This window comes from Narcine bancroftii, chromosome 2, assembly GCF_036971445.1.
Source record: "Narcine bancroftii isolate sNarBan1 chromosome 2, sNarBan1.hap1, whole genome shotgun sequence".
In the NCBI taxonomy this organism is placed as follows: Eukaryota; Metazoa; Chordata; class Chondrichthyes; order Torpediniformes; family Narcinidae; genus Narcine; species Narcine bancroftii.
Genome location: NC_091470.1, coordinates 35,997,368 through 36,059,861, shown reverse-complemented (window position 1 = coordinate 36,059,861; position 62,494 = coordinate 35,997,368). Strand labels below are relative to the sequence as shown.

The 62,494-nt window shown below is 39.9% G+C and overlaps 3 long non-coding RNA genes across 4 annotated transcripts; 2 read left to right on the top strand and 1 right to left on the bottom strand.

Annotated features, from left to right (window-relative positions):
- The first annotated feature begins 1,962 nt into the window (after positions 1 to 1,962).
- Positions 1,963 to 8,723, top strand: LOC138752300 (uncharacterized). Its single transcript, XR_011350499.1, has 2 exons — positions 1,963 to 2,073; positions 7,488 to 8,723. It is a non-coding gene; the product is annotated as an uncharacterized lncRNA (long non-coding RNA).
- A 73-nt stretch (positions 8,724 to 8,796) lies between these two features.
- LOC138752299 (uncharacterized) lies at positions 8,797 to 58,210 on the top strand. Its single transcript, XR_011350498.1, has 3 exons — positions 8,797 to 8,846; positions 52,275 to 52,363; positions 57,487 to 58,210. It is a non-coding gene; the product is annotated as an uncharacterized lncRNA (long non-coding RNA).
- LOC138752296 (uncharacterized) lies at positions 40,561 to 42,320 on the bottom strand. Of its 2 annotated transcripts, XR_011350496.1 has the most exons (4): positions 42,166 to 42,320; positions 41,532 to 41,673; positions 41,363 to 41,432; positions 40,561 to 41,117 (listed from the first exon to the last, which is right to left on the bottom strand). It is a non-coding gene; the product is annotated as an uncharacterized lncRNA (long non-coding RNA). The 2 variants fall into 2 exon arrangements; XR_011350495.1 differs by having other exon boundaries at positions 41,532 to 42,320.
- Positions 58,211 to 62,494: the final 4,284 nt, after the last annotated feature.

Sequence of the window (62,494 nt, the reverse complement as noted above, 5' to 3'; positions counted from 1 at the left end):
GTTCTACGATAATGTTATTACGGAGACAAAGGGTTTTTGAAAATATAGGGATATTTTCTTGTACTTTTTTCCAAGCACATTTATAATCAATGCCAGTTTATATTGAAATAGGGCATATTAAAATAAGGAGCTACTTTTCTGAATGCATATTCACAATGAATGATGCACAGCAACGCAAGCACACGCAAGGCAAATTTGTTCCCAAGAGTATTACAGTATTTTTCAGAAAGAGTATTGGACAAATGTGGCTGAATGATTTGCTTTCACACAAAATAGAACTCTGTATTTCTGAAAGAAGAGTGAGTAGGGATGACCAAAATAGTAGGAATTTCTGTGTGGGTTTCCTGAAGGAAGATTGGTATATCAGCCACTTGTAATTCATATCGCATCCTCAGCACTTCTTTGAAAGATATCTCAATATGCTGTCAAACAAAATTTGCCACGAAGCTCCAGGAGGGGATTGGTCACAGACTGAAGTTCTAAAGAATGCCTTAAGAAAGGGGGGAAAGATGTGAAAGTTCAGAGAAAGATTTCAAGAACTGGAAGTTCAAGAAAATTTGCAGTTGCCAATGAGAGAGAGATTGAAATTGGAGATACAAGATTCCAGAAGTGGAGAAGCAAAGGTAGCTTGGAGAAAATTATTGAGATGGCTTGGAAATTTAAAAATAATAATGAGAATTTCAAATTGAGGCATCACTTAACTCAATGGTGGTAAATATTTCAGAAGTATTTGGTGAATAGAACAAAACATGTTAGGATGCAAACGGCATAGATTTGGATAAGCTTAAGTAAATTCAGAGTGGAAGAAGAGAGACTTTAAATTAATAAAGTATAGAGGTAATGCACCTAGTTAAGACTTTCAATATTAGGTGGTCTAAACAAGGAGTGGAGGGTTTTTTTTACATTAAGCAATTAGATGATTTTCATGATGATGTGTAACAGTGGTCAGAAGTTTGCCTCGGGGTCAAGGTTGTAAATGGTCTGGCTCAGCTTCAGATGGTTGTCAGGCAGAGGAATGGAGCCAGAGACCACAGACAAATAGCAGGAAGACTTGAAAGCATAGCTTACACTACTTCTCCAGGGTTTTAATCATCTTTAACTAAAGTTATGGAAATACATCCACTTAGATGAATCACCTTTTGAATCTCTGGCTTTGATGAGCTACATGAGGAGGCAATTTTATATTAAAATCCAGGATTAATATGCAGTTTATGCACAAAAATCGTATCCAGATTTGCACAATCTGGAATTTACTGTGCGTAGGCTTTTAAAAAATCATCTCCAGATTCACATTTTATATAAAATTTCTTCCAGATTTTTGTGTCTTCAGTTTTGTTCTGCATTCATATTTCTATTTTTAAAAATCATCTATTTTTGGGTATTTCATCTTGATATATATTGACAAGTGTAATACGAATGTTTACATTAATTTTGATATTAATTGGAAAAATGGTAAAAGCCAAATCAATTTCTGGTTGTTGCAATTGCCTGACTAAATTGGTTACTGAATGGTTAGATCTTATAACATGAAATACATTTACCTATATAAATGAATCTCAATATCTTCAACTATGATTATTCAATGTGTTTAAAATAACTTTGACATAATTGCAGCTGTTGTGAATCTGAATTATTAGTTTATGTGCACCTCTCTGTTCGTTGGAATGACTTGATCACTGAAAAATGATTTCAAGATAATTATGGATAAGGATAGGTCTAGTCCTGGGGTTGAAATTCTTAATTGGAGAAAGGCCAATTTTCAAGAAATGAGAAAGGATCTAGGAAATGTGGGTTGGGACAGAATGTTTTCTGGCAAGGATGTGCTTGGTAAGTGGGAGGCCTTCAAAGGTAAAATTTTGAGAGCACTGTTATGGACCATGGACTGACCTTTTGGACTGTGGACTGTCATCATAAAGGATGGAATTCTGCTGGGAACTCTGTGTGACTTGTGGTGCAGTTGAGTCGAGCTGTGCAGACAGAGAATGGAACGTTCTGAATGGCAGTTGGAACAGCCGTTGGAGCAGCAGAACTGCATTTGGAGCGATGGAGAATAACTGAAGAGCCATGTGAAAGGCATGTGCCTCATAAGTTAAAAACCACAATTTGAGAATGGAGGGAAATCATCTAAAGAAGCCTTGAAAAAGGATTCATAACCTTATGGAAACTTAAGTCATTTCTCTCTTCAACGTTCAATATGACATCCTTTTGCTATTCAGTTAAAGCTCGAGATTGAATTCTGTGGACTGTGTTTTTTGGATTGACTTACTTGACTAACTGACCTTTTGGGGGGGATTTTTCTCTTTTTGAATATTGGACACAGACTGTAATAGTCTGGGTTTTTCCACATTCACACTGTTTATAAATATGATATCTGTATATTTGTTACAGATACTTATAGTGGGGTTCATTGGATTCAGACATTATATTTGTTAATGGTCATTAATAAATATAGAGTTAAAATGTAACCTTTTTGAATTGCGTCTTTTGTTGGTTTGAGGCATAACAGTACAGAGAATGCTCAGGATTAAAGGCAACGTTAACAGATGTAGGGAACATTGGTTTTTGAGGGAAATATGGGGGATCTGGTTGAGAAGGTGTATTTCAGGTATAGGCAACAAGGAGCAAATAAGGTACGTGAGTATAAAAAATGCAAAAGAAAACATGAAAAAATAGGGAGGGTTACAAGAAGACATGGGGTTTGTTTGGCAGACAAGGTGAGGGAAAATCCAAAGGGCTTCTACAGGTATATTAAGAGCAAAAGTACAAAATTGGCTTCTTGAAGATCAGAGAAGTTGGCTATGTATGAAGCCAAAAGAGATGGGGAGATCTTAAATGCATTTTTTGTATCTCTATTTACTTGGAAAATTTGCACAGTCTAGGGAAGTGATCAAACAAGTAGTAAAATTATGAAACCTATACAAATTAAAGAAGAGGAGGTGCTTGCTGTTTTAAGACAAATGATGGTAAATAAATCTCCAGAACCTGACAAGGTATTTACTCGGACCTTGAGGGAGGGTGGAGTACAAATTACTGGGGCCCTGGCAGATATAATTAATATGTCCTTAGCCACAGTTGAGGTGCTAGAGAATTTGAGGGTAGCTTACGTGGTTCTGTTGTTTAGAAAAAGGCTATAAATATAATCTGGGAAATTATAGATTGGTAAGCCTGACATCAGTAGTGGGTAAATTATTGGAAGATGTTCTAAGAGAATGGATATACAAGTATTTGGATAGATGGATTGCTTAAAGATAGTCCATATGGCTTTGTGTGTGGTAGGTTGTACTTAATCAATCTGAGTTTTTCAAGGAGGTTAACAGGAAAGTTGATGAAAGAAAGGCTGTGGATGTTGTGGAGTAGGGTCTTTGACAAGGTCCTACATGGGAGGTTAGTCAGGAAGGTTCAGTCCCTTGGAGTTCATGGTTAGGTAGTAAATTGTCTGAGACATCGGCTTTATGAGAGAAGTCAGAATCAGAATTTATTGTCATAAATATATTATGAAATTCATTGTTTTGCGGCACCATTAATAGTACAAATATTTCAATGAGCCACAAAATGCAAGAAAAAGACAAAGTAAGGAATTGTCTATAGTTCATTGTTCATTCAGAAACCTGATGGGAGAGAGGAAGAATCTGTCCTTCTGCTGCAGAGTGCTTGTTTTCAGACTCTTGTACCATGGTAGCAGAGTGAAGAGGATGAGGCTTGGGTGGTTGAAGTCTTTGAAGATGCAAGCTGCTTTCTTAAGATGCTGCCTTTTGTAGATGTCCTCGATGGAGTAAAGACTGGTGCTTGTGGTGTTGCAGGCTGAGTTAACAACCCTCTGGAGTTTTTTTCTTGTCCTGAGTGTTGGGACCACCATGCCAGACAGTGATGTAACCAGTCATAATGCTCTGCATGGCACACCTGTAGAAGCTTTGGAGAATTTTTGGTGACATGCCGAGTGCTAAAGAGTGGTAGTGAATGATTGCCTCTCTGTTGGAAGGCCTGTGATTAGTGGTGTGTCTCAAGAATTGGTGCAGGATCCATTGTTGTATGTCATCTAGAGCAATGATCTGTATGATAATGTGGTAAATTAGATCAGCAAGTTTGCAGATGACACAAAAGTTTGAGGTGGTGTAGTGGATGGTGAGGAAGACTTTCTAAACTTGGAGAGGGATTGAAAGCAGCTAGAAAATATGCTGCAAAATGGCAGATGGAATTTAATGCAGACAAGTGTGAGGTGTTGGAAGAACAAAACAAGGTTGGACATGCATGTTAATTGGTAGGGCACTGAGGATTGTGGTAGAACAGAGGGATCTGAGATTACAGATGTACAAGTCCCTGAATGTGGCATTACAGGTAGATAGGGTCATGAGAACTTGTGGACGTTAGCTTTCACACATCAAAGTGTTGCATATAGGAGTTGGGATGTTAAGACACGGGCAAGGCCAAATTTGGAGTATTGTGTGCCATTTTGGATACCTAAAGAGATAGGTAACTAATAAGATTGAAAGAGTGCAGAAGAGATTTACAAAGATGTTGCCAGGAATTGAAGAACTGAGTTAGAGAAATGCTAAAAGGTTAGGACTTTATCCCCCTGGGGTGTAGAAGAATGAGGAGAGGTTTAATAGCAGTGGTTCTCAACCTTTTTCTTTCCACTCTCATACCACTTTAATCACAGGTTCTCTGTGATTAGTAAGGGATTACTTAAGGTGGTATGTGGATGGTATGTGGATCTCTTGGTTCCTGCCACATTGACCACCGCCAGTGGGCTGATATCACCTCAAACCGTGCATCTTGGCGCCTCACAGTTCGGTGGGCAGCAACCTCCTTTGAAGAAGACCGCAGAGCCCATCTCACTGACAAAAGACAAAGGAGGAAAAACCCAACACCCAACCCCAACCCACCAATTTTCCCTTGCAACCGCTGCAACCATGCCTGCCTGTCCCGCATCGGACTTGTCAGTCACCAACGAGCCTGCAGCAGACGTGGACATACCCCTCCATAAATCTTCGTCCGCGAAGCCAAGCCAAAGAGAAGAGAGATGTGGATGGAAAGAAATAGTTTGAAAACCACTGTTTTAATCATATTTAATTGACTCGTTATGTGCACAGTTTCATAACTCCAAAGGAAATGGGCCAATGACAATTTTTCTTAAGCAAAATATTTCAGTAATAATTGGGTCTAGAGCAGTGGTTCTCAACCTTCACTTCCCACTCACATACCACCTTAAGTAATCCATTACTAATCACAGAGCACTTAAGGACATAGGGATTACTTAAAGTGGTACGTAAGTGGAAAGGAAAAGGTTGAGAACCACTAATATAGAGGTGTACAAAATTATGATGGAAATTGATAGAGTAAATACAAGCAGGCTTTTTTTCACTGAGGTTAAGAGACATAAAGAGTAAAGGACAAGTTGAGGGCGAAAGAGGAAAAGTTTAAAGGAACTTGAGCAGAACTCCTTCATGCAGAGAGTGGTGGGAGGTGGAGCGAGCTGCCACTGAATTGGTAAATGCAGGCTCAATTTTCACATTTAAGAAAAATGTGGCAGGTACACGAATGGGAGGAGCATGGAGGGATATGGTCCAGGTGTAGGTCAGTGGAACTTGGCAGAATAATATTTTGGCACAGACTAGAAGTGTTGATGAGCTTGTTTCTATGATGTGGTCTTTTGTGGTTCTATGGTTCCAAGATATTCCCTAAATAATTTCTGGAATTCCCTATAAAATACACCCAAATTAAGGAAGGATGTCACTACACCCTCCATAACTGCCAAAATCCAAGGTTATCAGATACTGAGACTCAGGGTGGATAAGTGAACCTACCTCTTCTAGGCCCACAAGCCCAGTACTGAGGCCTTAATTATTTATTATGACAACCAAGGCCAATCCGGTCCATGCTGATAGCCAACAGAGCAATCCATCAGCCCTGTTCACGCTCATTTTCCTGTAGCTATGGTATGTGTTCTCTGTCACGCAACTGTCAGCTCTGCTCTTGATTCTTTTGACATGTAGCCTCTCTACGGGGAATTGCTATGTACCAGCAAGTTTCAGGGATGTGGGAGGGAAAGAGAGGACCCAATGGAAACTCACAATCATGGCAAGACAATGCAAACTTCACAGCGAGGTCCCTGACACTGAAGGCTAATGATGCTCCATTGTGAGTCAGTTGTTCCAGTGGGCATGTCATGTCGTTCACATGCCTGACCCCAGAGCCCTGAAGCAGTCATTCTATTCCAAACTCTGTCATGGATGAAGACTACTAGACAACAAAGGGGAAAAGCACAATTAAGTGCAAAAGCATCCTTGGAAAACATGACTCTTAGGACTTCAAGGCCTGTTTCTGTTGAAAGTTGTGAAAAAGAATTGGGGTGGTTCAAGTTTATTGTCACATGTGCCATGATGCAGTGATAGAAGTTGTGCAAGCAGACCAGTAAGCCTCTCATATATCATGTAACAAGTGAGACACACTACAAAAGTGCAGATTTACAAAAAGAGATCAGTTGGTGCTGAGCAAAGGCAGCATAATTCTACCTTTTTCAGGCTCATTCAAGAGGAGACAGAAAATGGGGGTGAAAAAAAACTGTCCTTGAGCTTGATGGTGCACCAACTCACCAATGGGAGGAGGGGAAGAGAGTGCAGCCTGGGTGGGTGGAGATAGACAGGTGAAATAGACGAAGTCAATGAGATTGGAGAGAGGGGGCTATACGTGATGGCGTGAACCACGTTCACAACCTTATCCATTTTTTCCAGGTTTTGGGTGAAATAATTCACACACACCACACAAAAATGTACCCTGCTGGAGGTTGTCAAGGGGTGCTGGTGATATGCCAAAATTCCTCAGGCTTTGGAGGGGGTAGAGGTGCTACCTCTATTACATTGACGTGGGTGGACTAGGGGAAATCACTGGAGATGTTTACCCTGAGGAAATTAATGCTGTTTACTTTGTCCACCTCGGCCCTGCTGATGCAGACCAGGGAGTGAGCTTCCTCCAGAAGCCTACAAACAGCTCTTCGGACTTGCTGATATTAAAGGAGAGGTTGTTTTCCTGGCACCAAGTCCCAAATCCCTCTATCTCTCTGTTGTACTCTGCATTGAGCGATCCTATCTATGACGATGGTGTCATCTGCACATTTATAGATAGAGTTGGAACTGCATTTGGCCACACAGAGATGGGCAGGCAGGGAGTACTGTAGAGACAGTGTCCATCTGCATCCTCGCTAATGATAATGAGTTTATTGTCCTACACATTGTATGTACGTATGCACTAAATTCTTACTTGCTGCAGCTGAATAGTACTTCAAGAAAAGAACAACTACAAGAGAATACCTTAAATTAAAAATAGATGATCAATACAATACAAAAAGTAGATTGCGGCTTGAGGGAGAGAAAGTCAGGGATCCCATTGCAGAGAGGGGTGCTGAAACCAAGGCCACATTGCTTGGAGATTAGTTTGCCTGGTACCAGTATGTGAAATAATAGTCTGATGTGGGTGTCCTTGTTGTCCAGGTGTTCCAAGGCTGAATGTAGGGCCAGGGAGATGGCATCTGCTGTGAACGCATTTCGGCGGTATGCAAACTGGAATGACATTGAAAACCTTGAGCCCGTGCATCAGAATCACGAAGAAGCAGAAGAGTCTGCAATTTCCACATCGACTCGAAAGGTCAACCTGGCCTGTTTCCGCTCCGTAAATGGTTATATGGTTATGACTTCATGATTCATCTTGGAACTTAAAAATGGAGTGGCAACAAGTCATCCTTGATCTCAAGGGATTGCCTAAAACCAGGATAAAGACTTATTTCAGACCCTTTCTTTATTGGGGCTCCCAGGCTGCCTCAATGCTGGTCAATCACCTTGTTCTTGGCATTGGTAATGCCATAAAATATTTGCTGTATATGATATACTCTCAGTCTAGTTTTGGATGAATAATTTCAATTATACATGCACACACTCAAAGCGACAAGTCTTTCATCCATTTGTAATTCATCGCCTTGCATTCACATTGAACAATATATGGAAAATATTTATTTCTCTACTTTCCATTCTTAAATACCAACCAGTGCTATGGAGCTCATTGTATTGATGGGAATGCTGATAGGGGACTTGTCAGAGGTAAAACTGCCTGCTGGACATTTGTTTTCAGAATTTCACACTAAAAAAACTACCCTTACTTGTCCTTGTGTCAAAAGTGACTCCCCAATCTGCTCACTTTGGCAGCACATATACTAAAAGTAACTCTCAAATGTATATCATTCATAGAAGATGCCAATGACGTGACTTGTTAAAAACTCACAGCCAGGAAGCCTGTGGAGTTTGATTTCAGTATTTCTTTGCCATCATATGTGAACAATCATACAGTTCTAGTCAGTAAAAACCTATTTTTATTTCTAGATTCATCAGCAGTTTGATTTTATAATTACATTTTTGCAATTTTGTCAACTAATAAATACTTTATATATTGTATCTGGATGTTGCATAGGTGGTGAAACAGGAATCTGGATTTTTTTTTAAAAAAAAGCTTGTGAATGAATCTCTGCCGGTCATGCAATTCTTTTTCCAAAGTTATAATAATGGGTTTTTTATAAACTTTATTTTGTGGCAACCAAATTAATTTGGTAGTCATTTCACAATAAATAGTGAGAGTGATTGATGACACAGCTGACAACCTAACATATGTGAATAGAACTTGTGAGAAAATAACATGGTAAGAAAAAGAATTGGGAATAAACCTTATGCCGACAATAAGATTGTGGCTTTTTTTTTATAACCTCTGTGCCACTTTCCTAAAGTAACCCCATTTGGTTTTCTTAATTCTCTTAAGGCTCCGTCAGTGTGTGCAAGGATATCTTCAGAAGCAGGTGGCACACAGTAAGTAACTCGAGAGGCTGAGACTGGGTCACTGATTTAGAGGTTTTTATTCACAATGGGCAGGGACCTCATCCTGTGCTGTGACTCAGACTTTCAGGGGAAGGGTCAAGGTGTTAGAGGCTTTATACGAGGTCAAAAGAGGGAGGGGCCACAGGTACCGTCGCAGAATGGGGTGGAACCAGATCATCGGGAATACAGCAGCTCACCACAGCCTGATAATATTCACACAATAAAATAAGTTTGAAAGTTATTGGAACAGAAGTGACTTTATTCAACAAGATATTCCAAAAAATCTGATTTGGATGGAGACTCATTATATGGAACATTTTAACAAGGGTAATTTAATGAATTTAGAAGATCAATGCACAGGCTTGAAACAGTTTTCAAATTAGTTTGGATATTATTCTAAAAGAGTTGCAAATGTAAAGCAACTGGAGTTTTATGACACCAGCAACTTTCTGGCAACTGTAATACCCCAATGAGATTTATGTTGAATAGCAATAGTTCAGCAAGTCATAATATCTGTTCTCAGCACTTTACTGTAAAGAGGAATAAAGAACAACATGTCATTCTAAAATTGGAATTTACTTAGAAAATACATTGGAGTTTATTGTGCCTGCAAAGAACAATCTAAAAATGCTACTGACCTGTTGTCACCCCCAAGGAATCCCAGATTTTTCTTCTTGACCTCTTGGTGACAATATATTGTGTCCTGACAACATGAAGTGCTCGCTGATGTACACTGCTTGAATCCATTACAATCCACTGAAATTTTTTAGCATTGGTTTGACTTGATAGAAGTTTGTAAGTGGATTTCTTCCCTTCAAAATGGAAATGCATCCTATTACGTTGGACAATGAAAATGTTGCTTCCTGAATACTTTTGGGTGTATTTTATGGATTTTGGGCAGCTGATCACAAATATCACCTCAAAATTTTCCTATCACGAAACTGGCTTTTTTAGATATACCTATTTTTGTGATTTCCTGTCATATTTTTACTAGTATATTGCCCACAAAGCAAGATGTTTTGGTCAGTCCAAGCATGCCTGGGCATGCACTTATTGCAAGTGATATGCAAATATTGGCTGAGACCTAGGCATGCTTTGTCAAGACAGATGCAGACAGGAAGTTTACATATACAAATGCTATACATTAAATTGACATAGATTAATGTTGATTCACGTTCTTCAGACAATAACTTAGTGAATGTACTTCATAATAGCATTTATTATTTTCAGGACGATTCAGTACAGCTGAAATGTCTCATCAATGTTGCAACAGCAATGATACATTCTGTTACATTTGTGGCGAGTATACGCTTAAGGTTCAAAGATACAGCATGAATGCACTATTTAAGAAAGTCTATGAGCTCTACTTCAGTTGTAAAATTGGTGACCAAGACAAACCCTGAGCGCCTCACATTTGTTGTGCAACATGTGCAGTCAACTGAACGTAATCATTCAGCATCATGATGTGATTAAACTTGCTGAATTGAATAAAAGTTAGTTTAATGTTTCTCCAACTTCTTTTGTGATACAGCAAATCTGAAATTACCTTTGTGTTCAATTTAAAGTTCTCTATCATAATCCCCAATTTTGTTTCAGGAAGGAACCTTATGGAAAAAAAAATTATTGCCTAATGTTATTTGAACGGTGATCTGTTATGAATGTTGGTGTGCTTTCTCATGTGCCACAGAAAATATATACAGTTTCATTGTCAACAGTTTAAAATCATAACTAACTCATCAGTGGTAGCATGTGAAACAGATTAAGATGATTCGTTATTGGAAGTAAGAGGGAGAAAATTAGGGTCCACCAAATGGATGAGAATGATTTACACTTAAGTTCACTTTGGGACATGGAAAATAATTCATATGGACTCTGCCAAAGGGCAACCTGATTTGCTTGGTTTCAAATAACGTGAATGACTGGAAATTATATCATAATTGCCTGTCTGAAAGAGTGTATATTTGAGTGTTGGATGCAACAGTACTCGGAATGCATGCAGCTGAGTGTAAAATTTACCAGCAATGAAAATTGTTTCAATGCACGGTTTGCACCATCCAATCATCCAATACTTTCTTTGACTTTCTCAAATTACTGTCTTGCTTTAATTGAAGGGCCCCAATGTATCTTAACTACCTCAGCAGTATAACTTGTCTGTAAATACACTCTTGAAGGCATGATTAATCTCCCATTGGTTGAAGGAAAGAACAGCTGAAGGAGCTCAGCAGGTCAATTCCACTGAGCATCTCCAGTAGTTTGTTATTTTTGCTTCAGATTGATCATTATAATGAGTTTATTGTCATATACATTGTACATATGCAATGAAATTCTTGCTGTAGCAGAACAGGTGCTCAATTTTAAAATACTACAATAGTATACATGATTGACATTTGCCTTAGAACTTTGAGGGGCTATATTCTTCCTCTATTGATGTATGGCTGTGAGACATGGACCATCATAAATGCAATGGGAAAAAAGAATCAGTGCAGCAGAGATGTGGTCTCTCAGAAGAATGCTGTGCATATTATATATGGACAGGATAACAAACGAAGATGTTCTACAAAGAATGAAAACAAAATGTACATTACTTAAAAGAATGAGAAAACAGCAATCAAAATTCTTTGGACTCATCATGTGAAGAGATACATTAGAACAGAAGCAGAGGCAGACAGAGAATGAAAATGATAGACAGATTAACATCATGGTTAGAAAGAGGGGAGGCAACAACTACAATTCGGAGGGTCAGAGACCATGATGGTTGGAGAGACACGAATGCCCATGCCAAATGGCAAGGCACCTGGAAAAAAAGTATAGATGAACTTAAATTAATGAGATAATAAATACAAAAGATAGAAAATAAATATTCACCATATCCTAGTGCAATAAAACTAAAGCAACTTTGCAATAGTGCGGAAAACCCTTTTGTGGTGTCTACAATTCATGTAACAAAGGCAGGTTCAAGAGCCCAATTGCTGTTGGAAAGAAATTGTTCTTGAACCTAGAGATGTTGATTTTCAGGCTTATGTACCTTCTGCAGTGAGAAGACGTTATGAGCAGTGTGATGGGGTGGCGGAGAGGGGAGGGGTAGGTTCTTCATGATGTTGGCTGCCTTCTTGAGCCAGAAATGCTTTCAATGGATGGAAGGTTTGGATCTCTGATGGACATGTTACCTTCTGCAACCTTCTGCATTCCTGGGCACTTGAATTACAAAACCAGGCTGTGACATAACCAGTAAGAATACTTTGCACAGCGTAGAAGTTGGATGGAGTATTTGATGACATACCATATCTCCTCCGATTTCTTAGAAAGTGTAGGCCTTCGTATGCCTTCTTTGTAATTGTTTTAAGACTCTTGGAGATGTTCTGAAAATATGGACTCCCAGGACCTTGAAGGTGATAACCCTCTCCATCATGAGTTTGTTGTCCCTCTGTCTCCCCCTTCCTAAAATTAACAATAAGCTCTTTGGTCTTGGAAATGTTGAGAGCAAGATGGTTGTTCTGGCAGCACCCAACCAGATTCTCAGTTTCTTTCAAATATTCTGACGCGTTGTTCCCAGTTATTTGGCCAATAATGGTGTTGTCATCAGTGAATGTATAGATTGCATTGAAGCTGAACTTGGTTACACAGTCAGGAGTGTACAGGGATTAGAACAGGGAACTAAGCTTACAGCTTTGGGGAGCCACTGTGCTGATGGTCAGCAAGGAGGAGGTGATGTGGCTGATCAGCACAGATTGAGGTCTTTCTCAATCATTACAATCAAGACTTCAGCATTTCCTGTCCCTTGTGCAACTTATTGGTTGGAAAGTAGTTACAGATTTTGGTATCATTGTCATTGTACATACACGATATCACAAACCACCCTGAGATTATTTTTCTTGTGGGCAAGCCAGAATTATCACTTATTGGCAGGGCAAAAAAAAAAACTGATTCAACGTAAACATATAAACAAATAACAGACAGGGACAGCACGTGGGGAAGAAGGACATTATTATGCAGGAAAGTACCCATGCACTGGAAACCAGCTTTTGTTATGCATGTTGTGACATCAGTCAAGAGGGTCTATGGTGGGAACAGTGCAAGTATAAAAGTTGGGCCTGAGCCCTAATAAAACTCAAAGCTTAACCTGACTACACTACGTGTCTTCTTTCGAGTAATGACCGGCTACAATGTGTTAGAAAACTTTAGCAAGAAGTAACTATTTACCTTTCATGACTGGAGGTACTAAGCATACCTTTCTGACCTAACACTAGGAATCATGTGTTCGGAAGATGGGGTTGTTCTCCCTGAATCTTAGTTGAGTATTTTCTCATTGAAGCGAAACCTAGTGAAGAGTACCATCAGTTTTTAAGATGTTCCCTTTCCATTCCCTGTACGTTGATTTTCTGGTTCTGAAGGGATCAGTCTAGTGCATATGATTTTTGTGGTTTATTGTTGGTTTCTTTTGTGGTGGACCATGGACTGCCCATTTGGACTGTGGACTGCCATTATAAAGGATGGATTTCTGCTAAGAACTTGGTGCAACTTGTGGTACAGCTTGAGTGCTGACTCGCCAATTGGTTGGAACTTTCAAAAACAAAGGGAGAATCCAGCTGTGAAGCAGAGAGCGGCAGTTGGAGCAGTAGAGGGCAGCTGGAGAGCTGTGTGAAATGCACATGCCTCATAAGTGAGGATTCATGTTGAGTGCAACACAACATCAGTCATTTCTCTCTCCAACATTCAATATGACATTCTTGGTTATCAGTTGGACTTGGACATTGAACTTCGAGATTTAATTCTGTGGACTTTTTTTTTTGGACTGACTCACTTGACGGACTGACCTGGGACTTTTGGACTTCCTTTTTGAATATTGGGCACAGACTGTGATGGTCTGGGTTTTCCACAAACACACTGTTTATAAATATATGGTATCTATATATTTGCTATAGATACTTATAGTGGGGTTAATTGTGTTAAGAGAATATATTGTTAATAGTCATTAATAAATGTAGTTAAAATTTAACCCTTTTGAATTGCATCTTCTGTTGTTGCTGGATTGTGACGTAACATTACCCACGCTGAGTATTATGCCAGTAATCTTTATTTTGCAGCAATGATGCTTCCTACTATATGAATATATTATAATATTTTGTGCAGTTTATTGGAAGGCGCAATTTTGCTCACTTAAGGAAACTTCCGTTGAATAATTTTCAAAGAGATGGCATGAAGTGAAAAGAGCAGGCAGCTTCATAAGACATAGAAGCAGAAACAGGCTATTCAGCCCATTAAGTTTGCCATGCCATTTAATCATGAACTGATCCATTTTCCCACTCATCCCACTGCATGATGGGCTGAATGGCCTCGGCTTGCTCCTGTTTCTTGCATTCTTTGTTATTTCTTGTGGTTGCAGGTCCCCAAGGATATTGCAAAGTCCAAAAATTACTCCCCACTTTTGTTATTTTTTCTTACATAAAATCCTTTTATTTCCTATTGCTTAATTTTAGTTTCAAATTTAAATTTTGTTTTAGCAAGGCATCAGTTTTTTTTTAAAAAAAACAATTGTTGAAGTTCTGACTGGGAAGTACAAAAACATTGCCTTTCAGTGGAGGCTGAGCACCTCCCTCAGAAGTGGAGTCAGTAACATTCCAATCACCTTGTTCGATCAATATTGACTTGAACATGAAGTGCAGTGCACCAGTTTCAAAAAAAGTTAATGAACAGAGTAAAACATACCCCTTACTGTTTCTTTAAGTAGTTACAATAAAAGAGGTCACCTTCAATCATTATAAGATGTACCTACACCATGGACTATTTTTGCCCCACGCATCAATGTGTTTGTAATTATTTGGATTGTAACAATCTAATCCAGAAATATCCTCTATTAGTCATCCATCTGGTTCGGGTTTGCATTATAGCTCTGGAACACAAGAGAGTAAGCAAACTGTTAACTCTGAATAGCTTTACAGATCTCGTATTAGTGCCTGGTTTCAAAATGGCATTGCTGAGGTCTGGAAGCTGGATGCCTGCCTGTCCTATTTTCTCTGGTAGTTGAGGGAAGAGAAAATATTTTGAAAGTGAGTTTCACACGTATTGCAGCAGATGGAACTTATGTCAACTGATATCGATAATTTTGTTATATTTTAGTTAATTAAAAAGAATGCTTTCCTGAAAAATATGATAAACTACATCAAATGCCCCATTCTCTGTATTATTTTTGGACCATGCCTGGCATTTCTGCAGAACTCTTCGAATGCTCCATTTGTTAGGCCATCATTTGCAATATTCTTTGTTAATAGTTATCAAATGTAATGAATTGTGGTAAAATATCCTCAAAAATTGAAAAATTAAAATCCCTTCCTTTACAGAAATATCTTAAAATCTGAATGTAATTCAACAGGGTTTGTGCTTGACTGCTTTATTAGTCCTGATTTTTGAGGCTGGATATCAACTGACAAATTGGCCTCTTTTTAAGTCACATGGGTTTAGGTTGCTAAGGTAATGTTTTCCAGGAAGACAGTGACTCATTGCACCATTTATTCCTGTTTCCAATTGTGGAAGCCACATGCATGATCCTCTGCATGAGGAATGAAGCAAGTTAGATTCCAACTGTCACTCTCTCACATAACCCGCCAGTGGCATCACTGACAAACCTGTCCACAGCTCACCAAAATAAAAACAGCAGATTCTAAAACCAAAGCTCCCATCACTTCTGTTTCTTTCAGGGGAGTACTGAGAAGTGATGAATGTTATTTGGCCAAGGAGAAGACTGCTCACAATGAAAAAAATGATTTCCTTGTCGAGATTATTGTTACATCCTGGCAAACTGTGCAGGGAATCATCTATTTCATTGTTTACATTACAGGCTGGAATAAATCCCAAACAATGGGGCGGGGGCTGCACATTGGTGCCTTTTACACAGCCACTTCATTCTGGAATATTTGCAGATTTTTTTACGCTATGCCTGTGTAAAAGGCACCAACACGGAATGGGGATGGGGTGGGGGTTCATTCCAGTCCCAGCTTTTTTCCGGCAGCAGAGGCAGTAATAGTGCCAGTACACCATCTGTGCAAAAGGGAAATCAGGTATTCCGGGTCCATCTTGGGTTAAGGTATATGATGTTGTGATGATGTGTAATGTGTATGACCTATCAGTGGGAAATTTGAAAATTTTAAAGCAGCAGACAGTAGTGAACATCTAACGGTTACGATGTCTGCGAATTTGTGGGTGAAGAGATCCGTGATTTCCTTATCCTCCGAGCGGTGAAAGAAATTAGCTGACATGTTCCAGGAACAGTAAAGGCTGGCCTGATGTTGGAAAGGCTGGCACAAAAACTTAAGAGTCTGCGGCTTTGCTCGGTGACGAGCTAATTGAAAAGCCTGCAAAAAAAAAAACCATCAGGTGAACGACCATAATGGCAGGAGTGGTAGAGGGTGTTTGCGCTGGCCATATTTTGATCTGTGCTATTCCATTTGGGGCATAAGCCACTCTGCAAACCCAGTTGCTCTTCTGAGCAACATGGAGGATCTATCTTCCTCTGAGACTGTTCAGCTTCATCTCCCTCCTCCAGCACCAGTCCTGATGCCAAAGTCCCTAATGGCATGGACAACGAGGCCAGCAATAAAAATGATGAATCTGTGCCTCACGATTGACCAGGTAAAAACTTTTTAAAATCATGATTAACATTTCTTAAATATCTTTTTGTAAGTGTGGTCTTCTCGTTGAATGTCGCTTATTGTGCTCTAGGATGCCATCTGCTGCAGAAAAAGCAGAGACCAATCAAAACCCAAGTGGTGACAAAGAGATGAAGGACATGTTACTGGCTAAGGACCGTGAGGATGTGGAGAGGGAGCACCTTCAATTGGAAGTGGAGAGGGCCCATGAGGAGCAGCTGAGGAGAGAAGTGCAGGAGGCAGAGATGGCAGTACGGGAGGCCAATAGACGTGAGCGGGCAGATGAAATGAGATGCAGAACCAGGCTTACTTATGTGGGAAATGATTGTACTCATGGCATCTCCTGCACGACAACATCCTGGTCCCGCTCTATTGCGACAAGCTCCCACCTGACGGTATCACTCTCCTGCACCTCATAGCCAGTATTATTCTCTGCAATCACAGCAGAATGACAGCATCCACCACACTGATGAGGCATATGAGTCATTTCAACCACCTTCTTCCTCTTCCTCCCTCCAGTTGCTGGAGAGATGTGGCAGTTATCCACACTGTGTTGTGCCTTACTACTTTTGCACATGGTCATTGGTGTTTTATATACTTGCACAGTTGTAAATAGTTATACGCCATTGAATTAAACCTTTCTACTGTGGTCTATATCTTTCCTGTTCACTACAATTCTCTGACATGTGCAATATACATTTACTAAAAGTTTTATTTGTTTGCTTAAATTGCTTACAGAAGGGTCATAATTGTCTCACGGATCGCTTGGTGACTGTGTGCTTGTGCAATCTGATAAGCAACTTGATCAGGCTCTTTGGGGAGATTGGGCAACTCAGTGATCCACTCTGGCAAGAAGCGCTCCTTGTTGATTTCACATATATTGTGTAGAACACAACTGGTAACATCAACATTTGATACGAAAGTAGTACAAATGTCAAGTCGCTTGGCCAGGGATCTCCAGCGACCTTTGAGATGTCTGAAAGCATTTTCTATCACCATCCTTGCCGAGCTCAAATAGAAGTAAAGCTTCTCTGCCTTCGATCGGGTGTATGGTGGTTAGTGAATCCCTTCATCAGCCACTTCCTGAAGGGGTAAGCTGGGTCTCCAATTAGATGCACGGGGATTTCCACTCCGTTAACAATTTTGGGGCAGAGCAATTTAGATGTATAAGTACTTTATACAATCAGTTGTTTAACAGTGGCCATTTTACAATAACAGGATTGAACCTGACCCTTGGACTTGTCATAAGTTTCATTTGAAGTAGATTCAGTCAGCCATTCCTTCAGTTTAAACATCTATATATATTTCACAGTCATTGTATCCTATAAGGTTACATGTGACAAAAAAAACCCACGATTGATCCACATGTACATTACTTTACAGTGAGGTATATAAATTTACTTTGCATGGGAAGAGGTACCTGCCTTGATCTTTGGCCTTCATGTAGATGGACGAGTTGATTAAAACTCAAGCTTCATGCTTGCAACCAGGCCGACCCACATACACATCTGTGAAACTGGAACAACAAAAAGTCTGTGTTTAGATTGACATATGAAGAAGAAACTCAGAAGTTGGTAAAATATTTTTGATTCAGATAGTGCCAGAAATAATGCGGCTGAGTGACAGCAAGTTGTCTGTGCAACTTTTATTCTGCAGCTGCTTTTTGCACTATGACCCCAATTGATGGGCAAGAAGGTGGGAAGTGAATCATACAATGTAGATACTATTTGATGTGATTGGAGCAGAACTGGTACCACAATGGAGATAAATACACAAGCAAATTGTGATGCATATGATTTCAGTCACCATATTGGGGAAAGGGGTCAGCGCCCCACCCTGCTGAGAGTGTGCAAAGTAGACAGTTAATGAGTGCAATGCTGACCTGCTGCCAATGCTATTACATTGGAGCCCAGTCTTTCCGCTAATGCCCTCTGTTAACCTTGCACAGTTGAACATATGTTCAGCAGTAGGAAGGACTCCCGATCAGAGATATTTGAGGGATTATCAAATACTTTCAGGTTAGCTGCTGTTTCATTTCTATTGCTGTACTACAGTTCTCAAAAAGAGATTGCTGCTTCCTGGAGTCCTTTAAAGTTACTGAACCTTGAAGGGAGTGGTGTGTCAGATGCTCAAGGAGTATGTACAAACCTGTTGCTCCCAGACATAGGTGCAGCATGAAGTATTCATTTCAAGTGCATACTGTCAGGGAGAATGTGAAAGGTAACTGAGCAGAGCTTTGGAATGTTCAAACAATGGGTTCCATTATCTGTTAAAAGAGTGTCTTGTTCTGCCATAAGCTGCTTAGTCGCACACTGTGGGCTCAGCTCTTGCACCAGAGTCACAGCAAGCTGTTGCAGGGGAGGAAGAGCAAATGAGTCTTCCCTGACTCTCTCTATGAGCAGCTGTTCTGACTGGGCTTGCAATAAAGACAATCCCAATCCTCCAATCCCTAATAATCCAAAATCTATCTTCTTTCAATTAGAGACCATCTTACTGTCTATAAAGTCACAGTGCCAAAGTGAAAGCTGATACAGGAGGAATGTTCCAAACCAAATCTGTATTGAAATATGATAAATACCATCCAAAAGGCAACTGATCAGTCTTCTGCTTTTCCATAATGCCTGTTAAGAGTCCAACTACATGTGTCAAGGTCAGGGGTATTTTCTGACAAAACATTTATCAAGTTTGGGCCAGGTGAGCAGTGTTTTTTTTTAAATATATCTATTTATTGAGCTTCAAAACAACTTCATTCACATTATTCGGATGAATGTTGTTTTTCCCTTTTTAAAACAGAAAACCCCACACGCACATACATAGATATTCATCTTGGTGGGTGGGCAGGTTAATGATATTTGGATAAATAATGAGGTCAGATGAAATGTATGCCAAGTTGTGGAAAGAATCAAAGGAGGGCATTGCAGAACCCTGGCTGCAGCCTCAACCTTGTTTCAAAAAGCTGCGTATTTTCGCCATCACTCTGGGTGAGTCTAGCTACACCTGCTGCTGTGGAAATTGGGTCAGGATTTGTTAGTTAAAGATTATAAGTTGCAAGCGTTATCCTAGGAAAAAGGACACCATAGAGTCACATTGTGTGGCACATTTTCTCCTTCCACATCTCACTGTGGGTAGAAATCCTTATCACAGTTCAGGGACCATCTGCTTATCATTTGCCCTCAGAAACCTCTGAGCAGTTTGCACCTAAAAAGGCAATAAAATTCTCAACCAAAAAGATTACTGGAAATAGGATGTACCTTATAAGGAGGCATTGGAAGCAAATTGCTCGCAGTATTAAAAAACTAAGTACTTATTTGGACTGAAAGGCTACATAACAGAGGACTTTATGATCCATGGACTAATCTGAATCAGAATTTATTGTCATCAAATTCAGTTTTTTTTTGCAGCATCCGAGTACAAACATGTATATTATAACCATCATATGACATTACTATATAAAAAAATAAAATAAAAATAATGATAATAATGCTCGAAAGTGAGGCAGTGTCTTTGGTTCATTGATTATTCAGGAATCTGACGGCAGCGGGGGAAAAAGCTGTCCTTGTGCCGCTGAGTGCTCGTCTTCAGGCCCCTGTACCTTTTTCTTAATGGTAGCAGAGTGAAGAGGGCATGGCCTGGGTGGTGGGGGTCTTTGAGGATAGACGCTGCTTCCCAGCGAGTACCACTGAGACAAACATTCAGCATCTGCAATTTAATGAAAGACACACTTTGGTTTGCCCAAATTTAATTTTTTTTTAATATAATTTTTAATTTAGAGATAAAGCACAGTGACAGGGCCTTCCAGCCCATGGGCCTGCACCACCCAAATACACCCAATTAACCTATCAACCTGAATGTCTTTGGAAACCGGAGCACTCGATGAAAACCTATGCAGGCACAGGAGAACCTACAAACTCCTTATAGGCAGTGCTGGATTCGAACCTGGATTACTGGCACAAATAGTGTTACGCTGATGTAATAGTGTTACAATAACTGCTACTCTAACTAGGCTGTCGGGAATTTTGTTATTCTTCCAGCATAAGGAGTTGTACACAAGCGAATGGCATATTTTAAGATGTAGGAATACATGCTGAGGGATGAGAAAAGCTTGGTACAGCCACTACAAAATCCTTGTCTGGGATTCTGCAGCCACCATACACTGAGTGCCTGGGGTCAATGTAACAGCCTTTCAAAAAGTACACAGAAGAAACGTTTGCATTGGCACAATGTGCAGAAATGTATTAAACTGATAACACAAGGAATGTTGAGAAAAAGTGCTTGTACTTATTGTGTATTATGATTAAAGTATATTTCTGAAGGAGAAAAAAATGGCTCAGAGCAGGCTCAGTACAGACCAGTGACTGCAGAAAGGAGCAATTGATCTTTTGTGTGATGGTATGGTGTGGAGGGTCTTTGTGATTTTCGGATGGATGCAGGTTTCCATCAGCACTGAGGTGTTCGTTTACTTTTCCAGTCATTTGCCACATTGTTTCATGGCATTGTATCCACTTCTTGGCACTAGAAAGTCATTGGGTAGAATTAGAAAGAATCAACTTTGCTGTTAGCCAGCTTTATATAGATTTTGGCTTTTTTGACTTCTGTTAGAGTTGAGAGGATTGAATGTTCTGGCATAGCAACACAACTACTACCATGCCAGTGCTGCAAGGAGATACCACGTCGTCGGGATCTCCCTAACCACGGTTCTGATTTCAAGAACTCTAGGTCACTGTTTGGGGCAGCTGTGGATGGAGGGCTCGGGTTCACACCAGATCTCCCTGTCCCAAGGACAGAACACATTTATTTTTCGTAATGCGACATTATATGTCTTTCATGATTAAGTTTCTTTGACGCAATAAGTTCAATGTTTATTTAGAACGAGACTGAGCAGCATTGCCATGTGAGCTATTGAAAACTGATCCCTCCTCTCAGGTTTTTAATTCAATGGATTCTCTCTCAGTATGGCTCACGCTTTGTTCAGAGTGTTGCATGTTTTCATTTTATGTAAGAAATCCCATTTGACAATGAGGAGCCATATGTGATCATTTAAAAGCTTATCCAAATTTTCCCTGTTTATGACATGACTTAGATGCATTCTCTGATTTAACCCAGTTGCCCAATGGGAATATTGTTTGAGACATGATAAATTAGCGCATTGTACACAACACACTGTTCCAACTCACCATCATCTTAATTGTTAAGAGCTGTTTTGATTTGGGACCAACACCTATCCCGAATCAAAATACAAAACTTGTGTCCCAATTACATCATTTTGGCCCTTTTGCCATTTCAGTTGCCAAACCATTGCCCAGTAAGTTGCTCTCTGATCACTGCGGAAGAGAATTTGAAGTCTTCTTAAAAGGGATGTTCAGTTGCTTACTGGATCAGAGGTCTAGTTGACCTTTGGGTTTGGGATTTCAGGATATTGCATGAAATGTTTGCCTCATATCACGGTCTGAAAATTGCATCTCGTTGTCAGAGCCATGTTGCATAGAGAAAAGAGAAATTTTGGGCCTAAAATTCCTTATGCTGTCAACTTGGGTGGTGGTTCCAGTTTGGTGGGAGATATAAGATTGCTGCACATGTTCTGTGGCATGTGAGCCTTAAAGGATGATGTAGAGTAGAATAGATCTTGTGTATGCAGCTATGCAAAACACATTCTCTTACCTGATCACTTACCATTGCAAAAAATGGCCATTGTGTGCAGCATGTGGTGGGGAAAGTGGGGAGATGGTTCATGGAGTAGGGAAGAAGACTGAAGTGGGGGACGGAAGTGGTTGGTCAAGATGGTAAGATGCAGGACATGGTGCAGGACAGGAGGCTGCATGGATAATTTGGGGAAGGGGACTACTGAGGAGATATTGAGTGCTGAGAAGTTTGATGAGAGAGCTGAGGAGAAATTTGTGAGGATTCTCAGGTGTGAAGAAAGGGTGAGGAATAGGAAATTAAAGATGTAAAGGATAAAATATTCAACATCAAGGAAGATTGGTGCTATGGCTTCTCCAGCAGTAGAGCAAGTGGGTCCAGGCCCTTTACCTAATATTGGAGCCAGGCCCACACCTCATGAAGCCCTGCACTCTAATTTTCATAAGCTTTGAGGGCAACTAGGATTTGGTACAAACAATTATGGATTTTAGATTGCATGCAAGTAATGGCACAATCAAGGAATTTTGCTGCTACACGGGCAGTCTAAAAAGAAACGTGCAGGAATTTTGAGTCAATTCCTGCACCACAATTTATCCTGCAGGACCCCCTACAACTTTTTGGAGGAAGCCTGTAGTGTAAATCGTACCAGAAAAATTCATTGACGGTCATCCACTCTACTGCACGTCCAACCTCTGGGACTGTTGCACTCAGGTAACTGCAGTCTAAAAAGGTGCTCAGTGTGAACAACCACATGGGCAGTAATTATGTAAATTTTTTTCTGCAATTTTCCTGACATTGGAGTCTAAAAACCATAATTGTCACTCTTGGCTTGGGTTGGTTCATGTCATGGTACACAAATAGTTTTATTTGTTCACAGAATCTGGATCTTAGATAAAAATTCACGTGCCGTGCACAAACATGTTTCACTGAGAATTTTTTTAAATTTAAATTTAGTTATACAGCATGGTAACAGGCCCTTTTGGTACACAAATCCATGCTGGCCAATTACACCCAATTGACCTACAACCTCAGTACGTTTTAAACAGTGGGGGAAAACTGAAGTGCTCAGAGGAAACCCAGGCAGACATGGTGAGAACATATAAACTCCTTATAGATAGTGCAGGATTCGAACCCCAGACCCAGTCATGGCGCTGTAACAGCATTGTGCTAACCGCTATGCTATCCACACTTTGGATTCTGCAACAGGGGAACTGGTTTTTCTCAAGGAGAAGGTCTTGTGTGGCTATCAACATATAGAATTTTAATATTGGTAATTGTAAACTTATCTCCTGTTCCCTTGTAAAGAATACAATTTAAAGGGTGAACAACTTAAGGCAGTGAATGTGCAAAGAGACACAGGAGTTCATCTATGCTAACCCATTAAAACCTTATGGGCCTGTTGAGAAATAATGAAAAAGGCTAAAAGAAAGCAATCTGGTGTCCGCTTGCATCAAGCTCTGGCTGGACTACACCTGGAATTCTGGAAGTGCAGTGCAAATTTAATGGAATGATGCTTCAATCCCAGGAGTTAACTTAGAAAAAAGAGATTACTTTTCCAGAATTTAGGAAGGGGATGCCTGGAACTGTCTTGTCCAAGGACGATGCAAAATCAGTTGCCGATCTTAAATCTAAAGTGGAAAAACATGGTTCACAGGAGCAGTGATCATCCACAATCCACGAAGAGACAGAGCAGGCATGAAAGATTAAATACCTCCTGCTGTTACCATACTCCACTTCATATTTCATTCTGAAGAATGTGATAGAATAGTTCCTAGGAAAAGGCTGAATTTAAAACAAAAACTACTTACTGCACTTGGAGAGCACAGATAAGGTTAAAGTCAGGAGACAATCATGTGGCATGGTTAGCATTGCGGCTCGTGCAATGCTGTGACAGCACCAGTGACCAGTACTAGGGATTGAATCCCGCACTGTCTGTAAAGAGTTTGTATGTTCTCCCCGTGTCTGTGTGGTTTCCTTTTGGTGATCCAGTTTCCTCTCACAATTCAAGGGTTGTATGTCAATTGGGTGTAATTGTGCAGCATGGGCTCATAAGGCTGAAAGGGCCTGTTACCATACTGTACGTCTACATTTAATTTCTTTTCAAAATTAAATTTAAATATAGGAGCACATAGTATGAATGGGGTGAAGAAAAGATCTAGAAGTTTCGATCATTTGGAGATCCTCCTTTATTATGTCCCATATCATGGAGCTGGTCCGCACCTGCATGACCTTGCCTTTCAAAGATTTCATGGGGGCAGCAGAGCAGTAGCATCAGGAGCCTCACTGGATGGTGAAGGGAAGATGGAGTAGAATGCCCATCAGGGAATGCCTCACAACAGGTGAAAGATTGGCTCTTACTGTGAGTTTACTGACAGTCACACATTCCTATCTGGAGAGTTTGCTGAGTCCATTAGATGTCTGCACAAGCACAACTCAAGTTTGTTCAGGTTGTGTGTCTGTCGGGTAGCGCCAGCAATGTGGGGTGAACGATGACGTAAATTGCTGACCATGTTGAGTTAATCCTCCCTGTAACACGGTTTTCTCCCATGTGCCACGGATGTACTGGCAGGTAGCTTAATTAGCGAATGTCAGTTACCCCTGGAGTAGATGGGTGGAAGGGAATCAGGGGAGTTGATTGGCATGTGTGGGAGAAAAGGGAAGAAGAGGGAAATGACTAGGAGATTGATGGGATCGCTCTGACAGCAAGCATAATACTGAATGTACAACTATATCAAGAGAAAATATGACAAATCTGAGGATTTGCAGAGTGGCATAAAACATCATCCATTTTCAATCACAGAAGCAGAGCAAAGTGATCAAGTTTCCAGTTCAGTCTTTCACATTTTATTTGTATTTATTTGTTTGTGATTTTCTAAGTTGTCCTTCCTAATACACTGAAAGCTGTCCTATTAACCACAGCCATTTATTCCTTTAAGTGTAGACCTGGTGCCAGACTATGTTACACCCTAGGCCAACTACTTGCACCCGCCCCCACCCCCCCAAAATCGCCAACTTTGATTTTCAAAAAACAGATGTTTTGCAGAAAAAATGAAAAGCACAAAACTTGAAACTGCAAATTTTAAATTGCAAGAATAAATAACAAGTCAATCTTTGATTATTTTTCTCAAATACAAAAGAAAATATTTGAACTAAAGACCACTCGGTAGAATGCATTACCTCCACCAAGGGCAACACAATATTAAAGCCTTTTACTTCACGCATCTTTAAGCCTATGTACTTTTTAAGGTTACTTGACGTAACCAACATAACAACTATCCACAAAAGCCGCTTGGAGGCTGGGTGAGGCTCTTTATTCGTGATGCATTTCAATTATTTCCAATACAAGTACAGATGTATTTAATTCCTTTATTTTAACACATAAAACTTGTGATCATCTTCTTTAACATTTTATGAAATGTCTACAAATAATGTTCTAGGATAATAATCCATAAAATCAAAAATCTGTGTTAACGTTCTATGTAAATGTCCATTTAAACGGTCAACAAAAAATATATGAGCTTCATTCACCCCCACTCCTCTACGCTGTCGCCATGTTGTACAATGCTGTACCGATCTGAATTCGCACCCTTAATTATCGCACATGCGACAACCGAACTACCATTCGCGAACCCACCGCGCATGCACCAATTGACCCTAGGATGCCAACCAACCGCACATGCGCCAGCCAGCATTCCCCCATGCGCACAAGAATAAAAGTAGCCGTGCCCAGCCAATGGACCCTGGGATGACTACTAATAAGGTAAGCGCACTTTTTCACATTTGGCCCCTACACCCATCGTCCGGTCACCCTGACATCACCTCTCTGCAGTCTGCACCCTAGGCGGCAGCCTAGTTGGCTGAACTGTAGCGCCGGCCCTGCCTGTAGCAGTCGTATCCCTTTGATTGGGTCATGACTGATTCCCGCAATGTGGGAGCGTCTAACACAGGTTTTGAGCACCCCTAACTAACAATTATTTTCTTTAACTCTAGCACTGGCTGCTGGAGGCTACACTGAAAAACCTATTTAGGAAGTTTGTCAGTCTCTGAAGCAGTTGAGACCTTTGTGAGCGAATTGACATAATTGAGAGCAAGTGTTATCATGTGCTCCCAGCAGCAATTCAATTTCAAGGGAAGTATGGGAGGGAGAAGTGGGATTGAAGCTTGATAACTTTCCTGCAGGTCTGGTTTCCTTGTATGCTGATCCTCCACTGGAATGCCCGAACTTTCATTCAACCTCCAGATTTCTCAAAATGGTTGAAGGTTCATTATTATTTAAAGAGCATCGCTTTTTTTAAAGAGTCTTCAATCTGAAGCTTGTGCAACTACAAAGATTGAGAGTGCTGAGAGGAAAGTGGCATTGGTTGCAGAGAGTGAGAGGACTGGATTTGATGGTGGGGGGTCAATTTGAAAAGGGAGAGAGGGAGCCAGGACAGGTGCAGGATGATCACTGCCACTAGGTACATGTTACAATGAACAATTCAAATCCATTCAATCAAATATTTCATGACATGTATTTTCTGCATCATTTCAACAAAGTGCCCAGGAGTTTGGACTGATGAGTGGGGGTGAATGAAGCTCATATATTTTTTGTTGACCGTTTAAATGGACATTTACATAGAACGTTAACACAGATTTTTGATTTTATGGATTATTATCCTAGAACATTATTTGTAGACATTTCATAAAATGTTAAAGAAGATGATCACAAGTTTTATGTGTTAAAATAAAGGAATTAAATACATCTGTACTTGTATTGGAAATAATTGAAATGCGTCACGAATAAAGACTGGATGATGACTGGATGCCAGATTCCCAGCAGGTAGCTCCTATAACTTTTGATTTAAATTTGATTTAGCTGTCGTGTTAAAGTTAACGATCATGATTTATCTTGTAATAGTTTTTGTGAATTTATTTTTTAGTTGGATCCAAAATGGAGCATGGCGACTTTTTGAGAACAAAGCTTTTCACTGCCACTAGGTACACGTTACAATGAACAATTCAAATCCATTCAATCAAATATTTCATGACATGTATTTTCTGCATCACTTCAACAAAGTGCCCAGGAGTTTGGACTGTGACAAATGTTATCTAAAATTACTGGACAGGGATCAAAGTTATCTAAGATTACAGCAGGATTTAGAATAAATTGATCAGGAAATTGAGCGAAGGAATGGCAGATGGAATTTAACTGAGACAAGTGCCTAGTGTTGCATTTTGGGAAGAAAAACCAGGGAAAGACTTGCATAGTAATGAACAGGACCATGGAGAATGTTGGTTAATGGAGAGAAACCCAATGGGACAAGTGACTTAGGTGGACGGGGAGTTTAAGAAAATGTTTGGCATGGTGTTTTCATTGGTCAGAATACTGCATACAAGAGTTGGGATGTCATGTTACAACTGTACAAGCCATTGGTGAAGGTACATTTAAAGTAAAGTGTGCAGATCTAATCACCTAACTGTAGAAAGGATTAAGCAAGAGAGGGAGTGAGGAAAATTCATGAGACTGTTACTGGGACTGTGGAATTTTATAAGGAGAGACAGGATAGGTTGGGATGAGAGGAGGAGAAGATGTGAATTTATAGAGATATATAAAATCCTGAGGGGCATAGATGAGGTGCTCAGTCTCAGTATTTTTCCCAGGGTAAGAGAATCGAAATTTGAAGGGGAAAGCTTTAAAAGGGACCTGAGGGGCAAGTTTTTCCCACAGTGGTTGATGACTATGTGGAATGAACTGCCAGATAAAGTGGTAGAGGTGGGTACAATTACACAGTTTAAAAGACATTCAGGCAGGCATGGTTTAAAAGGATATGGGCCAAACCCAGCAAATGGTTCTGGCAACCTGGTTGGCATGGACAAGTTGGAGTGAAGGGCCTGTTTCCGTGCTGTGTCATTCTAGGAATCCAATAGGAAATGAGTAGAAACTGAAGGGCCTTTCATAATCCTGGAGTGAAAAATCAGCTTTTAGTAGTTGGTTAAAATTGCTGCCATAATTCTCCAATGCTAATCTTTGCATTTCCCTTGCTCAAACTTCCCTGCTGACTCGAGAAGACTCACAAAAGTATTGAACTATCATATTACTCCAGTACTGGCCAATAACATCATCCCTTCTCAACAGAGCTTGTAAAAAGTTTGCTTTTGTGGATCCATATGAGTAAACCAAAGTGTATATAGGAAACTTAAGGAACAAACCCATCAGGAGAAAGACTACTATTTCTGAGAGTAATGGGTCCAATGTGGAAATCATTATCACTTGAAACTAACAAATTAGTTTTAAATGTGAATACTAATAAATCATCAGTTTGATAAATTACGTGGTGTGCTTGGTAATCTGTCGGAATTGTTTCCTTGTGCAATAAAAATGTATTCAACGTTAGTGACACTGAATGATGGTGAGGAAAGAGAGGGAGAAAGAGAGAGACAGAGACAGTGTGATTGATTCTAACAGCTGGCTACAGGGTGCTATGAATCTTGTTTACGAGAGCAGCTTGTAGTAAATTCTTCTAAATAAAGAGACAAATATACTTAAGCAATTGGCTATACATAGAGCTACTGGTGGTTGTACTTATGACAAGGATTTAATCTCTTTTTTTAGATTTTGAAGAGCATTTTATGTGGTCATGCAAAAAATAAGGCTGCTTGCTAGCCACATACCAATTCATTGTAACATTTGAGACAGCACTTTGCAATCTCCTTTCAGGACAAAGCACCACGGAGCATATTTGTGGGCATTGCATCTGTCTATGGCCAGAGGGCATCAAGCATTTATTTGTATTACCCCTCGGAATGTGCCAAGAATATTCTCTGAATTCAATTCACCAAACAGGGAAGACTAACAAAAGTTATGTTTTTTGGTTGCTGCAATTCCTTTTTGACAAAAGAATGAAAAAAGTCCATGTGAAAACTCCTAACCTTTTTTTCCTGCTGGGTAAAGGTTAAGGTGCAAATTTCACACCTGCCTCTGGTCATGGGTTTGGGTTACTTGGAGGGAAGCACTCTCAGTCATCAGCTATGTCTGCAATATTTTCTTATATCTCAATTATAAAGATAGAAGCAGAGTTTTCCTGAAGGAAAGAGAGATAGTGTTTTAAATATTTCCCAGGAAAGCATCTTCCCATTTGACAGGCCTCAGAACTTCACATTGAATTGAATTGTTTATTGTCCTTTAAACCGTGATAGGATGAAAATATTTCTTTTGTGTGCTTTCCAGGCAAGTCACTTTCTACATAGTACAGCATGTAGTGAAAGTATAAAATCAGTATTACAATAAAGCAAAGGTACAGGGAATAGTGTTAAAGAGAAAAGTATTTAGTTAAAAGGTACAAGGCATCACGTTATACTAATGAGAGGTCTGCTTAAGAGTCTGGATGTCCTTGAATTTGAAGGTGTGTGTTTTCAAATTTGTATACCTTCTGCCTGAAGGGATGAGCCCTTTATTATGTTGGCTGCTTTCCAGAGGCAGTGGGAAATGGAGATAGAGTTCAATACTCAATGTGAGTTTTTGTCACATTCATAAGTTCTGAAATTTTTACTTGCTGCAGCCAAAACCAAGACACAAATGCACAAAACTACAAATGCATGGCAGAAAAATTGATAATAAATATCAAAAGTTAGATTGATAAATATTCACAATGCAAGAAAAAAAAGTGACATTTCAGTAGTGCAGACGGGTCTTTTGATGTCCAAGGGTAATTGATGGTTGGTGTTAGAGTCGTATAGAACAGGGAGGTCAGGAGCCTATTTCTTTTGGCTTGTATGGAGGGGTATGTCCACGTCTGCTGCAGGCTTGTTGGTGACTGACAAGTCCGATGCGGGACAGACAGGCACGGTTGCAGCGGTTGCAAGGGAAAATTGGTTAGTTGGGGTTGGGTGTTGGGTTTTTCCTCCTTTGTCTTTTGTCAGTGAGGTGGGCTCTGCGGTCTTCTTCAAAGGAGGTTGCTGCCCGCCGAACTGTGAGGCGCCAAAATGCACGGTTGGAGGCGATATCAGGCCACTGGCGGTGGTCAATGTGGCAGGCACCAAGAGCTTTCTTTAGGCAGTCCTTGTACCTCTTCTTTGGTGCACCTCTGTCTCGGTGGCCAGTGGAGAGCTCGCCATAGAACACGATCTTGGGAAGGCGATGGTCCTCCATTCTGGAGACGTGACCCACCCAGCACAGTTGGGTCTTCAGCAGCATGGATTCGATGCTTGCGGACTCTGCCAGCTCGAGTACTTCGATGTTGGTGATGAAGTCGCTCCAATGAATGTTGAGGATGGAGTGGAGACAACGCTGGTGGAAACGTTCTAGCCTATTAGTTGCTGGATAAAAACTGTTTTTGAACCTGGAGGTTCTTGGCCTCAGGCTTTTGTACTTTCTGCCTGAAAGGAACAATAAGAAGAGATTGTGACCAGGATGATGGGGTCTTTTAAGACGTTGGCTGCGTTCTTGAGGTGCCCTGAAGGGAATATGGTTCATCAATTCTATTTTCTTGAGAAGAAGAATGAAGTGGTGGAGAAAATGATGACTGAATCTCTTTGAACCATAGAAATATGAAAACTTGATTACATTAGAAGAGGAACATTTCTACAATGGAGATAAATGCTTCAATACACCACGGTGCATTGATACAATGAAGAATGCTCTTATTTATTGCCCCCTTGCTTTCAAAAAGCAAAGCAGAACTTCCATATAATGTAACATCAAAAATATTTCTGAAAATGCTTTCCTGTTCAATGCCTGGATGAAATTTTCTTGATATGATACAGTGGTAAAACAAAAATTAGTAATTTATCAAACAATTAGAAAGAACATTTTGTATGTTCAGACAATAACAAAAGAGCCCAGTATTTGTAATATGAATAACAGGGGAACGTATTCTTGCCTGTTTCATTTTCATGAGGTTTTGCATGCTCCATTGCTGCAGGTGGGACAATCTGCTGCCCTCTGTGGGGCATCAGAGACTTGTGTGAACAGAAAAAGCATCTGTGAATCCCTTTCACTGATTCGATGGGAAAAGATGCCACCACTAAACTAGAATTTGTAGAGTAATCAATTTAATTTCAAATCAGCAAGCAAATAAAGACATGTAGAGAAACAAATAGGTGCAAAGAGAAAGCAAAAGACATGAATATATTTTAATGTTGAATTTAAAGATACAGCAAGTCAATAGGCCCTTCCACATGCCTCTCAAATCCACCAATTAACCATTTTTGAATGGTGAGAGGAAACAGGAGCACCTGGAGGAAACCCATGCAGACATGGGAAGAACATGCAAATTCCTCACAGACAGCACTGGATTCGAACCTGGGTCACTGATACTGTCATAGCAATTTTAAAATTATTTTTTAAAACTAAAGGCTTATCATATTTTTTTTTAAACTGGTTATTGGACTGAAATACTTGAAGACCAGAACTCTAGGATTTCAACATGTTAGAGCAAGAACCCAAATAGTTAAGATGTATATGGATCTTACAATGGAAGTGCTAGATTTTTGCAATTAACTGCATGTCTCTGCTTATCTCAATTTGTTGTTCATTAAGTCAATCTCAATCTCAGCCTAATATTTGCAGAAGATTTTAGCTCAAGACAATTATTATTTAGGGTGCAAAACATTCCAGGCTTTTTTTTATCCCTCCATCTTAGTTAAGGAGAAACAAACATCAAGTTACTTATCCAGTGACCAATGCAGTACATTTATGAACACGGTGGACAAGGACAGCTGAGCAGCTGGCATTGATGGGTCCTTTAAACAAATAGGCTTCAAGGGTTCATGTTGAGGCTCTTGCGTGGCAAAGGAGAATTGCTTCTCGGCTGCCTTTGGGACTGCAACTGTGCTAACTTAGACGAGGAAATAGTTTGTCGATGAAAACGAGAAAGCAATCCAGTTATTTGCAAGTCAAGTTTTCTATGTAAAGGTTTAGCACTTGGCCTGCAAGGCATAAGCCAATCTGTATTATCCATGTTCTGTTATCAAAGCGGTATTTACCTGAAAGGGCATTGTTGTCAAGAAATTATTGAGATGCAATTGGTGCTTTTGGTGAAGAGCCAGACAGTCCTGTAAATTCAAGCCTTAACTTTAATGACTGTGCACCCAAATTTTCTTCCCTCTCCCCTCTTCGTAACTTAAAACTAACATTTTTCTCTCTATCCCAATGGTGATAAAAAGGTATTTAATCTGAAATATGATTATTTTTCTTTCTTTTCCCACATGCTGCCCAAATTGCATTATTCTCTGAATTTATTCTGATTGGACCTCTCCATTTGTTCAATTTGTGTCAGAGTGAAGGAGTATGGCAGAAAGCAAATCAATTGAATCAATCGAGTGCAAGCTCCTCTGTGAGATCAGTTCCTCTTCCCTTATCCAGGCTCAAGTGCTTCCTTTGGACATTCGTTGTTCCTTCAGAAAGACAAAAGCTGAACAGCAAATGTGATTTGCACCAATTGTACTTTACAGAATTCACCTGACTGGAAACCACACAATACTTTTGTATCGTACCTTCATCAATTCCTCTGTTCCGTTCTGGCACTGATCAGGTTCTGCATTCAAATTGAATTTTGTGAGAGAAGGATGTAAGAATGATCTCAAAATGAACCATTAAGAGATAATATTTAATTTTAGACTTTTATTAATCCTTTGAAAATCACAGTTGATTTCAGATAGATCCAAAAGCACCAAAAGTAGAATTCATTTTTATGCTCTTTAATAAAGAAAAATTGACAGAACCTAAACCTGTTATTGAGATGTATTCACAAATAGTTAGTTAGGTTTAAATTAACCCAGAAATAACATTAGCACATGCACACAAACACCAACAGAAATTGAAGACACACTATGCTTCAATATTGATCTTATTCTATCGATTTTGAAGTTCACCATTAACAAGCTCTTAAATCCCTTCTCATTGATAGAAGAAGCATCAATGGGTGTTGCAGCAGTGTCAGATCTAGCAATTTTTTTCTTGTGAAAGAAGATGCCAGTCATACTCACTTTAACAATATAGATGTTGCATTTGGTGTGATGGATTTATGCAGGGGGTTGATTGGAAATGTCTGAATCAGTTAGAAAATGCTCTGTTTAGAATTGCAATCAGAAATCAAATCTTGTATGATTGGATTTTAGTGTATATAAATTTGATCACAGAACTATTTTTGGTAGTAAAAAGTGGACTGAAATTTCACTAATAAACGTTTTTCTGTTTTAGATATTTCAAAATGCTAAATTTTGCTGTCACAAGCATGGAAACAGAGATCTTGAATAATATTTTGTCTTCTGTCTGTATTTAATTCATCCAATGCCTCCAGCAAAGAGATAACTGCATTAACTCCCAAACTTTTAGAGACCTGCTATTTCAGAACACTATCCCACTCACTTATTTTGTTGAAAGTAGGCACTGAGCAGTCATCTTCATTAGATGTGAGGAGTTGCCAAAAAGGATGATTTACCAGACAGAGAAGATCAAGATTTGCAAGTTTCTGCACAAATTTATTTGTGATACAATCCTACTTTGTACCCTGAGAATTGTTGTTTGATTGGAAATTAACTTGCAGGAATTACAACTTGCAGTTGTTTATCTTTGATGTATTTTTTAAAACATAATATCTATCAAATATGCCATATTCAGTAGCCCGTTAATAAACATTCTTTGTCGTGACATATCACAAGTATGTCTTTATGCTGCTTCAACAAGAAGCCCATCAGAACTAGCTCTTTAGTTTCTACATTTTGGCATTCTTGACATCAGAGTAAGTGAAATCTTTCCTCCATTTTTGATGGAAGGTAATATTAGTTCAGGTGAAAATGGTGGAACTGCCAGAGCTGCCACTGGTGTGGACCCAAGAGAGGGAAGACATGATGCTGTTCAGAAGGGTTCAACTGACTGGGGCATAATGCTGGCATCTCAGAATAAGTGTGAAACAGCCTGTGAAAGGAACCAATGGTTTTTGTAAATGAAATCATGTAACCACGGTGTCTGTGCCCAAGATGGTGGTGCCTGTGTTCGGCAGCAGCTGTGAGGGGTTGCAGAACTTGGGAGCAGAGAACTTAAACAGAAATGGGGAGAACACTTCCACCCCCCCCCCCCACCCCACTATTGAGAAAGAGAAGCAGATGAGACAACCCTACAGGATGGTGATAACAGCAGCGAACCAGCGTTGAGGGGCTCAGTGGCTGAGGGACTCACACAGGCTGCGGGTTACGGATGACTTATGATCGAGGGACCCACATGAGGTGCGGGTTGCTGGAGACTGGCTTGTGGCGACCAGGCATCGGAGCAGAGTTTTGAGAGGGTGATGATGGCAAGAAGGGCACCCGAAGGACCTCAGGTACTGAAGACTTCCTGATCGTGTCAGAAATTTGGATATGGAACTGCAGTCTATGAGGGAGCAGAGACTACGGGAGCACTGGAGGTGAATCCACAGACACTGAAGGTACTCCCTTTTACTTCCCTATCTCTCAAATTCTTGGGGCACCGGGAAACACTAATGGCTACTCTTTCTTTTCGTTACGGCAGACAGAAGGTAATTTCACTAAATATTGCATGTTTTGACAATAAAATAATTTTGAATCTGCCTACTATCTTTGTACTGAGTTAATCACATTGCCCGTGAAAACACTGTTGAATAGAAGTGGAAAATGTGAAAGATTCAAACAATTTGAAATCGTCATGGAGCTAGTGTGGGCCATTACGATAAACAATTAATAATTTGCTTCCTGAACACTTCTGGGTGTATTTTATGGATTTTAGGGTACTGATCAAGAAAATCACCTTAAAATGTTCCTATCAGATATAACCTATTTTATATGCAGCCTATTTTTGTGATTACCTGTCATATTTTAAGTCTACTTCAAGCATACAAAATCATGAAATTCATTTTCTGCATTCGCACTTGGACTTCTTCCCTGCTGATCTTGGTGAAATCAGTGATGAACATGGTGAAAGATTGCACCAGGACATTGCGACAATGGAAAAGTGGTATCAGGGTCACTGGAATCCATCAATGCTGGCCGACGATTGTGGGAGAGAGGCATCAGATGTTGAGTAAAAATGAAAATCAGCATCAAAACATTTTTAGGTCCATTGAACTAACGCAACGTGTCAGCGTCATTATACAATAAAACATGCTAAATTCAATAGAGCTAACTTAATGTTTCTCCAACTTCCTATATGATACAGCAAATCTGAAACCATCTTCATGTACAGCTTGAAGTTGTCTATCATAATCGCAAATTTTTCTTCAGGAAGAAAACCTTTTTGGAAAAAAAAATGTTGTCCAATGTTTTCAGTAGTATGGTCCACCATAATATGGAAACTCCTGGCCTGAGATCTTCCTTACTCAACCATGATCATTGTTAGAAATCCAACAATGGTTCAGTGAAGGGTTACAGAATAGAATCAATTAATTTCTACTTGTTTGGAAATTGACGATTTTCTTTGAACATAGATATCGACGGTATTTTTAACATTGATTGAACAAAAATAGGCTGGATAGACTCAATGTATCAGGCAGCATTATGGGAGGAAATTGTCTGTCAACATTCTGGTCATGGTCTTTCAACGAGACTGGAGTAAAACTTCTTCACAGTAGGCCTACCTTGAGAATTCGCAGTGGAGTAGTAAAACTGCAGATGCTCAAATCCTGAGTGGAAAATTGGAGGCTGGAGGGTCTCAGCAGGTCAGGCAGCACCAACGAAGCACGCAAACCAAAACTTTGACTAACCACTCCTCTCCACCGATGCTGCCTGATCTGTAGAGTCTCTCTACGTTTTCCCTCAAGATCACATATCTGCAGTCTTTGAGTTCCTCATTTATAACATTGATGGCTGGCATGATTGCTAAAATTGTGAAGATTTTTGAAAAATTTAATATTTCTTAGTTATTCAGTGGTTCTCAACCTTTTTACTCCACTCACACACCAACTTAAGTAATCCCTGATTAATTTCAGAGCACCTATGACATCCTATGGTTAGTCAGGGATTACTTAAGGTGGGTCGTGCATGGAAATAATAAGGTTGAGAACCACTGCCCTAAATCCTCTTTCCCTTTGTTTCTTTGTGTCACCAGTTTCTCGGCTCTCTTGAATGTGTTTTCCTTTATGTGAATAACACTTACCCAGATGACACTTTTGCCTTCAAATTTTCACATATTTGTTTGCATGTTTCATTTGAGTTCTATTTCCTAATCTAATCAATAATGAAAATTTTCATGCCATTAATATAAGGAAGGTTCTATAATTGAAGAATCAAAATTTGACAATGAAAATCAATGTGATTTCTATCCTTTTGATCCAAACGGAGGAAAAAATGCACCTTGATTGAAAAATGAAACCGACTCTTGCTCATTTCAATTCAAATTACTTAATTGGATAAACCTCCTGGCAGAACATTAGCCAATTAAGAGAGGGGGATAAGTATTGTATTTACTGCAAGCTTCTATCTTTTCATGAATAAGCTCCAAATGGTGCTCAATATTTCTGATTTAACAGTCTCCATTTGATCACACAGGAACTAGGGCAGCCTGAAAACTTTCTCAGAATGTTTATGAAACAAATGATCCTGGAAATTATATTTCAATTCTTTGATGGTCTAATTTTCAATTATGACATAATTCTAATTTAAAATAAATACTCCTCCAAAGGAGAAAAATAATCAGTATAAGTTTGTTTTCCTTAATGCAGTTTTCATGGATTCTCTTATTGGCCCCTCAAAGAAAAGCCACTGGCAAGAAGTCTGGGAACCCTTCACCTACTTACTCCTTGGGCTGCGTCTGGGAGTGATCCCCTGAATGAACCTGAAAGGAGAGAAATAAATTGAAGACTAGTCAGATTAATTAGTTATTCCTTATTGAACTGATCAGTGAGTAGAGGTTTGCATAAGATCATCCTACTTGAGTGGATGATTAGACATCATTGGACTAATACTGGTTCAGTAACAAATCTAACGGAATTGTGTGAAGATTTAAAGCAGGTTACTCTATTTATGCTCTTCGATAATTTTGCAAGGAATATATATTTTTGCACCACAAGAAGCTGATTGTTCCCTACAAAAGAGTGGCAGCATCTTTTTCAGTGAATATGATCGGATGCTTGGAATACAATAGTTCCTGGTGACGAGCCATGCTTGTGCCCAGCAGAATCCCAGCATTTATGAATAATGAGTTTTTCACCAGAAAGTCGCCATTTCCACAGTGTAATTGGAGGAACTTTGCAGTTTGCCTGCAGCTGTTTTGCTTGCCCTCAGGCTGTGTGTGAAACCTTACTCCAGTTATACAGCGGGCCAGACAAAGAGGCACCAAAACAGTTCCCACAGACTGCAACTTGAACACTGACCTCACTGATGCCAAATGAAGGCTATTCCAGTCTAACAAATATCAGGATTTATTTCAATTTAGGGTATTTGATGGAAATTAATGTTGCTATAATTTGGTGGAAAACCGCAAGAAGGATAAGGTATGAAGGGAAATTGTTTGGCAAGTCATTCATTTGCTGTGCCCCCATAAAAATGCAATATTATGTGTGAGTGCTTATCTGTTCACTGCCATCATAAGGACAGTGCTCCTATATTAATCTTGTGTATTAGGCCATAGAGACCTCATACAGAAATGAGAACCATTTCTTTCTTAAAGGCCATTTTTAAAAAAAATAATGATTTGCAGTGCTTGCTTGCATGCAAGTCAACAATCCTTGAGTACATACTCAGCAATTTGGAGGTGGTGCCCTGATGCTCACAGGCCAAAATTAGTTTGGTGTTTGTTTTAAGGAATGGTACTTCAGGGATCTTCTGTGAATTTCTTTTTAGTCCTTTTGTCTTGCTTGTCATTGACCTGGTGCAGACATGGGTCAACATGTATGCTGAAGAGTTCTGGTTCTACCTCTCCATAGCTGTTCTTGATCTGAAGTTAATCAAGACACCAGTTGGGTGGGAATGCAGCTTGGTACATTGTGGAGTTGGAGAAAATTGCAATGAAATGGATGCATGCGCCACAGTAATATTTGTAAACAAAGACTTAATCAACTTCAAATGAGATATTGATTAGCCTGTCCTAACTGCTTCTTGAGTGTCTTGGTGTCAAATTTTATTTATTTTTGATGCATCTTAATTCCCATGATAGTTCACGACATGAAAGGTATTAAAAACAAAGGCAAATTATTGTTGGTTTCACAGATGAAGAGAGATGTTTAAACTCAAACTGGAGCAAGAAAACTCAAATCAGGGTATTGAGATGAATGAAAGAAGAAATGTGCCAATGGAAATGGAAGAAGAGAGTGATCAAAGCCAATTTGATGAGAAGAGAAGATTGGAAGGGGAAGGGGTTGGGGGGGGGGGGGGTGAAGAGGGAAAGGAAGACTTGGGAGGGTGGAAACAAGGACCCATGGAATGAATTTCAGAATGTGTGGGATGGCCATGTAAAACAATTTGGCAGTCAGATCTAAAAACAGAGAAGATCAATTGTTTTGCAATTTCTGCCAAAGAGAAGAAGTATTTTTTTAGTGCCCAATTATGCTACATAAACATTTGAATATTTAATTTTTTATGAAGCATTGGATGTAACTCCAACTTAAATTATAACATGCTTGGGTTTCATGTAATTTACGGTGTAATTGATTAATCCGTACTGAACCAAGTGGATTATGATTTATCATCAAACTGATGAGCGAGCAATTATTTTTCCCACCTGCTTCAAGAAATTGGATCAGGAATGGAAAGCTCTAGAAGGAGGAGATGAGTGTGGATCTGTCTGCCCTTCTAGTATTCCTTGGTTTCTGATGAGATAAAACTTAGACTCACTGTCCTTGAAAGGAAGAGACTCTTACTCATCTATAAAACATGAAACTCTTCTACAATTTGTAAATGTTGAAAGTTCATGTTAGAGTAACACTGACTCATTACCAGCTTTCACACTGGCACTTAAAAATGGGAATTTACCTGCCAGTATGAACGCTCCATCTGGTATGGGGGGAACCAAATTAACCCAGGAATTAACTGCCTAGGGAGGGTGTATCATTGCCGATCTGTTTTGAATCAGCATACTGGGGAATCACACTATTGCGAATGGACTACCCGGTATGCTGGGACCCATTAGTGATGCAATGATACCATCCTTGCGTGCATGCATGTGATTGCATGGTGAGGAGTTGAGTAGCAAGTAAAGATTTTCTGTGAAAAATTGTCTCAAACTGGGGACAAGCTCCAGGTGATCAATAACCTGAAGAGTCTTTGGGTTGTTGATCACAATGGTAGGTGTGGGAGGGACCAACTGGACTGGCCATTCTATGACCTCTCCTACCAGATCTGGGATGCCAGCCAGTCAGCAAACCCTATGTCCCTGATCTCGAACATGCAGCCCAATGAAAGAACTCCTATAGACTCACCAGCGCCTTCAAACAGCTTGGGACCAATCAAGGAGACCAACGCCCCTAGTACCTCAACCTTATTAACATTCAAGAAGTTGGATATGTATGTGGACGGGAAAGGAATGGAGGATTGAGTGTAGGTCAGTGGGGTTAGGTGGGAGAAAATGTTTGGCATGGGCTAGAAGGGCCAAGTTGGCCTATTTCTGTCCTGTAATTGTTATATGATTATATGCCTATATGGGGTCAACCGAGGAGACCAACGCTCCCAGTATGTCAACTGGCCCCAGTACTTCAACGGTCTCCAGTACCTCATCTGTTTCTGTGGCACTGACTCAACAGCAAGGTAAGAACTGCTTGCGCATCTGTCCAATTTTTCTTAAATGTTTTGTAAGTGCTTGCCCATGAAGTTCCATCTTTCTAATTCCCCATGTGTTCCATTGCTCTCCTGGAATCAAGGGGAGGAGGAAGAGGAGGAAACCAACCCAGACGCAAGAGGTCACCTTAGAGATCAGGGGCTTGCTCTGCAAAATTGACCACAACAACCTGGACCACATCTGCCTGTGTCAGGAGAGTCAAGCGGAGTGGGAGGAGAGGATGGTGCATTGCCACCAAGAGGTGGAGAGGCAGGAATGGGAGGCTGACCAGCAAGAGCGCCAGAGAAACGCCAACATTTTCACTGATGATCTCTGACATTCATCAGGAGATGTAGCCCCAGACAGGCCTTATAAGGGACCTGATCTCCATGCATGCCACCAGCCTCCTCCCTCTACCATCAGCCCTCCTCCCTCCACCATCAGCCCTCCTCCTTCCACCATCTGCTCACCTCCCTCCAGCCTCTGACCTCCTCCCACCAGGCTCCTCTCTCCTCTCTCTGCTATCTGTCCTCCCTCCACCATCTTCTCACCCCAATGGACCACCCCATTTACGATCCTGCCCCCACAGCACCAAACTATTCTATGCCGGCGAATGGGGAGGAGAGCAGGACACTATTTGAGGCAGGCAAATCTTTTAACTCTCCTTTTACTTCCACACTCCTGCTCTTATTGGAAGATGAAGTTTAGTTTATGGTTGATTGAAAGTCTTTTATTTGATGATAATCATGCATAGTTTTTTCGCATTGTTAACTGTTATAAGTGTTATAAATCTTTGTTCATTACTTCAAATTTGTTGTTCCACCTCGTTTACATATCTATTGCACAACTTTGTTAAATGTGCAATAAACATTTACTTAAAATTTTACTTAAAATGGACATAATAGCCTCACATCTAGCCTGTTGGCCCTCTGCTGTTGTACCCTGATAAGAAACTCTTATCTGGCACAGGGAGATCTGCTACCTCAGTGATCTACTCTAGCAAGATTAACATATTTTAATTTCACATATGTTATGTAGGACACAACAGGCAATAACAACATCAGACACAAAAGGGGTGCTAATATAAAATCATTTGGCCAGGCATCTCCAGCGACCTTTGAGCTGTCCAAAAGCATTGTCCACAAACATCCATGGGGAGCTCAGATGGTAACTGAATTTTCACTTCCGTTGAGCAAGCACATGGTGGTGCACAAACCCCTTCATCAGCCAATTCCTGAGTGGGTAGGCGGGTTCCTCAATCAAATGTGCAGGGATTTCCACTCCGTTAATGATCTTGGATACCTGGGAACAGAGCAATGAAGGTATAGGTTTATCACATAACCTCTGACAGCACAACCAGCCAGTGCAGACATTTCTGTGGCTGTTGAACCATGCAAGAATCAAACCTGATCCCACCCCCCCCCCCTCCCCCCCCACCCCAGTCATCCCCTACCTGTAAATATATACACATATATAAATCACTTCAGGCCTTTTCACACTGTGGAGTGGGGCATATTGACTTACTTCATGTGGGAGGAGCTACCTACCTGCATCCTCGGCCTTTCTGTAAATGGACTCGAGCATCATGGGTGCGACCAGGCCAACCCACATACACATCTGTGAAGTTGGAACCACAAAAGCACAATGCTTTGATTGATGAACAGAAAACACTGATTGGTGAAGACAAAAAATTGTAACTCAGGGCATGACGCTTACCAGCAGTGGTGGTCAACAACAGCTTGAAGAACAATGGAGTGCCACCCTTTTTGATTGTAGTAGGCTGCTTTGTCATCATGTGGGGCAATGATGAGAATAGGTGTGACATCGATGGCACCAGCACACGTTGGATTCCCCCTTTCTGCAAACACATCGATTGTCTCCTGAAAGTTTTCTTCACTCAGCAAGTCAATGAAACATTTCATGAGGGTCTCTCTCAAAGTGAAAGTAACTTGGGGCACCATTGTGCTCACAGTGGAGACACCCATACTAAAAGTACATCTGATGGATTGATACTCACAAGGGGTGGCATACCACTACAAAGCGATGGCAAGTCTGAGCCAAGGGTCTATGTGCTTTCGTCCATTTGTGCTCCTGTGCCTCAGTTCTGGCTCAAGGAGCTTGATTACAAAGTTGAAAGTACTATGAGACATTCTAAAATGATTCTGTCCTCCACATTCTTCTACTATTATATAATCGTTCAAAATAACCAGATGTCTTCGTCTTCGGTTGGTCAGCTCAGCTTGAGTTTCCTCCTCAAACTCCTCCCTGCTTTTCCTCAATTTCTCCAGGAACATTTCCCCCCCTGAGAGCATGTAAACAGCCTTGATAAGGCAACTCCAACAGTGTTTACCTCATCTCGTTGATAACCATGTTGATAAGATCGGCCCGGGTGGTGAGAGAGGCACACATTTTCAAGACAATCATATGAACCGCATTGACATTTGCCATTGCTCAGAAGTGGAAGATCTCATTTTCTGTGAGTATATAAAACATCACTCAGGACATCACTGCTGGAAACTAGCCCCCCCCCCCCCCCCTCAATACCAGGTAGGTAATGTGAAAGGACACACAGAACCGGATGTCCATGATCCAGTGTGAATGGCCTAACCAGTATTTCAAAACGGTTCATTTACCTCCAAGTTAGCAGGTTGCCAAAGTGAAAGGGGTAGCTCCTCCCACATGAAGTAAGTCAATATGCCCCACTCCACAAGTATTAGGAGGACTAGATAGGATTGTATATGAGACAGTTCTTCTTATGCAAGTGAACCTGCTGTGTAATGATGAGTAAAGTTGTAAATTTTGTTCATGATCTCTCAATTTTATTAAGTATTCAATTATTTGAGCTCTTTTCAAATGCTGTGGTGTGTAACTATTTATAAACAGATAACGAATGTAAACAAACTATGCAATACAGAGAGAACAAAAAAAATCAATAAAGTGCACAAGAAAGAGTCTGTAAATGAGTCTCTGATTGAGTTTGTCATTGAGGAGTCTGATGGTGGATGGGCAGCAGTTGTTCCTGAACCTGATAGTTCTTGTGGCACCTATATCTCTTTCCTGATGGCAGCAGCGAGAACAGAGCATGTGCTGGGCGGTGAGGGTCTTTGATGATTGCTGCTGCTCTCTGATGGCGGCGTTCCCTGTAGATCACACATGTCAAACTCTGGCCCGCCCGCGATGTAATTATATTTGGCCCGCAAGATCATATTAAATATATATTAGAGTTGGCCCGCTGGCCGCTGCGCCTGTATAGCGCATGCACACTGAAGGTGAAAATGAAGACGCCGGAGGTGTGGAGGGATCTCAGAGTCCCGAATGCCAGCACTCAGCGCGCCCGGCTCCCGGACACACAGACGCGGCTGGAGTTGGGGACCATCCTCGCTGGGTCTGCGCTTCAGCGGCGACGCCGGACCGAACGTCTCGTTGGCGATGCCTTCCCCCTCGCTCCGTGCGCGGCGGACCCTGCCTCCCGCTCCTTTTGTTGGAGACGAGCCCGGCCCCGTGAGATCGCAGTTTAATCCCTCTCCAACCATGGGAGGGGGGTGGGAGCAACGCGCTCTTCTCAGCCAATTCCTCCACCGCCCCGGACGCCGGCGTTTCAACGGGGGGTTCGGGTGCCTTCGTCAGGCGACCGACCTGTTGGTCCAAGACAAGGGGAGAGCGTACAAACTCCACACAGACAGCACCTGAACTCGGGTGAACGTGGAGCTGCGACCCCACATTCCACATCAGGACTGTGTGTAAGATTGGGAGCAGTGAGATGGAAGCTTATTTTGTTCCTGAGATTTAAGCCTTTCTTGGGTTGGGGGGGGGGGATCCTTCTCTGACCACTTGCCTAACAATTAACCTAATCAGATGTGGAGTTACCACAATACAATAGTTCTCAACCTTTTTCTTTCCACTCGCGTCCCTGTGCCATTGGTGCTCTGTGATTAGTAAGGGATTGCTTAAGGTGGTCTGTGGGTGGGAAGAAAAAGTTTGAAGACCACTGCTTTAATCATCCCTCATTGACTCGTCATGTGCACGGTTTCAGAACGCTAAAGGAAATGGGCCAATGACAATTTTTCTCAAGCAAAATATTTCAGTAACAATTGGGTCTAGAGCAGTGATTCTCACCCTTTCCTTCCCACTCACATCCCAGCTTAAGCAATCCCTTACTAATTACAGAGTTCCGATGGCATAGGCCTGTAGATGTACTCAATAGTGGGGAAGGTTTTGCCTGTGACGTCCTGGACTATGTCCAGTATCTTTTTGAGAACTTTACGTCAGGGATATTGCTGTTTCTATTACCAGACAGTGATGCAACCAGTCAGCACACTTTCCACCACACCTCTGTGGAAATTTGGCAAGATTTCTAATGTCATACCAAACCTCTGCAAGCTCCTGAGGAAGTAGAGGCACTAAGGTGCTTTCTTTGTGATGCCATTAGTTTGTTGGGTCCAGAAAAGAGCCTCCGAGATCTTAAATTTGCTTACCCCCTCCATTACCTATTCCTCAATGATCACTGGATTGTATACCTCTGGCTTTCCTTTCCTGAACTATCAGCTCCTTAGTTTTGGTGCACCAAGGTTGTTGTTGGTGTACCATTCAGCCAAGTTTTCAATCTCCATCCTGTGTGCTGACTCATCGCCTTTTTACAACCCACTACTGTGGTTTTGTTGGCATATTTGTAGATGGTATTATTGTCATACTGAGCTACACAGTCGTAGTGTAAAGTGAGTAGAGACCTGTGATGCTCCAGTACTGAAGGAGATTGTGGCGGAGAAGTTCTTACCATTTCTTCACTGATTGTAGTCTGGCGGTGAGAAAATCCATGATCCAGTTACACAGGTCTTGGAGTTTGCTGATCAGTTTTGAAGGGATGATGGTGTTAAATGCCGAATTCTAGACGATAAAGAGCATCCTGATGCATGTGTCTTGACAAACTATTTGAATAAAGATTTATTGCTATGACAATCTTCTGATGCGCTCATGTGACATGTTTGTATGTGCTTCTGAGAGGGAATAGTTTGGACAACAGTGAAAGAAAGATAAGTGGTCATGAATTGCAGGTGGACAATTTTGGTTGGGTGGGACATATGAAAAGATTAAGAGATTATTTTGGAGAGAATCCTCATAGAAAGATAAATATTATTCCCCTAGTGAAATTGGACAACATCTGTTAGTCTCAGCTACAGAATTGGATAACTAGATTCTGCTCCAACGATTCTACTGCACTAAAAAAATAAAAGAAACCTATTTGAGAGCACCTTTGTTCTGCATATTGCGACACACACACAGGATGTTTCTGAATACTCAGTAATAAAGGTACAAGTCTTTTCTGTAAAGTGCCCTTCCGCAGATTGTAGTTTCTCTATCAGTCCCAGAGGCTGAATTAGTGAGAGGGGTTATGGCAACTGACCCTGAACAACAGCAGAAAGCTGTGCCCTTAAAAAAAATAATTCTGAGCCCAAAAAGAGCTTTTTGTTTTAAAAAGGACAAAAACTTGCAGCATATGGTTCTTAAGAGTCAAGTGAAAGGGTTGAAATTGTCACAGAACAGTAAATAATTAGGCTGAAGATAATGTTATAATCTTTCCTTTTTTTTCAAGTGAAGGTGAAAAAGTCTCCTGGCAATATGCCCCATCTGTCAATGTATGTAACTGAGATGGATACATTATCAACAGGCATGAAATTCCTGAAAAGGTATTTTACAACATAACATACCCCACCAAGCGACAGAACAATATTCATTTTCCAAATGTTCCAAAATGTGTTGTCTATATATTTCTAGAACGGTGCCAAACTGTCTTCCATTCCATTTGGGTAAAAAATATATACTGTCTTGCCTTGTCATGGATATGCCATTTTAGTCTGTCTCTCTTGGTAAATTGATTCCCAAGTGGGAAAATGAGGCCACACTCAAAGACAATGGGTTCAATTCCCCCAACCCTGCTCCCCCCCACCCCCTCCCACCATTGAGACCTTGAGAAATGCAGCAGTGAACATAACCCTGGTGTTCTGAGTCAGATTTATTCTTATTGAGAAAAAAAAAGGTTACCCGATCATTGTTTCATAACTGTTTGTAGGATCTTGTGTGTAAATGTTTCCTGCCGTTTTTCTTCTCATGACAACCGTAGTTATATTTCAGAAACACTTCATGGGTTTTTAAAGTGCTTTAGGACATCCTGAGGTCATGAAAAGAATGTAAGCCTGTGGTATGAGGATAATTAGCAGCTGCCTTCTGCACAAGCAGCGTAGTGAAGATTCACCTTCGGTTTTGGATTCAGTTCCTGATCATTGCTAAATCACCTTAAGGGAGAACACATACATGCAAAACATGCATGCAACACACAGGTAATACATGCGTGCAAAGGCACAATCAGACCCAACACCTTGATGAAGGGCTCAAGCCCGAAACGTTGGTTCTGTATGTTTACCTTTGCTACATAAAGGCACTGTTTGACCTGCTGAGTTTCTCCAGCATTTGTGTGTGTTTTCATCAGACCCAAGTGATGCCTTCCTTATCCAGACAGCTCCATCATTCGATTCAGAATTTCATCTGATTTACTCATATCTTTTGATGATATTCCAATAAATTTGAAGGCAAACATTTTTTATTTTACCAAGAGTGTGGATGTTAAGACCACCTCAATCTTTATGAAGTGCATTGCAGGACAAGTAGAGGAAGGATTAATACAACATGTCAAGGAGTCTGTAAATATGTTTCATTGATTCTGAGCAACATATTATTCTTTTATTGACTTACAAGATGTGGCCACACTGACTAGACTTGCATCTATTGACCATGCCTAATTTCTCACAAGAAGGTGATAGTGAATTGCTTTTTGAATCACTGCAGTCTATGTGGTCATAGTTCTGCACTCTTCATTAAAGTTATGACAGAACATCTTGCAGATATGTTCAAGGAACTAATTTGCATTATTAAAATGGCCTCTTTTAAGACTGTTTTTCTTCTTTTTCACGTTGCACAGGAAACAATCTGCAAAATGCTGGAGGAACTCGGTGAGTCAGGGAGCATCCATAGATGGCAGCCAACCCTCATTAGGAAACAACCTACTTCCTCATTTATCCACAGGGCACCCAAAACACATTTCACATGATCTGACGAGTAATGATCTGTAACAGCAGCTTTAGCTAATGATGACTAAATCAACAGAGTTAATGCTTTGATGCCAGGATTTGCAACAAAAGCAGTATTTTTGAATTTCCAGTAGATTGACTGTGTGGACAGAGTTTGGGTCCATAAACTTGACATGGAGACAGTTCAAACATAGGCAACTTGCTTCATCTGTAGCTACAATGGAAAAGGTCCTTGGGCTATAACACTAGTGTCACTGCAAGGTACTCACTCATCAGGCTTCTCATTCCGTTACTGATCTCTGTAATTTTATACTTCCTCTCTTGCTCTGTGAGGTATAAATTGTCTTTTTTTAGATTCTGTCCTTTTTTAGACGTCTAATTAATGAAAACGAATGAACTAAACAAAGTAATTCATTGCAATGACCAATTGAATTCGCATGTAATACTTTTGGTGAGCATGTAATCCTCACAAAAACATCACCACTTCAGGCAATTGCAAAATCCTGCTGTTAATAGCTCTTCTGCAAAAGACCACACAGATCTACATTGACCTCTTGTGGTGAGTACAGTTAACAGGCTTCCAATTAAAGCTGATGCCTGGTATTGTTCAGTATAGTAATTATATCTTTTTACCTGGGTTGAGCCACAAAAATGCAATGTTTACCCTCTATGGACATTTATGTGATTAGAAGCAGATGGCAGAAATAACATGGCAGTGACCTGCATGTGCATAGTGTTGAGTGTATGTGAAGTGGTGCTGGGAGTGGGGACGCTGTTGGAGAAATTAATGTAATGCACAGTATTGTCTTCTATTAATTGGTGCAAAATCTCTATTTGAAAATCCGTCTCCAACAAGATTATTGTCAGCCTTCATTAAAGCTTAAACACAATTTGAAAGTAAACAGTCACAAAACATATAATTAAAAAGTTTAGTTTAATCTATTATTGACAGAATAATTTTTCAATAAATTAGTAGATTTTCTTATAATTTTTCACGTGTGCATTTATGTGTGTGTGTGTGTGTGTGTGTGTGTGTGTGTGCGTGTGTGTGTGCGTGCGTGTGTGCGTGCGCGCGCGGACTTGTGAGAGACATTTTGAAAAAGGCTTTGACAACATTTAAGCAAGAATTTGGAAGGCCTATCCACATACATCTCCTGCTTCAACACATCTCTGAGTAAACTGAGAGAGGAGGGGAGAAGAAAATGTGTTTGTTGATGGCTTTGCACTAGAGTGGACAGAATGACCAGAGTGATGGTTGAACGTGAAGGATTGTAAGGTGGAAGGTGACAGAGAGCATAAACATTGATCAGAATCATCGAGCCAGACAGCACGGGACAGGCCCTTCAGCTCAAATCGTCCATCCTGACCAAGTTGACATTGTGGGCCTCCTCTTGCTCCTGTTCCTGTACCTGGAACCTGGCCAAATAATGCTCAGGCTTTTAGTAATTAAAGCCATTTAATCACTTCATCATGTCGATGTGATTATTGGGTGCACCACAGTCCACTAGTTCTGAAGTCATTAACCCTGGGAAAAAAAACTGTGAGCATTGACTTTACTTATGTCCCTCATGTTTATAAACCTCTATAATGTCACCTGTCAGCCTCCTAAACTCCAGAGAATAAAGACCCAGTTTGTCCAACCCCTCCCTATAAGACAAGCCCTCCAGACTCAGCAACATCCTGGTGAATCTCCTCTGCATCCACCTTACTGATATCCTCCTTATAGATGGGTGAACAGAACAGCACTCAATACTGCAAGTGGAATACCACTTATGCTTTGTACCATAATGTCCCAACTTTTGTACTCAATATCCTGCTCAATGAAGGCTAGAATGCCAAATGCCTTATTTACCATCCTGTCCTTGCAATTTACTACTTTCAGGGCACTGTGCACCCATATTCCTCTCTGTTCTACAACACTCGCCAGGGCCTTGGAATTTATTGTGAATGGCCTAACCTGCTTTGACTTGACAAGATGCACACCTCACACTTGTCAGAGATGATGGAGACAGCAGAGTGTCAGGAAAGAAGTGAGGGAATAGACACCATAAGGACTGGAACAAAGAATATTCTACCTACTCTAAAAATAGGCAGGTATGGCTAGTGCACCATATGGGTTGTCATAGCAACATCTTTCATTCAGAGGAATCAAAAGGGAAGTTGTTCAGTATAAAAGTAAGTTTAGCCAGGTGGTGGGCTTGATGGATGAAGACTGGATTGGGCCTCCATCCAAGAAAGAAGCTGAGGGCCTCATTCTTTTCTGGTGGGGGAGGGAGCTGGAGAAGCATCCGATATGCTGGATGAAAATGAAATGGTTAGGACCAAGGCAGGGAAGCCTTTAAAGTAGTGCAAGATGTTAGAAAAATTAAAAATGGTGGTGGGAAGGAACAAGATCAAAATATTATTGAGTTAGGTAGGAACAAATAAGTCCTGGACAAGAAGATGCAATCTGGAATTCCTGCAATGTTGGTAAGAAGGTTAAATGAGAATAACAAGTAAATAATTGCATATTTATGAATAGAACATCCAAAAACTTCCTGGCCAAATCTAATGACGACAAACAAAATGAACTGTTAAGACCAGAGGAAATACGCAAGTTGGCCCCTTAAGCCTGATTCATTATGCATAAGACTGGAGGTGATTTTGTGACTCAAGTTGTCTTAAAGAAATATATTAGGCCAAGTAATATTGAGGGAAGGTGCGTTCCTTTAAGGCAAGAATGTCTCATTTCTCTGCTCTTTTTAAATCAATGGTGGGTTTAGTTTCAGGTCAGGTTGCGCATGGCTTCATTTGATTGATGGGTCAATTAAATTATTCGAGACTTTGTTGAACCTGTATGTGTTTAGTGAGCAAGTCATCTTGCATGTAATTTCACGTTGCTTTACACTTGTGAGTTGAGTGAATGGGATAGAAAGTAAATTATATCCTCAATGAAAGGGCAATTAATTTTTTTGTAAAGAATTTCATCATTTACATTTAGCGGGAGATTCTCAGTTATTTTGACTTGTCTTAACTTGCCTGAGTAAGTAAATAAAAGTCATGGCTAGATGAAGGAAACTTTAGCAGAGAATCACACCAAAATAATAATGCAAACCTGAGTGATAAGATAAATTTACTTAGGTTTGAATAAACTTTGGCTGATTTGAATAAAGTTGACAATGTGTGCCAGAAATATAACCAAGCCCTGAAGTGAAGTGTTCTCTTCTGGGACATGCGTACCAGGCAGACATGAAAAGGTGCCGTAGAAAGGTGTATTTTCTGCCAAGTCGTATATGTTGGTCACACATGCTCCATCAAACCTGGTATTATCCTGTTTTACTTCTTTAACCCATTTTCAAAATATATTCTCCTCTGTGGCTTTCTAGAGGATTGTTCAATAAATCAGGACAAAATTCATCTTGGGCAAATGATGCAGAACAGGCAGTTGATGGAATTACATAACCAGGGCAGCTGGTCTGATATGAATTTCTCAGGCTTTACAGTCCTTTCAAAGTGTGGTGCTGCCTTACATTATTTCTCCTTTATATATCCATTCCTGTTCAATTCTGCTGTTGTGTTCCAGTGCTGTTACCCATCTTTAATTCATATGCTTTGTCTTACTTCTCTCAATCCTGTTCGTGGCAATGGGGGACAAATGAATGAGAGGTGGCCAGCTATGTTTTCTGGTACAGCATTGGATCTGGGAGAAGTCCCTGTACACCTCCTGGTTTTGGAATTAAGGTGTATATTGAGAAAACCTACAATTTTTCATGCTGGCTATATCATTGGTTAGGGCGCCGGCAGATGTTATGTTCCTGATTGCATCGATGCACATTAAGAGCAGTCCATGACCTCATACAGATGTCAGGCCGTCTGCTTCCCTGTGCTCTGATGTAGGATCTTGACAACTTGTTTACTGCTTTCATTAAAGTGCAGCAAGTAGTGTCATTCAGGGTCATAATGAGCTGCATTGGCAATTTAATGCCTGAGAAATGGGTGTGCTATATCATATTTTGAGGGGCTCTCTTTTGTGAAGCTGTCTTTATGAAGAAAATTAAGTGTTTAATGGTATTTCATTTCAAGTTTTCCTTTGTGTAAAATTAGAGTGAAGTTAACTGGCCAATCTATTTTATATCTTATGTATGTTCCAGTGCTGTATGATTGAAAAGTAAAATGTATGTTTAAGGGTATAAGAGTATGAAAATATTTGTTTATTTTTCCAATTCTTTTTGTGTCTACAAATACCCTTTCAAATTGTTGGGGGTAATTTTTATCCATGCCTCATGGACTGTAAACCAGGAGAGTGGATTACCCATTTGTAATTGATCCTGAATGCACTAACTTAGATCTCAGTAACAACTGAATAGGCCCTCTAATGGAAAGTCATGCATCTTCCCAGTTTATTGCCAAAAGGTGAAAAGTAAAAATGTCCATTCATCCGAGACTGCAATTTTCACTCTAGCTAACGGGTGAGATGGGAAATTTACAGTTTGGTAATAGTATGCAATTTCAATTTCAACAAAGATCACAGAATGATGACAGTGTTTTGAATGGATGAAGCTTAGCTGTTGAAAAACTAATGATGTTTTAATGATGTTCTGCTGTCATTAAAGAGCCACAAGTGGTGTATGTAGCAAGTCATGTTTTCAAAGCATTGTGGAATGTTATAAATGCAGCCATTCTTATTTGTTATTACTTAAAAATACCTCTGTTTCCCCATCACTTCACCCATTCTCACTGCTACTGTCACTGAAAACTGACTTTTTGGGGTATTGTTGATACCATTGCTTTGAACGAGGAAACAATTGAACACATCCAGAATGTGCCACTGTCCTGTTTTTCCCTTAAAATTTTAATTCCATAGGGTTCACATTTGGGATAAATGCAACATTGGAGATGCTTCATGAATTCATATGTTTTGGACATGTCAGTCTTTGCGAAATATTGAAGTATTTCACACTTTCTTTGAACTTTTTAATGTTAATTTTAAACCTAATCCCTTAACTGCTTTATTTGGTATTGTTGGAGACAATGACATCTGAGCTACATGTATTAGCTTTTATTTCTGAAATGATATGATTTAAGTATACTCTATCTTTTTGAATTTTAACATATATGTACTCTGTATTTTTGGATGTGAAATTTCAATGAAACAAAGACACAGCCTTACTTTTCGTCCACTATTATTTTTTTTAATATATAGTAATATCCTAAAATGGTTATAATATGAATGTTTGCACCTGTGACGCTGCCGCAAAAAAACAAATTTCATGGCTTGTTCATGACAATAAATTCTGATTCTATGTTAATGAAAATATTGAAAAAGAAAAGAAAGAAAAGAAAAAAAAATTAATGACCTTCCTCCAATAAGAATGTTGCCTTTTCATTTACATTGCAGAAATATTAACATTCTGAACTTCAAGCGAAGGTATACTACAGATAATGGAAAGTGAAAGCCTTTCTTAAAAATCTGCCTGAATATCTCAGGTAAGCAATCATCAGTTATTTGCCTGATATTGTCCAACCCTTCTCAGGTTCAACCATTGTGGCCTGCACAGAAAAGAGGCTTTCATTTGCTCCAAATATCTTGGAATGGAGCCTAGATCCCAGAGGTAGAAGAACAATGTGAACACTCACTGCTCCTTCAGGTTCCCAGACAGGTTTGATGGAGAGTAAGTCGTAATTAATTAAAGCAGAGAAGTTGCCAAGTTGTAAATGAGTCTGGTTACCTAACTATAAAATGAAAAGGATGCAATTTTTAATTTGTTCACTTTTTTTTTGAGAGCAAATAATAGTTTTTATCCAGCTATTAAAATGCAGTAGCATAACATATACTCAGATAATGTTTGCCGCTCAGTGGTGTGATTGGTGAAATTCTCTAAATAATGGGCACAACCAATTTTAAATACAGATATAGATCTGTATCTGGTTAAACAAGAAATTCTGCAGATACTGGTGTTGTGTACAACTCACAAACACGCTGGAGAAACTCAGCAGGTCACGCAGTATCCATAGGAACTATGTTTTGTGCCCAGGGTGACAAAGGGCCCAGACTCAAAATGTTGGTTAGCCTTTATTTCCTATCGCTGCTGTGTGACCTGCTGAGTTTCTCCAGCATATCTGTGAATTGCATGTGGATCTCTATCTGTCTTTCTAGCACCCTTCCCACTTCATTAGTTGGACACTGTCCTTGAGTTGGAATGTTTGCCAGAATTTGCCCAGTATCTTGTTGTAGATACCTTAGTAAAGATCTGACCCCACACACTGTTTCTGCTGGTATTACATACAATCATCTACCTACCCCAAGAGGAAAAACAATGGTCGTTGGTAACTATCTATGAGCTCCAGAAGACACAATCAGCCAGTGCACGCATCCAAACTCCTGGCTGCTGAGGGAAAGCTGGATTCTGGAAACTGCCTGAATTTGCATCAATCTTTAGGCCATAGTCATAGAAACAAGCTTTTCTGACCACCTCATCTATATGGATAATCATGCTTATCTCTACTAATCCTACTTTCCTGAATTAATTCCATCTCTTCTATGCCCTGTTCATTCAGGTACCTGTCCAGATGCTCCAAAATAGTAATTGTGGAAATAGGAACAGTAACAAAAATGTTACTGTGCCTGCCTCCATCACAACCTCTGGCAACTCATTCCAGATACCAACTACTCATTGTGAGAAAAAGATTACCCCTCAGACCCTCTTTAGAACAGTACAGCATGGGAACAGGCCCTTCAGTCCACGATATCTCTGCTGACAATAAGCCAAGTTAAACTAATCCCATCTGTCTGCATTTGGTGTCTATCTCTCCATCCCCTGCCTGCCTAAATATCCCTTAAATGTTGCAGTAGAACTTGGTACTGTCACCATCCCTGGCAATGCCTTCTAGCCACCTGCCATTCCCTGTGTTATGAAATTTTCTCCACAGATTTCCTTCAAGTATCCTCTCTCTCACTATAAACCTATACTCTTTCAGTTTTGGATGCCCCTACCTTGGGTAACAGAACCTTGGGTATGTTCCTAACTTTATATATCCCTATCATGCCACTTCTCAGAATCCTATGGTGCAGGCATAACAGACCCAGCCCATCTCATAGCTTGAGCTTTTCTGCACCCTTTCCATTGTCATCACATTCTTCCTATAGTGAGGTGATCAGAAATGCACACAATGTTTCAAGTGCCGTCCAACCAATGCTTTGGGCAACTTCAACATCCTGCTTCAACTCTTATACTTAGTACCTTGGCAGATGGTGGCAAGCATGGCTTATGGTTTCCTGGCCATCCTCTCTACCTTTCAATTCAAATTTATTTCTATTCAGATTTATTGTTAGAATCTTTTGTATGACATCCCATATAGCCCTAAGATTCTTTTTTTTACTGCAAGTAAGGCAGATTTACCACTTTTTGGCAGAGAAAAAAGAAACGGATTCCATATACACTTGTAAACAAATAAATAAATATAAACAAACTGACTGTGATACAGAGAAAAAAAATCAATAAAGTGCAAAAGTTAGAGTCCTCAAATAAGTCCCTGATTGAGTTTGTTGTTGAGGAGTCTAATGGTGGAGAAGGAGCATTTGTTCCTGAATCTGGTTGTGCAAATCCTGTCCTCTTTCCTGATGGCAGCAGCGAGGACAGTGTGTGCTGGGTGGTGTGCATCCTTGATTATTGATGCTGCTCTCCCAACTGCAGCGTTCTCTGTTAATGCTCTCAATGGTGGGGAGGATTTTACCTGTGATGTGCAGGGCTGTGTCCACTACCTTTTGCTGGGCTTTTCGCTTGGGGGTATTGGTATTTCCATACCAGACCATGATGCAGCTGGTCAGCATACCTTGCACCACACATCTGTAGAAATTTTCCAGGCTTTCCTATGTCATTGAAAACCTCTGTAAACACCTGAGGAAGTAGAGGTGCTGATGTGCTTTCTTCATGATGCCAGAGTCCAGGAAAGTTCCTCTGAGATAGGGACTCCCAAGAACTTAAATTTGCTCACCCTCTCCACCTCCATTCCCTCAATGGTCAATGGATCATTCACTTCTGGTTTTCATAGATAGCTCTGCACATTGTTTCTATTGGAATATTGTTCACCCATGATCTTGCACCAAACTGGCATTGCTTTGAGGGAGACTCTAGCTTGGAAACATGGCCAGATTTTTCTGACAAAAGGCCATTGCATGTCAGGCCTCCGCCTCGAAGCCGGCTACAAGAATGGATCGAAAACTTAAAATTTACCTTTCAGACAGAAGCCCTAAAAGGCTGCTCCAGCATCCCATTCATTTCGAGAGGTGCCTTGTAGCTCTCTCTGGAACTGATGGAGGTCGGGCGACTGGGGCCGTAGTACCACCCATCATAAATACGCGGCAGAGAAATGGCTGTCTTCCCTACCCATAATCCCCCACGCAACTGGAACTGTTCTGGGAACCACAGAGCGGTTCAAGCTGTGTGGGGGATTATGGGTAGGGAAGACGGCCATTGCTCTGCTGCATTTTGAACTGCAGAGAGCAGCCCTGAAGGCCAAAGTGGCCCGGTGAGGTTGTAACAGCCCACACTGGCCACCCCCTGATGGCTTCTGATGGCTCCCACTGCCCCAATGGCCCCCGCTGATAGCCCATGCTGCCCTGCTAGCCCCCGCTGCCCTACCAGTCCCTGCTGACAGCTCCCGCTGCCCTGATGGCTCCCACTGCCCCAATGGCCCCCGCTGATAGCCCATGCTGCCCTGCTAGCCCCCGCTGCCCTACCAGTCCCTGCTGACAGCTCCTGCTGCCCTGATGGCTCCCACTGCCCCAATGGCTCCAAACTGCCCCTGCTCCTGCCCGCTGCCCCTGCCTTGAGGGGGTCATGGAGGGAGAGGAGTGAATGGGGAGATGGGTCACAGGCTGATGGCATCATCAGTCCGCCACTAACCAGCTGCTTGCAGTGGCTGTACATTCAGGTCAGGCAGCAGAGCTCCACGCACCACCGATTGATTATCCTTCCCCAAGAAGGGTTAGAATTGATGCCTCAGAGTTGGCCACAGCACATTCAGAAAGGTACATCTTTAGCAGTAAGGGTGAAGAACCTCTGCCTTTACAGATGGGTGTGCTCCCTGCTTGAAAGTGCCTAAAGACAAGACTCCCCTGCCTGCCATATCCCCCTAACTTCTCCCATGCCATGAATGCCACTACCTCTTCTGGAATATAGCAACTATGCAGAACACAAAGAAATGATCACAGAAGGCAAAATAAATAGAACGTACTCTTCATGTGCCAGCTGTAAACAAGTTTTAAAAAATCCCAGTTACCTTTCCACCTCCCAAGATGTTTTCTAAACAGAAGCGTAGGTCACTGAACTAGCAAGGGTTTACGTAACACAGCTTGGGAGAATGGATCCCCTTGGGCCCAAAACGTTGACAATGAAGCCATCTAAATTACTATGATTAGTCTGAACCTGTGAAAATGCTGTAATAATCTGATAATGAACGCACCTAATTCCTCTCATCGACAAGGTCCTTGATTGAACACAATGGACAGTTCACTGGGCCGTAGAAGTCTCCCACAAACAGATGATCAATCCCACTCTTTTACAAAAAGCAATTTGAAGTTGAGTGGCCCTGTTATTAGCAGAGCTTCAATGACTGATGTGACAGAAAAGCCTTGTTTGTCTGCCTCAAAAATGAAGCTTCAACTTCTTTCAGGAAAGTTGAAGATTTGAAAAGTTAGCAATTTTCTCATAAACCCTTCTCTAAATTGCAGTTTTGACATTAAACTGCAGCCAGCCCCTTATAAAATGTAGAGTGCCATTATAATAACTCAGCGCTACTGAGTGAGAAAAGAATTTCAGGGCAATTCTTTAGTTAATTCCTTTTATTTCTTTTCAACTGCTTGAAATGATTGCTTGTGTTTGAATTAACTGTTAGGGATTAGGATGACTTCTCAAACTTCTATTTTGAGAGTTAATACTGTAGTTTTAACAGATTCATTTTAAACTTGGTCAGACAGGGAGTTTTCAGAATGAACCAAGCATTAAACAAATCTGGAATGTTTGAAACATTTAACATTGGTTGCAAGCAATTTGAAAAATAACTAACCTTTGAACTGAGTAGAGTGAATAGCATCTATGCTGGAACAGGAACTGATTGCCTGGTATCTTCCATTCCTATCGCACCTGTTTCTTTACCTATCTGCAATGCAGATTTAAACAACAATAGGACATTCTTTGCAGGATTTAGAGGAACAGAGTTTAACTTTGACAGAGAATGTTGTAGGATAACCCCGCAGTTTTTTTTTTGCCTTTTTCCATCAAAGCAATTAATTAGAAATGTTATTTTTTTAAATAAAATGTAATGTGTAATTAGATACATTTATTAATTTTTAAAAAACTTTATTTAGTATTTTTTCAATAAGAATAAACAGACTTTTACAGAATAAGTAATCTAATAATAATAATAAAACAATAAAATAAACCCACCCCCTCCCACAACAGATCCCTCAAGGGAAGCATTAAAAATAAACAAAAACATTCAGTAATTTACAATATTACGAAATTCATATTCTTCATATAAGGTGTCCACATCTTAACAAAAAATATCATAATTATTATGTAAATTGTATGTTATTTTTCTCCATATAGATACATGACTTCAACTCATGATGCCATTGAATTACATTTAACTCCGCTTCATCTTTCCGAGACGTGGCAATACATTTACGAGCAACCGTCAATGCTAGACGAACAAACGCTGTCTGAAACTTATCCAACCCCAAGTCCACTAACGGAGTAAAATAACCTAACAAAAAAAATTTTGGATCTAAAGGAAATTGAATATTAAACAAATTTTGAAGAAATTCCTAATTTTAAAGCAGAAAAGGATGAACTCTATCACAAAACCAAACAGAAGGTAGAAATGTTCCAACACATCATCCACACCTAAAACACAGATCTGAATTTCTAAATCCATATTTTTTCGATTTTTCAGGGGTTAAATATAACTGATGCAAAAAATTATAATTCACCATTCTATATCTTACATTAATTAATTTAGTCAACAAGGAGTCACGTAATGGAGTAGTGGCCGGACAGTGAACTCCAGCCCTCTCCAGAAAAGTCGGGAAAAACAAAAGAAAACACAAAGGCACAGAAATAAAAGTTACAGAAAAGTGAGTATAAAGGTGGAAAGAAGATGGCGACAAAAAAAGTAAAATCGAAAGCAACGGTAAGAAGAGAGGAAGAGAAGACAAAGGAGGAAAAAGGTGAAGGCCTTACCTGTCCGAAGAGGCCCGCTGCGGAGAGAGAAACCCGCTCCCTCAGGTCGGTAAATAATGGACTACAAAAATGGCTCGCAGAGCCGAGTAAAAGTGCACAACCGCGCATGCGCGATACTTCGCGCATGCGCGATGCGAATGAAAAGAAATACACCGACGGGAGGGGGGACCAGCTGGGGAGTCGATCTCCACAGCCGGCAACGACAGCTGCAGAACACCTGCAGCAAGAAGAGACCACAGAAGACAATAGAAACAAGAAAGAAGAGGAGGAAAGGGCACCAAAGAAACAACAGATGGTCAACCCAGAGGAAGAAGAAGAGGAAGAGGAAGAGTACAGTGAAATAGAAGAAGAAAAGAAAGGCAAGGTAAAGGATATACTTGCTCTTATTAAAGGATACATGGAGTCATTTAAAGAATGGCAAACACAGGAATTTAAGGATTTAAGAAAAAGAATAAACAACACAGAAGAGAAAATAAATAAAATGGAGATGACCTTAACAGAAATGGGAAAGAAAATGGACAAGATGGAAGAGCGGGCAATAGCAGCAGAAATGGAGGTAGAAGACTTAAAAAAGAAATTGGAGAAATCTAATAAAAAAACTAAAGAGACACAAGAACTACTAGCTCAAAAAATAGATACAATGGAAAACCATAACAGAAGAAATAACATAAAGATAGTGGGCCTTAAGGAAGATGAAGAAGGCAAGAATATGAGGGAGTTTATAAAAGAGTGGATCCCTAAGACCCTAGGATGTCCAGAACTACAGCAAGAAATGGAAATAGAAAGGGCACATAGAGTATTGGCCTCTAAACCACAACCACAACAAAAACCAAGATCTATTGTAGTAAAATTCCTAAGATATACTACAAGAGAAAAGGTACTGGAGAAGACAATGGAAAAAGTAAGAGAGGGCAACAAACCACTGGAGTATAAAGGGCAAAAAATCTTCATTTATCCAGATATAAGTTTTGAACTCCTAAAGAAGAGAAAAGAGTTCAATACAGCAAAGGCGATTTTATGGAAGAAAGGGTATAAATTTATACTAAAGCATCCAGCGGTATTGAAAATATTTATTCCAGGACAACAAAACAGACTATTCTCGGATCCAGAAGAAGCACGAAAATTTGCAGAACAATTACAAAAATAGACTGAGGGAGGAAGACGGGTAATGAGAGTTAAAATGATCACGATTGATATGCATGTGGGTAAAGAGGTATAAGAGTGAATAGAGACAATGAGCATACATGAATGTATCTGTACTTAGAGGAAAATATAGATAGTATAGACAAGAATTAATAAGGGAAGGTAATGGAATAGAGAGAATAAGGAGGGAATTAAAAGAGTGACCTTTGTGACATATGAAAAGTGAAATCTTTTCTGGGGGAGGCGGGGTGGGGGGAAATAGCGGTCACTGCAAAATCAGTTGACGCTTGCGAGTGGATTCGCAAATCCAAATGGAGAGGGGAGATGTGGTTGTCCGACAAGGGATAAAGGACAACTCAGGAGGGGAAGGGGAGATTGGGGATAAATAAGATAGAAATAGGAGAATAAGGAAAATGTTGGATGTTGTAGGAATGTTGTCTTATAAAGAGTTGAAAATAAGAAAACAGAAATGGAAAAGGAGGAAAGGTAATGATGGAAAAACGGAAAGAGAAGATAAACAAAATATAAAAGGGCTACGCTGAACTATATGTCTTTAAATATTAATGGAATACATAACCAAATTAAAAGGAAGAAACTACTAAATTTAAATGAATAAATGTATTCCATTAGAAAAAAATAACATATAGGTTAAAAAATAATATTGAAATATTCGAACAAGTATAGGAGCCTTACATTAAATACAATAGCGAAAACCTACCGGGGACAAACATTACCTAAGTTGATGGAAGGAGAAGGAAAGAAAAGAATGGACTCAGTAGAATTTCTGGTGTAATTTTGTTGAATGACAACATTGTCTGACTGGCTTAATGCAACCTAGATTGTATACCTAAAATGGAAGAGAGGGGGGGGGTGGTTTGGGAGGAAAGGGGGGGGGAGAAAAAGTCACTGTATATGTGTGAAAAAGAAATAGCTAATGTGATTTATGGTGTGAAAAATAAAAAATTTTAAAAAAAATTAATTTAGTCAACCCATCATAACACCTATTTTCCCAATCCACCTGACTAATCTCACAACTTAAATCATGCTCCCATTTAATCCTAGATGTATCTAAATTTTTTAAACCATAGTATCTTGCAATAATGCATACATCTCTGATATAAAACCCTTATCTGAAAAAGATGAAACCATAAATTCAAATTTAGTTAACTTAGAAATTTGATATCTCTTCCAAGATTATCCTTCACTAATGCCCTAATTTGGTAATAAACAAACAGAGAATTCTCTAAAATCACAATTTTTTCTTTAAGCTGATTAAATGATAAAAATTTACCTTCTTCAATACAATCCTGCAATCTTTTTATTCCTTTAATCTACCAATCTTCTAAAACTCTATTTTTCAATGAAAAAGGAATCCATTTATTTTGATATATAGGGGTTTGAATTGATAAACTACCTTTTGATCCTATTAATAAATTCCTTTTAGTCCAAATTTCTAATAAATGTTTCAAAATTGGTACATTATATTTCTGTAATAAAACAGTATTCCATTTAAATACAAATTGATGAGGACAGAATTCCAATATCACAGCCAATTCTACCCTAGCCCAACTTGGAGGATTAGAAACATCTAACATATGATTAATAAATCTTAATTGAGCTGCTTCATAATAATTTTTAAAATTAGGTAATTGCAAACCTCCCAAAGCATGCTGCCAGGTCAGTTTATGCATTATTACTCTTGCTAATTTTTCTTTCCATAAAATTTCTCGAACTACTTTATTTAAATCTTGAAAAAAAGATTTCGGAAGATAACAAGGAATCGATTAAATCAAATATTGAATTCACAGAAAAATATTTGTCTTTATACATTTTACTTGATCTATTAAAGTTAAAGGTAAATCTTTCCATTTAATCAAATCTGCTCTAATCTTTCTCATTAACAGTACATAATTTAAATTATACAATGATTGAAAATTTACATCAATCATTATCCCTAAGTACTTAATTTTATCAGTCCATCAAAATTTACTAATTTGTCTACATTGATCATAATTTCCTTCAAAAATGGGCAGTATTTCACTTTTATCCCAATTCACTTTATATCCAGATAATTTGCCATATAATTCTAAACAATTTTGCAAATAAATTAAAGATTGATCCAGATTAGTTAAATATATTAAAACATCATAAGCAAATAAATTAATTTTATATTCATCCTGTCCAATCCTTATACCTGTAATATTCTCATTCTGCCTGATAGCCTGAGCTAACGGTTCAATGACCAACACAAATAGGACTGCTGACAAAGGACAACCTTGATGAGTTGAATGCATTAATTTAAAAAATGAAGAAGTTTGACCATTTGGCACCACCCTTGCTACAGGATTATTGTATAGTGCCTTCACCCAACCAATGAATAAGGGTCCAAATTTATATTTCTCCAAAACTTTAAATAAAAAATTCCCTTCGACCCTATCAAAAGCTTTTTCAGCATCTAATGATACTACCATTGGTAGGTTGGGTTGCTGACGTGAAGCGTTGATCAATGAAACCACTCTAAGAATATTATCCGAAGCATACCTGTCTTTAATAAAACCAGCTTAGTCAGAATGTACTAATTGTGGTAAATACTTTGCTAATCTATTTGCTAATAATTTCGCTATTATTTTATAATCCACATTTAATAAAGAAATTGGTCGATAAGAAGAAACCTTCAAAGGATCTCTGTCTTTTTTTGGTATAACTGTTATTATTGCACTCAAACACGAGTCTGGCAAAGCTTGCTCCTGAGTTACCTGATTAAGAACATCCATAAATACAGAGGACAGATCATCATAAAAAACTTTATAAAATTCAGCAGTGAACCCATCATCTCCTGGTGATTTCCCATTAGGCATTTGTTGAATAACATCCTTCAATTCTAAATCCGTAAAAAGAGAATCCAACTTTCTCACATCCTCCTCCTTCAATATTGATAAATTTAACTCTGACAAAAATGCTTCAATGGAACCGTCATCTTGCACTCCCTCAGAAGCATATAATTTCTGGTAAAATGACAAAAATTGGTAATTAATTTCCTGAGGTTTAAAAGTAACTGAATTGTCCTTCCTCACAGCATTAATAATCCTTGAAGCTTGTTCAATTTTCAATTGCCATGCCAAAACTTTATGTGCTCTGTCCCCTAACTTGTAATAACGTTGCTTAGATCTTTGAATCAAACGTTCAAATTGGGCAGTTTGCAATATATTATATTTTAACTTCAATTTTGTCA